General features: G+C 31.2%; 3 protein-coding genes, 2 long non-coding RNA genes and 1 other non-coding gene across 10 annotated transcripts; 3 read left to right on the forward strand and 3 right to left on the reverse strand.

The window, feature by feature from the left end:
• Positions 1-19,293: 19,293 nt before the first annotated feature.
• On the reverse strand, positions 19,294-19,366 carry TRNAA-UGC (transfer RNA alanine (anticodon UGC)). Its single transcript has one exon. It is a non-coding gene; the product is annotated as a tRNA-Ala (tRNA).
• A 5,919-nt stretch (positions 19,367-25,285) lies between these two features.
• LOC129317609 (uncharacterized) lies at positions 25,286-33,995 on the forward strand. Of its 3 annotated transcripts, none has more exons than XM_054961944.1 (10): positions 25,286-25,790; positions 26,644-26,730; positions 28,373-29,349; positions 30,179-30,267; positions 30,426-30,529; positions 30,630-30,729; positions 31,165-31,240; positions 31,346-31,460; positions 31,978-32,509; positions 33,151-33,995. In XM_054961944.1, exons 1-10 carry the CDS (start codon positions 25,496-25,498, stop codon positions 33,641-33,643), a joined length of 2,868 nt encoding a protein of 955 aa, XP_054817919.1. In that variant the 5' UTR covers positions 25,286-25,495; the 3' UTR covers positions 33,644-33,995. The 3 variants fall into 3 exon arrangements, with proteins under 3 accessions (XP_054817919.1, XP_054817922.1, XP_054817930.1); XM_054961947.1 differs by having other exon boundaries at positions 26,647-26,730; XM_054961955.1 differs by having other exon boundaries at positions 25,660-25,790; positions 26,633-26,730.
• Positions 33,996-39,302: 5,307 nt separating this feature from the next.
• Positions 39,303-40,961, reverse strand: LOC129290947 (60S ribosomal protein L36-3-like). Its single transcript, XM_054928011.1, has 4 exons — positions 40,850-40,961; positions 40,548-40,652; positions 39,654-39,853; positions 39,303-39,554 (listed from the first exon to the last, which is right to left on the reverse strand). The coding sequence occupies exons 2-4, from the start codon at positions 40,647-40,649 to the stop codon at positions 39,524-39,526; spliced, it is 333 nt and encodes a 110-aa protein (XP_054783986.1). The 5' UTR covers positions 40,650-40,652; positions 40,850-40,961; the 3' UTR covers positions 39,303-39,523.
• A 4,095-nt stretch (positions 40,962-45,056) lies between these two features.
• Positions 45,057-49,663, forward strand: LOC129319334 (uncharacterized). 3 transcript variants are annotated; one of them, XM_054964378.1, is made up of 6 exons: positions 45,066-45,224; positions 45,310-46,690; positions 47,665-47,723; positions 48,120-48,248; positions 48,436-48,571; positions 49,167-49,663. In XM_054964378.1, the coding sequence occupies exons 2-6, from the start codon at positions 45,986-45,988 to the stop codon at positions 49,476-49,478; spliced, it is 1,341 nt and encodes a 446-aa protein (XP_054820353.1). In that variant the 5' UTR covers positions 45,066-45,224; positions 45,310-45,985; the 3' UTR covers positions 49,479-49,663. The 3 variants fall into 3 exon arrangements, with proteins under 3 accessions (XP_054820362.1, XP_054820353.1, XP_054820345.1); XM_054964387.1 differs by having other exon boundaries at positions 45,057-46,690; positions 49,121-49,380; XM_054964370.1 differs by having other exon boundaries at positions 45,066-46,690.
• A 141-nt stretch (positions 49,664-49,804) lies between these two features.
• Positions 49,805-51,213, reverse strand: LOC129319350 (uncharacterized). Its single transcript, XR_008595484.1, has 2 exons — positions 51,061-51,213; positions 49,805-50,369 (listed from the first exon to the last, which is right to left on the reverse strand). It is a non-coding gene; the product is annotated as an uncharacterized LOC129319350 (long non-coding RNA).
• Positions 51,214-69,171: 17,958 nt separating this feature from the next.
• On the forward strand, positions 69,172-70,425 carry LOC129310084 (uncharacterized). Its single transcript, XR_008593016.1, has 3 exons — positions 69,172-69,227; positions 69,857-69,925; positions 70,379-70,425. It is a non-coding gene; the product is annotated as an uncharacterized LOC129310084 (long non-coding RNA).
• The last annotated feature ends 1,664 nt before the right edge of the window (positions 70,426-72,089 follow it).

The raw sequence follows: 72,089 nt of genomic DNA on the forward strand, positions 1-72,089 counted from the left end.
GGTCAGGTAATTTTTCCTATATTTAAAAATAAAATAAAACCCAATTTTGCTAAGTAAAATTTAAACTCTAGACCTCTATCAAATTATTTTAAATTTTAATTTAATTATAGATATTTTATTTTATTTTTTAAAATAAATTTGAATCTTAAAATTTTTGGGATGTTACATCAAAGCTCTGTTATTGAGTTCTAAATCAGTCGCAAAGCTCTAATTTAACTCCCGAGAACCTTTTTATTACTATTAGGTAAGAATAAAACCCTTAAAATTTCACCAATTCAAGTTCTCTATAACTTATATTCAGAGAAATTTAGGTAGAATGGAAGGTAAAAGTTATACATAACTTACCCGCTAAGTTACTAATCCCAAGCACCTTTCACAACTCCGAAATAGCTTGCTCTAGTACACCTTTTACTCTTCTCTTCTCCCTTTAGTATGTTTCAAATTTTTCCCTTCTGAAATTCATGAAATTTCACGACCTAAGAAGTTACTTTCTGATCCATGCACCGTATAGTGAAAATAATTCTCACCACGCACACTTTCTTCAACCCGAAATGTGATACTTTCACTCGTATCTGCTCATACAACATCCTAACGAGACAAACTATCAAGTAGTTAACCAAATCTTTAATCCCACACTAATTATCACTTTATCCCCGATTAACAACTAATCACGAGATTAAGAAATTCATAATGTCACAGTTTAGGCTATGGGAAAATAAATGCAAGTCCTAATGATTGCATCTTACTTCATAATGAGTATGTTTTGTTAGAGAAGTGTCCTAAATATGAAGCATCACAAAATGGAAAGAAATCAAGTCCTGCAAAGGTGTTATGATATTTTCTAGAGCTGATAATTCAGACAGGCTATGCTTATTCAGGTCGGGCTCAATTTAAGTCAGGCTTTTTGAATTGGGCTTAAACTATCCTCCCATCTTAACCCATATAGCCAAGCCTAGTCTTAACTTTTTTTGGCTGGGTTTGGGCTAGCAAGTCGGGCTTAGCTAAAATTACCAACTTTATATACATATAGAGCAAAAAATTCCACAATCGGGCTTATTTGGGTCAGGCTTAAAGTATCATATCCTCTTAAAAAGCCCATATAGCCAAGTTTGGCCTTAATTTTTTTCAAGTAGGTTCAAGCTGGCCCAAATTACTAGCTCTAGTATTTTTCCCATTATATGAAGATTTAGATGCATGTATGGAAATGTAGAAATTGCTAACCTATTGACATGGAATGAGAATAAAATAATTAAAGATGGCAAGCTTAAACATCCTGCATATCGGAAAAAATATTTGTGACAGTATGATTAGGACATTGCACCAGTTGCTAGGAAAAAGTAAAGATAGTGTCAAGTCAAGGTTGGATTTGGTCTCTATCAAAATAAGAGAGGAGTTGGCTCTAGTAGAGAAAAGAAATCATACTTATCTACCACTAGTGGCTTACACTCTATTAAAGAAAGAGAAAAAAAAATATTTGTTTTGAGTTTCTCCATAGTGTTAAAATGCTAGAGGAATACTCTTCAAATGTAAAGAATCTTGTATCAATGAAAGACTTGAAGTTACAGGGGGCTTAAATCTTATAATTGTCATGTGCCCATAAAAATTTCTTACCTATGGGTATTCGATCTATTTTACCTAAAAAAATGTGATGTACCATCACTAATCTATACTTATTTTTCAAGATGATTTGTAATAAAGTAGTTAAGCCTACAAATTTGCCAGCCCTACAAATGCAATTTGTTTTGACCCTATGCTAAATGTGAACAAGTTCACTTATATGTTGTACACAATACTGAAGAAGTTAAGCCATTTAGAGGAGAACAAAAGGATATCTTAGAGACATATTTGGTGTTAGAAATGATAATTTTGTTACAAAAGGACACAATCGACTTTGTAAAGTGGTCTAAAAGCTACATCTTTAAGGAGTTAGGGAAGAATCCTGATAACGTTTCTAAAAAATTAAGATGGCTAGCTAATGGACTGAGTTTACAAGTTTTATCTTACATTAGTTACATGATCAATGGTTACACTTTTAATACCAAAGAACAAGATGATTAAAGTATAATGCAAAATAGTGGAGTAATGCTTATTACTTGTGGTCTACATGTATCCAATTCAAAAGACACCAATACTATCCATGTAGAAATATCATACTTTGGTGTCATTGAACGTATATAGGAGTTGGATTACTCTATACTTAGGGTGCCAGTCTTTGAATGTAGTTGGGTCAATAATTATAGTGAATTTCGAATTGATGATTTCATATTTATTCAAGTATATCTCTCTAAAGTTGGATATAGAGATGACCCTTTTATTTTAGTTTTACAAGCTCAACAAGTGGTTTTTGTTCCTAATCTTATAGAAAGGAATTGGTCTATTGTACTTCTATCAAACAAAATATATGACGATAATGATTGTAACCCCACAGTAATGTTCACTTGACATTACCCAAATTATCACACTTATCTCCTCCAATCAATAGAAGAGGTCCCTCAAAACTCTTTTATATCAAAACCAGTTATTTAATAAGGTATTTAATATTTAAAAGTTTGGGATCCCAAAACTCTCTTTTAAAACTATTTGAAATTGTTTAATTATTGAATATAATGCACAATGAAAGCTAATATGTTGAGTAATTGTAACTTAGTATAAGAAGCAAAGCAAAAAAACAATTTTATAAATGGGATCCTGCACCGTGGTATGTGGTACAGAGCCACGGGCTCCCTTTCTGTGTCATGCACTATAGCACACATGACAGTTTTTGATGTCATGACAATTCACATATGTGAACTTCTGATATGCACTATTTTTATATCTGACATCCAATTAGAGTGATTCAAGTAAGCTATTTAATGAGATAAATTTGGGTACAATCTAATGGTCTGATCTCAATTTAAAAAGCCAGTTGCAAAAGTCAATTTTAATAAAAAATTTTAAGCACCCAATGTATTCAAACTTTACACTTTGTCACATTAGACCACTTTGGGCCTTGAACCAAGTCTAAAAGAATCAATTACACCTGATTAAATAGTAATATCATCACAATTACATATGCATTTACATTTAGCCATTAAACTACCTCTTTCTACACCATAGGGCTTGTATTTTTGAACTTCACAAATATATATATATATATATATATATATGATTCCTGGCCAAACTCCACATATTCACCACATTTACATACACATATTCACATATAACACGATCTTAGTCCACAAATCACATTTCACCACCTATCACACTTTCTCACACACACTGGGCTAAGATTCACAAAATAATCACACATTATATGAAGACATGCATATGCATCCTATAGCAACTTAATTCTTTTAAGTTTACAACAAAGAAAATTCATTGTAAAGCTCTTTAGTCGCACGATAGTAATACTACTACGGAAATCCTTAGTCTTTCCCTTTGCCTTACTCACTATTTTGACCTATAAAAATGTAATCACGGGGTGAGATAATAATCTTAGTAATAGAATAACTCATTACCATCAATTAATATGCATAACCATAAATGAGTAAGGCTTATAGACGCATAGATGTATCCATATAAACATATGTTCTTTTCATAAAAAAACCATTTTTACACAATTATTTTTACAAACATGATCATCTACCATCCAATTCTTTATATCACTGTGAATGAAACCATAGACTCCACTAAGCTAATCACACTCTCATTGACCTGAGTACACTTTCAATAGTAGAATCAGTCGGCCAAAGGTATTTTGTCCCATTTTCAGACTATGATTTTCCTCTATCACACACAATTAAGGCGTCTTTACTCTACCATCGCATCACACAAATGTTTTGGAGTATAAATCTCCAACATCACACCTATATGGGCACTCAAAAGATAATTTCCAATACTGTACCTCATTAGGTACTCAGGAGAAAAAATTCTCCAATATCGCACCTCGTCGAGCACTAAGGAGAATACATGCCATATGAACTTATACTACTCCTCCTTAGAAGTAAACTTCCACCTCCTATCTTGATCATGCTCACATACCAATCATATATTTGCATTCTGATCCATTTACATACATTTATTCATATATTTTTATAAATTCATTTCCTTAAACCATTTTTCATGCACAAAAACTAGTTTCACAAACATGCACAACTTTAAAATAATTACAAGTAGTAAAATAATTACTCACAAACAGTTAAGCCAGATAATCCAATAGAATAAGTTATTTGGTTACCTCAACTATTTTGTCACTAAAAAGGTTACCTGTGGATTTCCTCTAATCACTTTGTATCACCACACACTTCCTTCTCCTCAAAGTACACGTACAATAAAACAATATACACAATTTAGCCCTATTAATCAATTAATCAAATTGACCACAAGTACTAATTGTCACTATTGATCACACTTAACCATCTATTTCCTTTCACTTAATAAATTTAAGTTTTAATTACCCCATTTAACTCTATCATCACTTCTAGAATTTCCAATACACTTTCTCCTAATCTTCACCCCTTTTTCTCACTAATCTTGGTTGATTAAAAGCTTACAACCTCAAAGGTTAACCATTAATTCCAAAACTAATTGCAAAACCTTAGTTTGATTATCAAGAATCTTTTTATTATTAAAGGATAAGAAATAAAACCCTTAAAACTTCTTGATTCAATTTCTCTATAATTTAAACTAAGAAAAATTAGGGTAGAATCAGAGCTAAAGGTAATAAGAAATCTACTCAGTAAGCAACTGATCGAAAACACTCCTTAACTCCCAAAATTAGTTGCTCTAATAGAGCATAGTCTCTTCTCCCTCTCTGGTCATGTTTATCCTCTCTCTCCCTTCTATTTCACGAGCTGATCCATGTGGCTGCTTATCACTTTTTGTGCCATGCACTATGGTGCATGTTATGCATGTTGTGGTGGGTAGCATAGTGAGAGAACCCCTACCGCGCTCACATGCTTTGCTTTGCAACATCATTCTTCCACTTAATACTCATTCAACATTCCAACAAGCTAAAATATCAATTTACCATCCAAAATCCTATTCACATACTAATTTACTAATTTATCTCTAATTAGCAATTAGTTTCAGAATTAAGAATTTAGGATATTACAATGATGAAGCTCAAGATAATGAAGAAATGAATATTGAAGATAATCCTTTTTATGGGACAATAAAATCTTTTAATAGTGATTTAGCTGAAGAGGGGAACTTGTACGTGAGAGATGATCATAAAGATGGAATATGGGTCAACCTATCAAGTCCAAATCAAACAAAGAAAAAATAAAAAATTAATTTGATTTTTCATTTACATCTTCCAACTTAATTTACTTAGTTTTTCCATTTTTCATATTATGCATGTGTTGATGTGTTGATTTTCAACTTGAAGGAAAATGAGTTCCCATAGTGATGATAAGCTTCACACTAATTCAATTGACGATGATCCTCAAGCAGCAAAGAAGAAAATGTTTTGAGATGTTCATTGTGGTAGAACTGTAATGGCCAACTTGATCAAAAATAGAAGTATGAGAATAAAGCTACAAGTTGGGTGGAATATTAGGGGTCAGCCAATAAAATCAAATAGAGAAAAATTAGTAGTTATGTTAGGGTTGTAGCTCGAGACCATTATGCCCATTACATTTACTGATTGGAGAAAAGTTTTAAATGAGTACAAGAAATTCATATGGGAACAAGTTGAGGTAAAAAAATGTCAATCTTTTTTATTATTTTGTATTACATTTACCTTTTTGATTATTTTTTCCTGCACCTATAGTGATCTAAATTATTTTCAATCTTTCTTTTAGTCTTGTTTTGAACTTGATAATACTCAAAGAATATATATCCTTAAAAACGCCAAGGTCTTCTTAGAAAATTTTGTGCAAATATTTGCAAGTGGTATTTAATAGATAATAATCAAAATATTATTGAACACATACTAGAGCTTTATGATGGGATCATATCTCAAGAAAATTGAAATGAATTTGTTCTAGCACACACAATAGAAGAATTTAAGGTAATAATGCTAGATTTTTCCAATTAAATATAGTTTAGTCATATGTAAAATTAATATAAATTCAATTTGCATTTGAACATATGAAAAGTGAGCAATATCATCAATTAGTGAAAAGCCAAAAATATCACTTTGGAAGGGGACAAAAAGGATATGCATTCATTGAACAAGTTAAAGTACATATATTCAATAATTATTACATGCATCTAGTACATATGTTTGATTGACTTATGAATTCAGTTAATTATTTTAATATCTAGATAAAAAAAGACAATTTAAATTGCGAACAACTTACAAGACATGAAGTGTGGGTTAAAGGATGACTAAATTCAAAATGTGAAATTGAAGATGAAAGTGTGAGGCAAGTTTGGCAAACTTGGGTAAGTATTAGTGTTTAATTCATGTTTAAAATCTCATTGAAAAGATTTCATTTCATAAAAAATATAATATGATCCTTATATGATAGCAAACTTTGTCATAAGAAAGGCCAGAAGAAGCACAACAATTTGGCCATGAAGACATCCTCAATAGAGTATTAAATGTTTTAGAAGTCCTAAATCGTGTCAGAGGGGTTGGTTTTGGTGTTACCCAAACCACTTATTTTAGGGATTGAAGACACTTGAACAAGAGTGTTATTGCTGAGTTGAAAGAGAAAATGAATACATTTCAATAATAGATATTGGAACTAAATTTGCGCATGCAGCATTATGAAGAACAATATCATCAATTAAAAGAACAAAATAAAAAAATTATTTGAGCAAATGAATGCTATGATACAGCAGGGCTTGGTGAGAATTTCAATAGTTGAAAGCCCTAGTTTGAGAGATAACTGTACTTTCGTGTCAAACCAGCCCCCTCTCCCTCTCGTAATACTTTTTCTAAACAACTTTTAAACATATTATTATTTTTATAATATAAATTGCTAAATATTTTCTTTGTTCCTAGAGGAATCAAAATGCAAAATTTACAAAAAAAATTCCCTTTAAAAATGTAGTTGTCATGGGTATTATTTACAATTTTGTTGAAGACACTTTACATACTATTCCATTACACCCTGGCACATTGTGAGTTTCTATGGACATTTGCAATAATAATGATGCCAAATTACCAATACCTTTTAATGAAAATATTATATTGGTTAAATATGTAGATGGGACTTTTGTTGCATGGCCTCTACATCTCATTGAGTCATTTGACAATTTAATTATATAATTCATCACACTTTCTTATAATTTTACTAGATGTAATTATAATTATATGACTTAATTTTTTGATTTTTTATAGACTCAAACAAAATCTAAGAATAAGAAAATAATTGAAGTGTATGGCAATATCTCCAAGGAATCTAATATCATGCATAAGAAAAACAAGTGTATCTCATGGAGCTTCAAAAATGAAAATGCCTAATAATTGTCATGAAGCTCTTTGGCCTCTTTTGCCAAAGTTTACTGCTAATGGCCAAACAATTGAAATAAAGTTTGAAGAAGAAATCTATTGTAAAAATACATAATTAAGAATCGGCGAGTCCTTTTACTATCAATATTTGGATAAGGTGCTTATTTCATAACATCCTTTGATACTAATCATTTTTATCACTAGTTGTGATTGGTTTTAATACAATTTTTTACTATTTATCAAGGTATTTGTGCATTTCTTTTTTTTTTAAAGACATAGAGAAAAAGAATGAATTTGCATTTATTAGTTCTCATGATATTAGTTATAGGTCAACGTTGAGTTTATTTGAACAAGTAAATCTTGTAAAAGAAATATTTATAGAAAAAGCAAAAGTTGAAAAAAAATATTTTATTCTTAATACCTTACAATGCAAGGTAAATATTTTATTAATTATTTTTTTCATGTGCTAGATGCCCCAATTTATTAAGATATAATCAAAGTTTAAATTTTTTAGAAAATATTGGAATTTGAATGTTATCAATCACGTGGTTGTTCCTTTATTTTTAATTTATTATTTGGATTTTATATTTGAAGGCATGCCAATAGATCAGCCTAATATGTTAAGTTTGTTCAATAAGTAAGTATTTATATTTATAATAATTATTTTACATATTTGTATATGTATTTAAATCAATTAATATTGATTAATTTTTTTCTATTTTCGTAGGGCATTGAACAGTTTTTAAGGTCACAAATAGCTCCCCTTTTTCAGAAACAAAGACTTCTCTAAAAGTTATCAATAAACAAAGATCATGGTATATATCATACTTAAAAGAATTATTGAAAACAAATTTGCATTATCTTTTGGTGAATTTTTTAGTGCCCTTTCCAACCAAATAATGATGATTGTGGGTACTATATTAAGAGATTCATGAAAGACATGATCACTCATGATCATACTTTTGTCCCATTTGAGATATGAATATTTAATTTTATTTGAATTTGATTATTTTTAGTTGTTTATGACATCTCGCTTTAATATATTTTGTAGTACTATGAGGATACAAAGTGCTTGTAATATAATGATGAGTAAATTTATGATTTAATTGAAGATTGATCCTCTTTTGTTTTAGATTTAGGATGCCAAAACATTGGCAATTGTTAAATAGTTTTATTAGGTTTTGAAACTTTTTATTAGATGTCCTCACTTACTTAAAAAACTTAGATACATTAATGTAGTTATAGACTTATTTGTTGTATTTTAAATATATATTGTGTACTTTTTTACTGTAGACTTGTTTGATGTAGCTAGATTATTTGTAAAATATTGAACTGATCGATATATATTGCTGGATCTTTTGTACAAGTGTAAAATTTGTGTGTACAGAATTTAAGAAGAATTATTTTAAAAAAATTATCCTTAGATGGTGTTTCTTCCTTAAAAAACGCCACTTAAGTTTTTTTTTAAAGAAAAAACAAAATTAACTAAAGAGGTGGTGTTTTATTCGCCACCTCTCTAGATATAATTTTTTTAAAAAAATATAATTTAAATAGATAGTATTTTCATTCTGAAGAAGTACCATCTAAGCAATAGAAGTTTAATTAAAAAATTAATTTAATTAGGTGGCGTTTCAACCTTCAAGAAACACCACCTATGTGTTATAAATTAAATAAGTGGTGTTTCCAAACTAAAAAATGCCACCTCTTTTGACTAAAAGAGGTAGCGTTTATAAGATAAGGAAACACAATTGCTATTTATCAAAAGAGGGAGAGAGGTGTCATTTGTTCCAAGTGAAATCTCTCTAATTTAAAAAAAAAATTCAAAGGGGTGGCATTTATAAAACAAAGCATCCTTGCTCTGATATCAGTCTCGTGGCATTTCATTAATTAATGAGATGCCATCAAAGATTTATTACAGCATTGAATCTTATAGCATTTTATAAATGTCATGAAATTAAAATTTTATATATCATCAAAGCTCATTTTTGCAATATTTTTATTGTAAAATACTTTTAATCATTTTACACATTTTAAGAAAAAAATATTTTTTCATATCATAAAAAAATAAGATGCTCTTTTATTTTTACCCTTGGCTTTAAATAATGATATAACTACATTAAATACCTCTACATTAATAAAAAAAAGAGTAAAATTAGAAAAAATAATTTAATTATTACATGATCAAAAATTACTTTAAAAAGGTATTCTATAAATAGAACCGGAGGGAGTATGTCTTAACTCTTGTTCACTTTCTATTCTTTTTAGTTTCAATATAACAATAATCATCATCATCATCATAATTAATTGACACACAAGTTAACCTGTAAAAAGTTTAAATTACCTCTTAATAATTAATGAAAAAGTGACTTTGTTACTGTAACAAAAGTATTTTATGCATGCTTTAATGATGTGATCATCTTAATTTTGTATAATAAATTTCTTATCTTGCTTTATCTAAATTAACAAGAAGTAAATTGAAAGGGGCTACGTTTTTCAATTTAAAAGTCATTTTGGGATAGTTATTTGATATCATGGAGAAAAAATTTGATACAGTTGTTCAATCAAATGGATTTATGTTGTTGGATTAAAAAATGGATTTATGTTGGATATTTTTTGGACCTGATTTTTGTTGGTATTGGGGCCTAGTATTTCTTAAGAGAAAAATAATTGTCTTTTGTGAATCAAAATTTTCGTTAGTCTAGACTAGGCTTACTAATGTAATTAGAATAAACCTTATATATCTTTTTTTTTTCAAACAAATAATTTTGGGTTAAATAGCAAGCTTGTCTTTAAATTATAGGAGCATTTTCATATATAGTCCATTTTATACAACTAAACTCAATAAACAGCCTAACATTTATTGTATTTCGTATTATGGCCATTTTAATATTTAGTTGAGCATTATATGACACAACTACCCTCTTTGCAAATAATATGAATTTCTTTCAAATACTTTTTTTTAAACAAAAAATTTCTTTCAAATACTCGAAAATGAAAAAGAGCTTCATTGGACCTTCTTAAAAAAAAAAACAAAGAAAGAAATAACAAGATTAAACATCCCATATTTATAAGATTAAATGGTGTTAATAAATTTTTACTAATATATATGGTTTATCACTGATATACATGTGTATCATTAATATACTATTATTGTAGATCAAAAATATGAAAAAAAAATATAATCATTTGCCTAAAACAAATCAAGCACAGTTTGTAAAAAATTATGGGCATATTAACTTATCACAGAGAATCAAATAACTAAACTAATAAATCTCATTTTTCATCATAAGAAATGACAAGATTAAGTATCTTCATATCTATAAGATTAAAAGTTGTTGATAAATTTTTACTAATATGATTTATTAGTGATATACAATTGTATATCATTGATATACTATCATAGATCAGAAATATAAAAAAAAATATAATTATTTGCCCAAAACAAATTAAATATAGTCCATAAAAAAATCTAACTATCTTAACTTATCATAGAGAATCAAATATCCCTATACAATAAAAGTTCTAGATTTACATTTATCTTCACACTAGGAAGCATAATTAGACTTGTTCACAAAATTGAACTATTTATGTTGATATGTCTCTTGCAAAAGAGTGTATTTGTTAGAATAACAAGAAAGCAATCTGTGAATATCACCTTGATTCTTTCGCCCACTAAGAAAGGGCAGGACTTATTATGAAAGGGGGAGAGATATAATGAATGTATGTACAGGAATTTAATTCAGTCAGTTAAAGGTTAAATTCATTTAGTTAGTTATAGGAGATAAATTCGTGAACTATTTTATGCAAAGCATTTTAATAATATATTTGTTCTGTGGATAAAATAGGAAAATCACCTCTAATTAATTTTGGGAAAAGACTATATTTTAAAATATTTTAAAACCTCATCAATAATTTATGAAAATTATATTTTTCATGACCATTAGGCCAATTTACTCTAAATTATATGTCCAAGAGGGTATGGTATTTTATTAAACATATATAGTTACTTATATGCCAATGTACATATGCAGCATTAGAACTGTGCAAATGGGTTGCAGGCTGAGTTAGCATATTAATGGGTTTCATTGGGCCAGCTTGCCAAGATAAATGAGCTAGAAAAACCTAACCCAACCCATACATTAACAAGCTAGCAAGCTTGCAGGCCAACCTGCAAAATGCAATTTTATTTTTAAAAATTATAATCAATATATCATATATATATATATAGATAATGATTTTTCTCATTTTATTTTTTAAAAACAAAATTTGAATATAAATATAAATTATTTTTATCAATGAATTTATATTTGTAATTTCAATCAATGGATCTTATGAGATTAACGAATAATATATATTCAAAATATTTCTATAAAAAATAATAAATAATTGACTTACAAACTATAATAAAAATTTCATTTGCGAATTGTAAAAAAAATTTACATTATCTTTCAAATATAAAAAAACATGATTGGGACTCATAAATTATAAATGTGAGAAGTATAGTCATTATTATAGATATATAAGAAGATATATTATGATTAAAAAAATAAATTATTTTTTAAAAAAAATAGGCTAACTCGCTAGCCAACCCGTTTTAACCAGTTATTTTTACAGGTTGGGCTAGCCCAGCCTATTTTAAAAAATGAGTTAATTCTTTCAACCCAATTGATCAAAATTTATGGGTTGAACGGGCTAACCAGTGAGCTCAACCCACTTTCTTGGCTCTATGTAGCATCTCTCCAAGAGTTTATCATCACATTGCTTCTATTAAATTTTTGAGGGTTAAAGATTAATTTTATCCCTCAACTATACACGAAAAGTCATTAAAAACCCTAAATTTAACTATGTCTTAATTATATCTTTCAACTTTAAAAATTTTTACTTTTATTACCTTGCAGTAGAGTTAGAAATTTGGGCGGGTCGAGCCCGAGTAAGCCCGACTGAGTAGACTTAAAGCCGAACAGGCCCGACTCCTAAAAAAGCCCTAATAGCTAAGCCCGGCCTAAATTTTTTCGTGCTTTGGGTAGCCAAATACCTAAATTTTATTTTTAAAATCATTTTTAATTAATTTTTTACTTTAAAATTAATTATTTTATTTACAAAAAATATAAAATATATTTTTTTGATACTTAAATGATGTATAAGACTCAAATATATGGTATTTTAATATAAAATGACTTAAAATTTATATAATTAATTAATATTTATTATTTTTTATATATTTTATAAAAATAAAAAAATGTATTCGAGTATTTGATCGTTCGGGTTTGGCTCAAATTTTTTTGAGTCTATTTGAACCCCGAATAGAGCCGAATATAAAAATATCATAATTTTTTTAGACCCCATCTTAATTCTTTTTGGATGAGTTGAGGTGGTCTAAATTATCGGCTCCACCTTACAGTTTTCTTTACGTTCGTGAAGGCCAGTGGGCCCACAATTCTTTTCTTTAATATTTTCCACTCTCTCTCCCCCCTCCCCATTTTCTCTCTCCGTCTCCCATCTCCCTTTCTCCTCACACGCTGGCGTGCTTGGTGGTTCTGTGTGCGGCTCTGGTCGGAGCACCCATGGCCGACGCCACTTTCTCTCTCCCTCTCCTTCTATCTTTGGTCCTCGTCCTTCACTGCCTTTGTGAAGAGTCCGCACGACGCCATTTCCTTGCTCCCTCTAAAAACTCAACAGATGGTTCTACACTTGAATCCAAGCTCGTCTTGGATGGGCATTTGGTAGGAGCCTGAGACCATGTGTATTGAGGATAAGCAAACAATTGTGCAAAAGGAGGACTCACGAGTTTGAAAATGGAAGAAGAACTCTTCATTAGTTTGTGTATTTCTTGTTCTTCTACTTCATCAGAATCCAGAGCCTGTATGCACGCATGCATCTGGGTTCTTGAGAGCATGGCCGGGAGGATGTTGGAGTAGTCGCCGGATTTTGGTGATGGCCGGAAGTACCATCTCTGTTTCTAACATAAAAAACAGGGGAGAGTAGGACCCAAGTCAAGCATTGTCATTTCAGTCTGAAGCTGCTTCAATCTTCGCAATCACTTTCCTCATGGTGGAGCACTCACGTTCCAACTGATGCACCTGTGTCCTCATGCTATCCATGTCCAGCCGCAGCACCTGATTCTCTCAGTTCCGTGCATTTTTTAAATTACTATTTTCTGAGTTCAGCAGAGAACCTGCCTGAGTGTGCACGGATCTAACTCTATTCCTATGTAGTCTGTAATTTTTTTATCTTGAGCTAGCATTCATGGCGAAAAGCTAGCACAGTGGTTGTTGTGTTTGAATAAACTGGAGTGCCCCTTTTCAATTCCGTATGGGTCAACTTTTTGGCATCACAGCAGTCTTTCTCAATGTTTAGTTCTATTTTGGCGGTGTGAAGATTGGAAAGGAAAATAGGACACTCATGCCTAGGATCTTGACTTGCAGGTGTGGAGGACAGAGAGGGGAGAGAGAAGGTGGGCGGAGAGGGGGATAGAAGACGACGTGGGGAAGAGAGAGATGGGAGAGGGAGATGAAGTGGGATCCACAAATATTTTATAAAAAATATTTAAAAATTGTGGGACTCACTAATCAGTATAGTATGTTTAACGTGAGGGTGTTAAGAAAAAACAAAATAATTAAGTTGAGAGATATAATTGATTTATAATTAAATTTAAGATTTCAATCACTTTTTATATATAGTTGAAGAATATAAATGACCCTTAACTTAATTCTTTATATTAATTATGTTTAAAAATAATCTATTTAATTAAAATAACTTCATTTAATTAAACACATTTTAAGTTTTATATATGTAGGATTCCCTTCTCCTTATTTTTTTCATCTTGCTTGTAAGCTTTTTATATCTTGAAAGCCTCAAGTCAATTCAATTTTTTGTTCTCCTCTCTCTATCTTTCATTTTAATCTCTTCTTTATTTTTCTTCATCTTTCATTTTTGTTTTTTTGTTCTCAATTGAATGGCTCTTGATAAAACGTACATGACTGTTGCTAAAATGCTTGGTGCACGGAGAAAGACTACTCATGAACAGCTGGCTGCTGGGGGCCAAAAAAAAAAAAAGGAAAAGAAAAGAGCTGAGGGACTTGAGTAGAATAACTAATAAAAGATTTTCGACTACACATGAGAAAATAACCATGTTAGAAGAGATGATACTTAAAATATTTGCTGGGTGTGGATTTGCTGAACTGAAGAAACAATTAATCATCTTTAAAGAAAATAAACTATGGCATGGTTGTTCATCAGTATCTCTAATTGATCCTATCATGTTCTTTTGCAGCTTGTTACATTGATCCAACTATATATTAGAATTCCATGCATATAGAGTTACTGAGGGTATGGATTCTATCATACCCATCATTGTTCTTGCAAGATTTGTACCTAAAGTATCTTGGATGGATGATGATGGACGACAAAGTATTGAGCAAGTTTTAATTAATAACCATGTGAATTTATAATTGCTTATATATCCCAACTTATTTGCCAATCCTTGGTTTATTTACTCAGATTTTCAGGCAGGATATGATTGAGCTTGCTAATGACATTGATGTTTCTGTGCCCGTTGGTGCCATATATAGGACTTGTTACACAAGTTTTAAGGTCTTCTATTGAAACATTTTCTGATGATATACTTCTCATTCACTAATGAAGCATTATGTAAGATATTGCATGTTATGATTTGGCAAACTTTTGATCAAGATCGTAGTATAGAAATCTAGCTAGGTCAACCTATTTAGTTGAACTAATAAATCAATATCTTGACCAATTTGATATGATTCAATTACAGTTTTGATCATTAACCCTTGAATCAGTGTCTTGATTGATTCAATGACCAGTCTGATTTTTAGTACCTTGATCAAGATAGTATGTTCTCTAGATAAAAGTGATAGTGCTTCTTAGGTTCATTTTAAAAGGCTATGAGGAATTCTGAAAGAATTCTTGCAAAATTATATCTTGATTATGATATATAAAAAAATAAAGAAATAGAAAAGATAGACAGAAATAAGAAAAGAGAAGCAGAAAGATAAAAAAAGAGAGATCAGAGATGAGAAAGAAGGGAGAGGAGAGCGAGATTTTCTGAATAATACTGAATATTCTCATTAAGCATGGTATTTGATTACAATTAGGATCCCTTATATAGGCTGCCAAGTCATTTATTCTGAAGAACAATGAACTAACCTCAACTAACTAACTAACGAACTGATTATTCTTTATTTATTTACATTTACACATCAGAGTGTTTATGTCATTGACGATGTTTGGGAATAAATGAAGGCTATACAGGTATGCCTATATTATTATCCATCTGAATATTACTTTCTATCTGTGACGAACCCTTTCTTGACTAAAGCATTGACTTAAATAATCCGCCAAGAACACTTGGTTATGTATCAATTTGAACCCAGTAGCAAGAAAATTTACTTATTTCATTTTGGAAATTCATTATAAATTTTTTGAATGCATAATTTTTCGATCTTAATTTCATTTTAAACTATAAGATGAATGCTCAAGGGTGTGTTAATGCCCATGACCTCTTCCTCTACCTTGAAACCAAGTCATACGATCTTACAAGAATAATCACTTTTCTTCGTGACCACGTTGATATATAAACTGAAGGCTATCATTTTCCCAATACTAGAGAAGTAGACCTCTGGGTGCATAGATTCAAGAGTTAAAGTTTAATTTTCCCTAAACTATATTTGTAGATACACCTAATGTCCCGAACTTTTTGTCATGATAATGTCATTCTTGAAATAATTAAATTATAGTAATATTACCCTTGATATTAAATGGACAAACATTAATCATTAACTTTACTGACCTAGACTCAGAGATAGATTCAGGCGGGCAAGCTTTACAAAAATTTTGATAAATTTACGTTGTTTTTATACGTTAAAAATGTTAAAATCAATTTTGCATCATTCTAATATAAATTTGCATTTTGGCCCCCCTATTGATTGGGTTATGGATCCATCCCTGCTTAGACTTAATGTGATAGGTAATTTTGCTACAATTTAATTACTTCAAGGGCAATTTTGTTATGATTTAATTACTTCAAGGATAATATTGCTACAATTTGAGTCAAACTCTTTAATTACTTAAAGAATTTAGAACATTAAGTGCTCCAGTAATGATGAGTCTTTATATTTTTATATATTTTGAAGAGTTTTATTAATCTTTTAGAGAGTCATCTAGTTATTTTTTATTTATTTGTCTTATGTTTAGTGTTTATTTTAGTGTTAGTTAATTTGTCTTATAAATATTGTGTTTTAATTTTGTTTTAGAGTATTTTCTTTTGTTAATTTGAGTCATTTTGAATTTTAGAAAACTTTACAAGTGCTTGGAAGAGATGAAGAAGGAAAATATAATGAATTTATTTAGCAAATTGAATTGTTATTATTACCCGCTATAGCAGCCACCACAATGGGTTAGTATTATACGACAAATTTTTAATTAGAAATAAAGCCTGCTATAGCGGGTTTCATATCAGAAATGCACAGCATCAGTTTTTCTATCTAATAAAAGTGAAAAACTAAGGTTTTTCAAAGGAGGCTTCATTTTTGACATTCTTTGAAGGTTCAGAAGCAATTTTGGAGAGCTTGGAATGATTTTGGAGTTTCGGAGCAAGATTACTTATCACCATTCACGTTTCCATTGAGTTTTCTTCACTTTTCTCCTTCTTTCTCTTATGTATCTAATTTGGTCCCATTATTTTGCTATTTTGAGATTGTATTTAGCTATGTGTGGCTAAACCTTGATTCTCTAGAGGCCTATGAACTCATTTAGTCTGATTGTATCTTTATTTACTGATTACTTTGTGATTAATAGATGTTTTATGTTTTAATTTTAGTTTTTATTTGTGTTACTTGATGAGTGGCCATCATTAAGTGATAATTTGGAGGAATAGAATAAACTTAGGAAAGGAATTTCTGTTTAGACCATTGGAATTAAATGCTTAAGATTAACTATAATAATTTGCCTCTAAAATAGGAATATACCTAAAAGATTTAAGTGGTTAGAAGGGATTTGAACTTAATGCTCTTAATTTAATTTTGGTAAGGAATTGTTAGATTAGAATTAAGAAGGATTTTGGGTAATCGGAAGATATTCAAGATTAATTATAGTGTCTCAACCCTTAAAACTAAAATCAAAATCACTTTAATCAATAAATTGAGTGTGATAGAGCAAATGAAAGATTAGAACTCTAGGGGTGCTTTCCAAATCATTTATTGACTTTAGAGTGCTTTAAAATCTTAGTTGCCTACTTTACTTGTTATTTTATTTTTAAATTGAATCATTCACCACTTTAATTTGCTTGCTTTACGTGAATGAAATTGAAAGTTTAATGCCTATTTGCCAATTCAATTAATTTTTTGTGAGATTAATCTTGACAAATTACTATATTGCATATTGACCCATACACTTGCGATGTTCATTTAGTTTTTATATGCATCAAGTAAGAATAGTATTGGGACAACATTGTCCTTTTTCTTAGTCAAGAATATCAAATGCCTATTGCACAGTACTTTTAAGACAGATTTGTACCTTAATCCATAATAATGTTATAAGCAATTCTTGAATAGCTAGAAAAGCTTTACGCTACGAAATGCTATCCAAATACCAGACATGAAACCACCCCATTTTCTTATGATCATTTTTCCTCCACTTTCCTAATTCAAACCATTGATATTACTGCATTAAATAAATTTATTTTAATTATAGATTTGATGAATGATTATAATTTGGGAAGTGGAGGAAAAAGAACGATAAAGAAATGAAGAGGTTCCATGATGTGTGAATGCCTTTCAAAAAAAACAAGAAGAAGAAGAAGAAATCTAGCACAACGACGATTATACTAGACGTGACAAAAACAAACTTTCAGAAATATGCATTCTAAATTACCCATGCCACTTAGAAAGGGGGTCAAATGCATGAATACATTATGTGTGTGTGTGACAAGTTGATAACATTAACAATAATTGATTATATTCAAACGTTCCTAAGTTTTTTTAAAAAAATATTGCTGGTGCAAGTTCTCAATTGGCCAAAACTGCATTTGCTTAAATTGCACTAGGAGATGAAGAGAAGAATTCAACAAAACCTTCTAAGAAAGTTTTCTTCTTCTTCCAGCACTTGTTAATAAAGGAGTTATAATGCCTTCTATCTGTAGCAATGACCATTGAATTTGGAGCTCCTCCTCAATATGATGAACATGAATCCTCAATCATCCGTGAATCAATAAACACATACTTTCTTTGAAAATGCAAAATTCCTCTAGACAAATTGGAAAACTCTATCACCACACTATTTTTGGATCAACTATCTCGACATGATCGATGACTAATGATCAATAAGAAATTTTTAGAATAATACCTTACATTGATTTGGTAGAAAACTCGTGTTGATAACGTGTTATAAATATAATATAAAAAGAAAAAAATGAGGAGGAAGATGAGGAGGAGGAAAAGAAAGAAGAGAGGCAATAATAAAAATTAAGATGACTTCCCTTATATTTTCTTTCATACTTATAATACAAATGAGATAATATATATATATATATATATATATATATAAATAAGCAAGAGCTTATATTAAGGGTAACACAAATGACAATGACAAATAAAGAATAATAAATACTTCTGATGGTCGAAGTTTCATGAAAAAAAATGAAGAGTAGAGTGAGATGAACATCTACACTTCTAATATTTATAACAAATATTTAATTTTTTAAAAATTATCAAAATGTTTTCAACACCATGATCACGTGCTTAACTCATAAATAACTACTACTCCTCTTTGCATGTTCAAGTTCTAGCCGAAGTCACTCTTCTGCTGCTTAAGCAACGTTTGGAATGCCAACATGGCAGTCAAAATATCATGTTGTTTTTACAAGCCAAAAAGAATTGCATGAAATTTGGAGATGCAGGGGATCGAACCCTGTACCTCTCGCATGCAAAGCGAGCGCTCTACCATTTGAGCTACATCCCCAATGTTTGATATCGTCTATAATATGTTACTAATATCCTCTTAACAGAGGCTGACATATAAATAATCCAAGTTAAAAATATATTGTCACAAAAGTATAAAAAGATGAGATTGAGATGAGGAAGACGAAGAAGATAAGAGAAAAAAATGGTGAAAAAATAAGGAGGAGTTCTCATTCATTTTATCAAGTTTACAATCACTTGATACATGTCAATACCAACTATTTATAAGCATCAAGTCTTTAAGTTTTATAATGAGAGTTACAATATACAATAAATCTACACAATGTTAAAATATATAATACTTGGATATTATACGTATTAATCATGAAAAATTCCATGAAAGTCATTTATGTTGTAGAATGCTAAAAGACAACTCTTACAAGGTTAGAGATATCCATACTTAAATTACAATATATATATATATATATATATATATATATATAACATGAAATAATTGAGCATTTACGTTATGATCATTTGCTTATTTTTTATCTTATTTCCTTTTCTTTTTTTTTTTGGCCAACATCTTATTCCTTTTCTAACTCAACATAGAAACAGAACATCATTTTCATTTCTTTCTAGGAGTATATCAAATTAAGAATAAATTTGTAAAAATTAACCTGCTAAAATTTATACTATTTGTTTTTATTTTCATTTCAATATTCCTGCAAAAATTATTCTAGCATGATGTGGTGGCGTCGAATTTCGGTAAAGCAATTGCAGAATCTCAACTCCAGGGGCCAAAATTTTTAAAAATTTTATATTTAATTTTTTTAATATTTAAGATAAATAATTTTATAAGATAATAATCTTTATAATTCTATACTATTTTTAAATAATAATAATAATTAAAGTGAAATCATTTATTTTTTATATTATTTTTGAAATAAGTATGAAGAATAAAAATTATATCTTTAAAGTATTAGTATGTACATGAGTGAGTTTTCAGATTTTTTTTTTTTTTTACTATAGGGATGGGGGACCAAAAACCCCATTTCCCATGGCCTCCAAAATGGCTAAACGGCCCATTTGGTGTGATGGAACTAGGGGGTGGAAAAAAAAAAAAAAAGCAATGGAATTGAAAATTTTTCATATTTGGCTGGTTACAATCATGCTGAGTATCATATTTATCTAACTTCTACTGATCCCAACGGTAAAAGTTATGTTTTCTCTGATGAACAAGGGAGCAAATAATTCATGTAAAATATATGTTTCTAATCACATAAGGAAGTGTAAAATGCAACCAAATAGATTCCATATTGTAACAAACTCAGACGTTCAATCCTAACTCCATGATGGCGTGGAATCTTAGAATTCTTGGGCAGAAGATTTTGATGGATATTTGGCAAAGCACCACAATTGACAACAGTGACAGATCCTAAGAGCTTACTTAACTCCTCATCCTCTAAGGGCAAAACACTAAATGATTTACCTCCTCCTTCTAATGATTTTTATAAGTTACTTTCAATATATTTTATAGTGTAACCAAAAAATTTTAAATTTTATTAACCCTATCTTAGAATTTTATAGGTTCCCCATTTCTTCTGCTAATAAGAACAAAAAGAATTACTTTTAATAATTTTTCCTAATATTTAATAAGGGAAAAAAGGTTCAAATAAATATAAAAATAGTGAAGTGTCTTATAAATAGGACTAAAATTTACCTTCTTACTTTGCTCTATAAATAGAACAAGAGAAGTATGTATATTTGAAAGATTCATCCTTAATGACTTTTTGACTCAAGCAGGCATGAGAACATCGGCTATTAGTTCAATTGGCTGAGTTGCAATATACTTTTCAAAGGCATGGAGCTTTTTTTCCACTACTAAAAATTAATATATATATATATATATATATATATATAACGTCATCCTTTATATAATAATTATTTCAAAAACTGTTATATAAATTAGGTGGGATTTGGCTTCAAAAACTATATAGCAGTTATTTCTAATAAATAATAATTGTTACAGTCTTTAGGTCTAAATAACGGTTAATATGAATCATTATTACTTACTTGTTTATTTGACATCAGAGGCTCTACTGGAGGTTCTTCAGGATGATGCGGCATTGGAGTTTGGCTTGTATTATGGATGACATGATTTGTTGCTTTCTATCTTTTTCTTTCTCTGGTGTATGTGTTTTCAAAAGTGTTAATCCTAATATGGTTATGTGTGTGCGTATTGCTGAAATAGCACCAAAAGAACTCCGAGGTGGCCTATCTAACATTGAATCAGGTATGAAGTTTTACTAATTCACAAAAATTATTTGACCATAAAGAACTTAACATACAATTTTCTCTCATATATGCATCTAATGATTGTGCTTGGACTAACAAACAACTACCCTTGTGCTAGGTACTAGCTCTTACTGGTATAAGATATACTCCCTCTAGTCCTTTAAGATGAAGTTTGGAAAAAAAAAATTGTCCTAAATATAAGATGAGTAATTAATAATTTTTTTCAATTTTATCCCTTGTTTATTAATTGTCATTTGAATTCTTAAATATTGGGTAATCTATCATTGGTGGATTAGGGCCAATATAAGCCCATAAGACTTTATCAGAATAAGGAGTTTGGGTCAATAAGTGTAATATTCTCTAGGCTTTTATTTGCAAATATTCCCATTTTAATTTGAAGTCTTTGTGGGAACATTTTGCAACTTCTCAAGCATGTCTAAAATGTGGAATGAGTGCATGGAGGTTGAAGGGTAATGAGAAACATTGGTTCATTTTCTCCAATGTCACAACACATACTCCCCTCCCTCTATCTGCATTTTCTCTATTCCCTTTTCTCTGAGAATATTTGTTGTGAGTTTGAATTGAGTCCATGCCCATGACTTCATTCCCGCATTTTATATTCTATTCGACATCACACTACATGTATGTCTTCCTCCTCCAAAAACTATTACTAAACAGCATTTTATTATGATTATTAGTTACAAATAAGAGTAAAATTGAAAAATTATATATATATAGATATATTATAGTTTAATTTTAAGGTTATAACTAACATTGCTTAATAAGCGTGAAATTTATTAACTTCATCTTATTTTAAGGATTAAAATAACATATATACATATACATACATACATATATATATATATATATATATATAAGTTAACATTGCTTGATGAGTATGAAGTTTGTTAATTTCATCTTATATTAATGAATGAAATAACACACACGTGGTGAATGAATACAACCAATCTTTACCCCTCAAAAAATTCAAATAAACTAATTAACTTATAGTTTTGAAGTTGTTTCATGTCTAGTTCTACTTCTAGGCCTTTTTTTCTCCCTTATTCCAGAGTCTCCCAAATGGCTAGCAAGTAGTCATATACAAGCAGAAATTTTAGTTCTGCTGAAGGAAATTGCAAGGTTAACCTAGCCTCGGCTTACAGGCAAAAGCTAGACGTCAAAAAGAGTTTATGGATACATTAAGAAAGCTTCGAGGAGATGATGCTGACATTTCACATGAAGCCGCTGAAATCCAGATTTCGTCTTTCGCCTGTTATGAGTACAAGTTGTTTGATCCTCATCCAAGGAAGTGTGTGTGAAAGCAAAAACTAATAATTTAGGAATTGGTTCTGTTTACAAAAATCCTTTTTTATTTAAAAAAATTAAAAAACTAGTTTGAATGAATATTTTAAATTTAATTATTTTCAAAACTATTGTTATTTTTTATTTTTTTTAAAACAAAAAAATAGAAACACCTTAAAGTCATTTTCATTATTATTTTTCTTATTTTTCAATACAATATTTTTTTTATTTTTAAAATATATTACATTTGATTATTAAAAATTACAATTACCTTGACTAATAATTATTATATGTCACCATCATTAATCGTCTCTCACAATTATTACCGACCAATTTTTTAATTTTAAATTATTTTTAAATTAACACAAGCAAATAGATTTTCCTCTTATTTTGCTTTAAAAAATAATTTTTAAAAATTTAAAATGAAAATAAAAACCAAACAAGCCTTTATCTTCTTGGCAAGAGTACTAACCAGCATCAGTGAACTTTTTTTTTTTTGGCCAAAGGCATGCACGTGCATGGCTATGCTCATTGGAGAAGGGACTTCTATCTTCTTTAGACTCTGAATAAAAACTCAAATAAGTTATTAAAACTAAATATTCCCTCTAGTCCATAATATATAACATTTTTCAAAAGTTTTACTTCATTCAAAGTATTGAGTAATTTTTTTTATTTTTTTGTAAAACTGTATACTTACTTCATTTAATTTATTACTTTTTTATTCAAATGAAATTATACTATAAAAAAAGGGTAAAAAGTACATAAAAAGTCATAAAGAAATTAAAATTGTAAATGAAGGCATATGAAATTAGGGGGGATTGGGAAAAGGGAAACATATGGAAGTAGGACAAGTAAAGAAAGGGAAGAATTGAAGAAAGGAGAAGATACATGAATTGACTACACAACTTTGTTCTTCTTCTGTTAGAATTTGAAAATGAAGTTGCCAATGACAAGTAATGTGTAAGTCTTCATGGAAAATTGAAGTTTGTAATCAACAATGTAAGATTGAATTTCGAAAGGAAATGGAAATCAAGCAAATTGTGTAATTAACAATCTTCTTTTTCTTATTCCAAATACCCCATCCTTGTGATATTAAATGACCATAGCTCTTAACTAGAGGTAAATCAGATGTTCTTTGAGGTTTTGCTAACATCAAAATTTAAGTTACAATATGATTTACAAATATATATTCTCAAAATAGAAAATAAGATGATAAAATTCTTGGATCACATCAAATGGTTGACAAGAAATATCATTGTGAAAAAAAGTGTTTCTTTTTCTAAAAAAGAGAAATCAAAATGATGATATGCTTGATGACATCAATTTGATGATTATCCTTAAAAAGAGATAATAGGACAATCCTAAGGCCTTGAAAATTATTTCCAAGCAGTGATAAAGCTCCAACAATTCCTCATCATCACAGCAAAAAACACATCTGGTGTTGTTAGAATGGCCAAACCAAATTGCTCGGGAGAAAGGAAAAATAATGAAAATATAATTAATAGATTCTTCATCATTACAATTAAAAACACATTAATTTAGCATTGTTGAAATGGCCCAACCAAATTGTTTGAGAGAAAGGGCGAGTAACAAATGTCACTTGTTAGAATGGCCTTAATAAATACTCCCTCTATTAAAAAATGTAAGGCATTTTTTGAAGAATTAAATGTTTAAAAATGTAAGGCATTTTTAATCTTTTAAGGTGTAATCATTACCCTTTTTTTAAAAGTGCTTTTATTGATAAATGACTTTATATTTATTATAGGGTGTCTCATAGAAATAAACATGAAAAGATAGGATTAATTAGAAAATAGGTAACTATTTTATTAGGATATGTGATTCGATTAAAAATGTCTTACATTCTACAATTTTTAATGGAGGAATATCTTTCAGGATGTTTGCCATTCATTATCTTTTAAAAAGATGGTTCATTAAAATTCCAATTATAATTATTGAAACATATAAAATATTTAATGAGAATACAATTAAAAATGTATAATCCTTTTTTTAAAAAATTAAAGTTTAAATTAATTTTTCTAATAACCATGAAATAGTTACCAAAAATCCAACACGGAACTCTATTATAATTAAAAATATATAATCTTGTGGATTCTCTTTTTCATTATCAGCAGAGACACATTATCAGCAGAGACACGTTACACGTTTATGTGTCTCTGCTAATGGTAATAACAAAAACAAGAGAATCCACAATTACACATCGGTGTTGGATTAATCAACATCTTCCTTACTTTATATTTCATTGGGTTTTTCTTTTTCATCAATTTTTTTTCCTTTTTTTTTTTTTTTGGGTTTGTTCAAGACTTCAAGCCCACAATTCCAACGCAAAATTAAACTGGAAAACACGCATATGTTATCAACCAAGAGATAGTGAAGGAGAGGGGAATCCGAACGGCAAGTATATACCTATCGATATAATTATACCTTTGATGTAATCTCCATTTATCTTCACTTTAATCCTCTATCTTGCCTAGTTTTCTTGGAACGCCATTTTGCATTTTCTTTGCCAGACGCAGGCCTTCCCTTTCTCTGCTCATTTCTCGTATTCATCTCCCACAAGGTTCAATCCGTCATGGCTTCGATCATGGTTTCGTGGTCTCCTAGCTCTCCCCAGCTCCGATTAGCTTTGAAATGTGGGAATCGGAGGAAATTCCCGGCAATTTTACAGTCACGAGTGGGGAAGTGGGACCGTCGGTTTCGCGTGCTGTGTGTTGCTCAAGATGGAGGGGCTAATGGGAATGGATTGGAGAGGGCTCCTAGAGAGGGTTCGTGGGTCGCGAAGGATTCGAAGGTTGACAGCTTCTCTGGGTGGTCCAATTCGGGGGGTGAAGAACAGTCTGCCAATTCTCACAAGGCGTCATACGGAGGTGAGGGTAGTTCTGGAACTCTATTTGATTTGATCTTTCTATACTTTTTTATGGCAGCTGAAAACATTGGAAAAGGTTTGGAATAGTTCATAGGGTACATTGTCTACTTATTAGCGGCTGGCTCAACGTCAAGATGTGAAGATTCCAATATCGAAGGGATTGTGTTGAGCAGAGTTCTTTTATGACATCTGTCTCTGAATATCTATCTTCTCGGCGTGTTATATATATATATATATATTATCTTATTAAAGGCTCTTACATAATCTTTTTCGGAACCGGTGGTTGACAAGATTTTGTAAAATCGTGCTCTTTTTATCTGCATATGAAATGCATACTTGCTATGCTGCCCTTACTGGGATCGCTTTGTTATTAGACTAATTTGCATTCTGACTAAGTTTATTCTGAACTGGAGAGCGCTGGGTTATTGGAATAGATTTTTTTTTTTTTTGGAATCGAAACTGCAATGCATTCATAAAATGAAATAAAAGCTAATACAACATCCTAAGAAGAGAGACCAACTAGTCATCATTGACCTCCTTCAGAAATCCAAGGTGGGGAATGATCAAAGATAAAATAGGGTCTCTCCAAATCATGTCCTTTCCTTGCTAGAGAATGAGCACTGCTAATAACATTCCTATATATGTGTAGAATAGGTTTCAACAAATAATAACAACAACAAACCTTATTCCACTAGATGTTAGCAGAAAAAATACATGAAGTTGGGGTCAGAAGTTCAATTTACAAGACAAGGTTTACTAAGCTATGACATTTTGCTAGACTTAGAAGTTCCACAGCTTCATCTGTCATCTATTTCAATAGACTACTTATCACTTTTGATGTAGCTTGCTTTTAGCAGTTGTGGGAGCAGGAGTTGCTGGAGTTCTTCTTCTTACAGGGTTGACCTTTGCAGCATTTTCTGTCAGTAAGCAAAATATTTCCAGTAAGTTGTCTTCATTTGCTTTTTTGTTATGAAGTTGTGTCATACGGTTTATAAGTTGGCATTACCTTTTATAAATGTTGGAATTGAAAATGATGTCATTTTCAGTTATTTATATTTTAATTATTTCATTGTTCCCTAATGTCCCTAATTATAATGTCCTTAGAGTTGCCTCCCTTTTTGCCTGTAGACACTTCTGCAATTGCCTCATTCTATGTATATCTGAAGTGAGAATTTCAAACCCTTTGTCATAGTATGTGAGCATGGTTAGATAGAGACATAAGCCTTGATTGTTTTCAGGGCTGGAGCTTTGCCTATATACTTGGCAAAGATCTACCCATCCTTCTCTTCCAGTCAGCCTTTTCTAGTGATGCAATTTTTAACTTCACTATCCTTTCCTACATCTTTTTGTATCCTTCATTGCTATTGAAGCAAGCTTCTGCATATGCCTAGTCCTTTTTGATCTAAGCACATCAACGTCCACAAAACTTGCCAACTGGCTTACCTATGTTGATCAAACCACCTTTGCACTCCACAAGTGCTGTCACGCTCCACTTCAACATTGTTTGAATAACCACCCAAGTACTGGCACATGAGAGCATATGGTGCTCTTCCTGCATCTGTCATCTGCCAAGAAGTGGTCACTGACCTTCATTTAGTCCATCCCAGTCATTCACCTGCCTTAATTGGGCCTTGTTTGTGGTTTTTGATGCTGTAATCCTCTGTTCATGATTTTTTGGTCAGTGACATGACATCCTTTGTTCTTCACCTTTTGTCACCTTCCAAAGCCGCCTCAACAAAATAAATTGAGGTTGTTGGATGAAAAATGTACAAGCTACCAACTTGTGCCATCAACTCAACCATGAAACACCAAAAATCATTGGCCTTTCTGGCAAATGCTTGGAGAAAAGACTGGCCTATTGTTGTAACATTTATGGCCTTCTTTGCCATTTTTCCCTTCTAAGTCATGACCTTGATTGTCAAAACCTTTCTTCCCTTTTTGTGACCTTCATCAATATTGCAACACTACCTTTTCACTCTTGATGATCTTCATTGCCTTTTGCCTGTTTTATTCATGAACTTCATTTTCATTGGATATCTTCTCTGCCTGTATTGCTACCAAGACAACTTTTTGCCGTTTATGGCTTTCATCAGTTGTTTCCATTGTCACTAGGTCCTTTTCTTACTGTCCATAGCCTTCACTGTTTATGGGATGCAACATTTTGTTTTTTCTGCCATTTGTGGCCTTTATTGTTATGTTTCTTTTGGTGACCAACTTGCAGATGTGATTCAAAAAGGATTACTTAGTGTTTTCTTTTAGAACTTAATCGTCCAGCTTAACATGGAGGATATCAATTCACTGTCTTGAGAGAGAGCCTTAGGTCTGTTAGAATTGTAGATATTGTAATCTCCAGTTCTTTCTATCTTAGATGTGTTATTATTCTCTAATATTCCTGATTATAATTTTTCCCTGGAGGTGCCACCCTTGTTTCTATAAATAATCATGGAATTGCCACATTCTATATACACCTGCAGTGAGAATTTCAGACTATTTTTTCCATTTACTTCTTTAGATCATGCCATTACATGATCAAATTTAGATTCTACATATTAAACATACTAGTGTCTGTATGACTGTTTGCAGGATCAAAGCAGAAACAAATGGAGCCTCTGACAGTACAGCAGGAGGTGGCTTTGACTTCTGATGATCACAATAATAAAGTTATGGAACATGTAAATGCAAACAACAAAGTGGAACAAGAAAATGGCAACACAGAAGATCAAATAGATATCTCCAGGGATTGTATAGCTCCTGAGTCTGGTCAGATTCCTAGCAACATTGGAACTGCTGATGATTCTGATTCAGGTTCCCAATTGTTATATGATCATGAAAAGTCTGTCAATGGTATTGATGCCACTACTAATGCATCAACTCAAGAAGTTTTGCCACATGAGCCAGATTTTGACAATGACTTAGCTGTCCCCGTTGCCAATCCTGGGCCAGTTAACCTTTCTGAATCAGAAAAAGCTGTTCACTCTTCTAATCAGTTTGGACGTCAAGACTTGGATAGCAACCATGCTATAGATTCTGCAGTATCAACTGCTGAACTTGAAGAAAGCCCACTCAATGTTGAACCAGGGAACAGCTATGATGCTGATTCAATACCCCTCAATATGGAGCAGAAGGATAAACTGACTAGCTCAAGTGGCAGTGGAAGTTCCACATTTCCAAATAGTTCTAGTTCCATTGCTGAACTACCCAATAATAGCGACATTGTTAATGTTGCGGTCAATACACATACAAATACCATTCCAGATCCTGAATTTTTTCCTCAAAATGATATAGAGAACTTGAACAAAATGCTACAGGTCACAGCTGATGAAAATGAGTCATCGTTGCAAGAGCAGATTTCTGACAAGGATCTGGATAGGGACAGTTATATTAAGACAAATAGAATTCAATCTGAACCTCCTAATTCTGGAGTCTTTTTCTGTTCTCCGGGTATTCCTGCTCCATCAATAGTTTCAGCAGCTGTGCCTGTGCCTCCTGGAAAGGTTCTAGTTCCTGCAGCTGTTGATCAATTTCAGGGCCAAGCACTTGCAGCATTGCAAGCATTAAAGGTATATCCTTGCCCTCATTTTTTCTTAAAGGATAGTAACTCCGTAATAATTTTCTGAAGAAAAATGAATGCTGCCAAGAATCTTAAAAGTTGCTCTTTACTTTTTAACAGATTCATTGTAATTATTTCACTTATTTACTATTGTTATTTTTTATTCGTAAGATATCTATATATGATTATTAGATGTTTAGATTAGGACGTTTCTTTAGCCTTATCTTAACACTTCCAACTTGAGTAAAAATGGTTTATACCAAATGGCCAAGAGTTTACTGTTACCTCTGGTCTAAATTATAAGACAACTTTGGAGATATTTCATTGTCCCAAAATATAAGACAATTTGATAAAAAATAATGTTTCATTAATGATGTTTTTCCAATATTACCCTTCAAGAGGAGAGAGAATTAAGATGATTGTAGTGTAATGATTCATTGTATAGATTTAAAGTTGTATTAAATGAAGGGTATTTTTGAAAGTTTATATTTTTGTTTCAAAAAAGTAAGTTTGTAAAGTGTCATTATTGAGCTTTATTGGCATACGTTATCTTGTTTCAAATTGTCTTATAATTTAGAACGAAGGTAGTAGTTTTCTAATTAAATTAAATTTCAGTGCAAGTTATTGGTGGGCCAATACTTAATCTGTGCTTCAAGCCCAAAGGATATTCACATATGGCTTTATGTTTAAGAAACAGATCAAAAGGTCAAAACTAATTTTGGGATTCTCCCAACAGCTTAAGCTTTTGAGTGATATGATTCCTTGACAATGTCAGTGTATAATCATACTAAGATGACAAGATTTTACGTTTGTTTACTTAAAATTGACTAAATCTACAGGTCATTGAACCTTATGTTCAAGCCAGTGAATTATGCACACGTCGTGAATATGCTCGTTGGTTGGTCTCTGCTAGCAGTGTCCTTTCAAGGTATTTTTGTTTTGTTTTGTTTTTTTGTTTTTTTTTTTTTGGGGTTTCTTGTTGCTACAACTGTAACATGTGAATAGCAAGGAATGGACTTGGCTAACTTTTTTTCAGTGCGTGTATTGTGGATTTAAATGTCTTTTTTGTTTTTTTGTTATGTTTAGGAGCACAATTTCAAAAGTCTATCCTGCCATGTATATAGAGAATGTTACTGAGCTTGCTTTTGATGATATCACTCCTGAAGACCCTGATTTTTCTTCTATACAAGGTGAGAATCAGTTACTATAACTTGGTGTTTAAACAGCATAACTTACCGCTAGAAATGACTTTCTTCTATGATATCATGTCTTAACATTATGTTGTTTCAGGCTTGGCAGAAGCTGGACTGATTGAAAGCAGGCTTTCAAGGTTGGATACACAGTTATCCGCAGATGAAGGCCAGAGCCCGTTTTGCTTCTCACCTGAAAGGTATGCTTTACTAAACTTGGATGTCTGATTTGTAGTTACCTTTTTCCTTTGAGGAAATGCAATTATCTATAGATGTTCGTAAAATTTTAACTGGTATTCACAATATGTCTTCCTATTTTGTCTTTGCTTTCGTTATAGATGTGCTTTTATGTTTAAATCTATAATAGTGTAATTGGCAGGGGTAAAGTTACTCTGCTTTAGTTTATTCCATTGGGTAAAGATGCATATATAGGCAGCTGCTAGGTTTACAAAGGATAAAGTAAAATAATAATCATAAATAGTTAAATTCTATACAATTGAATCTAATAAAAATAGAATTATTAGGATTAAATGGAATAAACTAGCTTATGGGATACTCCCAGTAAGAACCAATAATGCTGACTTCCAACAAAATCTAACCGTACGGTTTTGCCTTTCCCTTGTTCTTTTATGTAGCCCATTATCACGCCAGGATCTTGTTAGCTGGAAAAGGGCCCTGGAGAAGAGACAACTTCCTGAAGCTGACAGAAAGGTTTGTTATTTTGTTGCTTGGTCTCACATATAGACTATTTCTCTTATTCTAGTTATCATGTAACTGATGAATTAGCATGCATCAATTGCATGGACTGATGGGCAGACTCTGTACCAAATTTCTGGGTTTATAGACACTGACAAGATACATGTTGATGCATGCCCTGCGCTTGTAGCTGACATATCTGCTGGGGAGCAAGGAATAATAGCTCTTGCATTTGGTGTGTCATTTTCTCCTTCTATTTAGTCTTTTTAAAATGTTCCATCATGTGGTTCATAATGATTGTTTTGGTTATTTTACTGAAATATATGGGGCTGTTTGAAATTGTTTTTATTTTATTGTTCTGAGAACTGATGTTTTGTAGAACATGTTTTGAAAACAAAACAATAATGAAAATAAGTGTTTTTTTCATTTTGCCTTGTTCTCCAGAACAATAATCACAGAACACCTAAAAGTTGTTTTCATTTTTCTGTTCTCCAGAACAATATTTTGTTTTTTTGTTCTTCAAAACACTTTTTGAAAACACGTTACCAAACTGATTTTTTTGTTCTCTTGTTCTAAGGAACAGAAAACTGTTCTCAAAACAGGTTTTCAAATAGGCCCTATATTTTTTCTTTTCTTGTTCTTTCTTTTTGGGAAATTTCTTACCAGCTTTTGGCTTTGGCTTTCCCTTGTTTCTTTGTTTTGTTTGTTTTGTGTTTTGTTTTTTGTTTTTTTGTTTTGGGGACATGTTCAAGGTTATACACGGCTGTTCCAGCCAGATAAGCCAGTAACAAAAGCCCAAGCGGCTGTTGCCCTTGCAACAGGAGATGCTTGTGACATAGTTAGTGAAGAGCTTGCACGAATTGAAGCAGAATCTATAGCTGAAAATGCTGTTGCAGCTCATAGTGCTTTGGTAGCTGAAGTTGAGAAGGATATCAATGCAAGTTTTGAACAGGAGCTTTCTTTTGAGAGGGAGAAGATTAATGCTGTTGAAAGAATGGCTGAAGAGGCAGCACGAGAGTTGGAAAGGTTAAGAGCTGAGAGAGAAGAAGAAAATAATGCCTTGATGAAGGAGCGCACTGCTATTGAATCAGAAATGGAGGTTTACTCAAGGCTAAGAAATGAGGTTGAGGATCAGTTACAGAGTCTTATGAATGATAAGGTGGCAATAGCATATGAAAAAGAAAGGGTTATCAAGCTTCGTGAGCAAAAAGAAGTTGAAAACAAGGAGATTGCCCGATTACAATATGAACTAGAGGTGGAACGAAAAGCCTTGTCCATGGCCAGGTAAGCTTGTGGGACTCTAGGGGCAATTAAATTGTTTGGTCAGCTTTCAATGATTCAATTTTGGTTTCAATTAATGTGAATTTTAAATGAAGATGATGCAAGAGGGCTGCTTATTATACTTTGTTTCCACTTTTGCTCCTTGCAGTTGATACTGACATTTAGTTATTTGTTTTAGGCAAATCAATTCCTGCTCTTTTGGAAGAGTTATTATATATATATATATATATATATATATTTTTCATGTTCTGCAGATTTACTCCGTGTCTTGTCGTATGCCTTACAGCTGAAGTGTCTAGAGATCAACTGATCCAGTTATTTGTAAATGCTTTTGGTTTCTTACATTATGTACTTAAATTCCCATGTCTCATTGCAACATTGTTATTCAAATCTAAGTGATTTTTCAAAAAAGAAGTAATCACTGATGTTAATTGACGTTGAATGTCAAAATCAATATGATTAGTTCTTTGCATTTTTCTTCTCCCTGACTGTAGTTTTTCAAGATTGTAAACTGATTTGGCATGCAAAATAGGGCAATGCTGCTCATGTATTTGGCATATTTTGTAATTCTGATTCCTGGTAACCTAAACATAGAAACATCATTATGCTTCATCTTGATATAAGCATGGTTATCATGTGTCTAGGACTTGGGCAGAGGATGAGGCCAAACGAGTAAGGGAACATGCAAGAGCCTTGGAAGAGGCTCGGGAACGTTGGGAGAGGCACGGCATTAAAGTGGTTGTTGATGATGATCTCCGCAAAGAGGCCTCTGCTGACGTTACATGGCTCAATGCAGGAAAGCAATTTTCAGTTGAAGAAACAGTTGACAGGGCTGAGAACTTACTGGACAAACTTAAAAAAATGGCAGCTGATGTTGGAGGGAAATCTAGAGGTGTAATTGAAAGGATTGTCCACATGATTTCTCTTTTTTTGTCAAACTTGAAGCAATGGGCATCCAAAACTGGGAAACAAGCTGAAGAATTAGGAGAAGTTGCTGTTGCCAAGGCAGCCAAGTCAGTGCAAGAGTTGCAGCAAAGTGCGGTCGAATTTGGATTTTCTGTGAAAGAAGGGGCAAAGCGAGTTGCTGGAGATTGGAGGGAGGGGGTTGAGAAACTAACCCAAAAGTTCAAGACATAATTTTTAATTTTCACCTACAACAATAGTTACTAGAAATAGCCGCAAGCCAGTGATGTACCTTTTATCTACTTAGTCGATGGTGGGTATACCTTGTGTACCAGACATGGCCCCTGGAAAATTGACGGCTCTAATTCTAAAGAACTGCCGCTGGTAAGTTCACAAGTTCTTGTGATGCCTTGTATAATTGAGAGTAGGGGGAAATCAAGTGTAACAATAATCTCATGTATTTTGACGGTGTCTTTCGGCATTGCAGCACATATCATTGGGGGATTTTCTGTACCAAATCTTTACCATGTAAAGAACACTAGTCCATAGTTTCAAAATAATAAAACCCCAAACGTTGTCCTGCCAATGAAGCCCAACTTCATTTATTTCTTCACTGTTTTCCCGTTCTGTAGTTTGTCAATGTGTTACCCGACATGCTGTGGGTTGAGGAATAGAGGAATGATTGATTAAACTTTAATGCTGGGTTTGGATATCTTGAATTTGAATTTGGGTCAAATTCATTGTTTGAATACTTAAAATTTTATGGATTTGGATTTGGGTCAAATACAAAACCAAATTCCTTCATATTTCTTCATAATTTAAAATACTCTGAAATTCTATTATTTCAAATCTTCAGAGTCTCTCGCCTCACATTGTGTTCTTGATTGCTGCCTCACTCTCAACTCAGGCATTTCAATCGCTTCCTTGTTCTCGTCTTTGGTGTTGTCATTCCCAATTGTTACCTCCATTCTTTTCTCTCACTGAGGTGAGTATAATCTTATGCTTCCCTCATCTATCAAAGCTTCTTTTCAACCTCACTTTGTTCCATCTACACATCATCACTACCCTCTTCAGTCTCTTCTTCCCCAAGTATGTTTTTGGATTGAATAAATCTATATCAACTGGGTGAACTGGTTCTAAGATTTATGCCGTATTTGAGATTTCTCTCCTTAATTGTTTTTGCTATTTGATCTGGTGTTAGATGAATTTGTGTTTTCTATTCTAACAGTCAATGAATAATGCTTCACATGTATGGTGTGTTGATATTCTGAATATCAGTGGCCTTTGCATGCGGCTTTCTATATAGTTTTTTCGTTTGTTAATTATTATTCCTTGTGACAGTAGGAATGGATCAAAAGTTAATTAAGAATAGAAGAGGCATGGGTAGTCATTTGAAACTTGAAAAGTAAAAGCTGCTTGAGAGGCAAAAAGCACAACATATATATAAATAGAGGTGGAAAAGAGGGAAAATGGAAGAAGGTGAGCAGGGAAGCAATGCAAATAGGGGCTAGTCAGTCCACCATAGGAATAGAGAAGACAGACGTGCATGATAGAAATAAAATAATGGATCATATCAGATACAAGTTCTCAGGTTTTAATGTTGAATCTTAGCTTATATCAGATACCTAATCATCTCTAGATTTTCTGTTAGTTTGGACATTTTTCTCTCACATTCCTCTGTAATGTTAGGATGTGTGATGCTATAAATCCCACAGGGAATAATAAGCAAGACAAAGTATATATATATATATATATATATATTTTTCAGGGAAAGGTGCTGTGGAAGTGCGGAAGTGTGATAGCTTCCAATGATGTATCTGCTTGTTTTCTTGCTTCTCTTGTACTCTTATGCTGCTTGTGTACCTACCTTTTTTTGTGGATGTAGCCCTCTTCAAAGAGGAGAGAGAGCTGTTTAGTAGTAAATGTGCGTGCAGTTGTACTTCTAGTCCTAATTATTGAATGTTGAAGCTTTTAATGTGTATCGTGGAGTGTCTTGTTGTTAGAAGATGTTCAGTTTCAGAGTTTTTTTGGGTGTTTCAATTGGGCATTTGAGAGATATTTGGACAAGTGTGGGTCATCTTGCTGGCCTCCAGTACACCATTGCATTTGAAAATAGGCTTGATTATTAAAAAGTTAGTCAATGTCTTAAAAGTTAGAGCTGATATATGCCATGTATATAGGTGGAATTAACTGATAAAAGTTGTTGATTTTGCCAAGTGGCTGAGCTGCCTAAATCCCCTGAATTGATAGAATGACTTGTTTGCAATTGTTGACATTCCAAGTAACAGTGGTGTAATTAAATTAGCATTGTGTAATATATTATTCTGATGCTCAATACTTCAAAGTCTTTACCAGTATCAGAATTTCTAGCCAAAAGTTTGTAATTAAATTTAGACAAAGAGTGATAATGAGAAAACTGAAAAATGTATGCATTAAAATTTTCTCAACATCATCTTCCATGCATTATTATAAGGCTACTAATAAAAGCATTATGCACCATGGAGGAGTCTCTATATAACTTAGAATTGATACAATAAACAAGAATTTGGACACTGGAGGTGATTGTTTTTCCAATGTTATGCTTTTTCCCTGTTTAGTTATAGTATTATTTTTTCCTTGTTATGCCAATGGTGTTTTTGATGCTAGAGTACTACTTTCATATGACAGGTAGTTTGTTCAATATGGATACTAATTAACAAAATATGCAAACTCGGAGAAAGCGTACAAGAGATGGAAAGAGCATGATTGAGGGGGAAGAAGAATTAGAAAAAAAAAAAATTCATCTGTAGCAAGTTTAATTGAAATTGTTATTTGTGTCCAAAATACAAACTAGTTATTTCTAATATTTTTGTAGATAGGTATTATCTAGTAGATGCTAGGTGTGTGAATGGTCCGGGCTTTTTAGCTTCATATCGAGGAATAAGGTAGCATCTTAATTTATAAAGAGGAAACATACTAACAAATTATAAAGAGTTATTTAATTGTCAACATTCATCAGCAAGAAATACCACTAAAAGAGCATTTGGGTTATTAAAGAAGCGATGGGTTATTTTACTAATTGTTAGCTTTTTTTATAAGTAAACTCAAGTTGAAATTATAGATGCATGTTTTATTCTTTACAACTTTGTAAGAGAAGAGATGTCAGAAGATGACTTACATAGAAAAGTTGATGAAGTCGAAAATTCTTTGAAGGTTGAAAATGAAATTGGAGATGATGAGAATATTAGGAATATTCAAGTAACACATGAATGGACAATATTTAGAGATACTTTAGCAATGCAAATGTGGAATGAATATCAAGTTGATAGAACAATATAAGTTTTTCTTACACTAGAACTGATTTGTAGTTGAAGATTTTTGTGTTTTTTCTATATAAGTGTTTCTACATTTTGCTTTATTAGTATTGAGCATACTTTATTTTGGTACTTGAATATTTTGGTACTATATCAATTGATCTGTTTTTCTAAAAAATAATAATTAGGATAATATGGATGGAGGATCAATTTTGGTTGATAATTTAAATACAAAACAATAAAAATATAATTTTTCTGAAAGTAAAAAAAATAAAATTTAATTATGGTTATTTGAAATTTTGTACAATCCAAATAAAGAATTTTAATATTGGAATTTGAAATTATTTAAACATCCAAACAAAGAATCTGAAAGGTATGGATTTGAAATGTGGGATTTAAAATATAAGATTTGAAATCCAAATTTTAAATTTAAATTTTTAAATCCAAACACTACCTAAAGGTGCTTACTTGCAGTTAATGGACTGCTAGGTTTTTGCTCTATCGTACTTCAGTAGGGGAACCCCATTTTTTTAATTCTTGACAAAGAAAATAAACCTGACCCTTGTAGTTCCAAATTGAATACTGTTTGTGGTTTAATGGAGAGGAAGGATTTTAATGAAAAGGAAAAGAAGTTAGGAATTTTAATGATTATTTATTTAGTTTGGAAAATGAAGGAGTTAATAATAAATTAGCTATTATACTCTTATCAAATTAGAGTCCAGAGCTTGAGGAAAGAGCAGAACCCCCAAGTGAAAACATGCTATAATTCTTTATTAAAATAAAGGGCACGATGGTAATTAAAAGGTTTTATAAGGTTTATGCAGTTCAATAAATTCATCTACCATCCATTTCTTTTTGGCAATAATAAAATAGTAGATTCCATCTGCAAAAGAGAATATCTTTTTGAAAGTAATAGATAATCTTTTCAATTAAATTATTATATATACAAGAATTAAAACTCTTACCTCCAACTACTTTTTTAAATAATGAAAGTGTTCATCACTCACCCTACTTTTGTATGTACCAAGGCCCCAAAACATTTTTTGTGGGTTCTCAAAATATAAGGGTGGCAAAGACTTTCCCTGCCCTTCCCTTCATTGTTTGAAAAGCCAAACCAAATGTTGAATCAAAAAAGTTGGTGATTCTTAATTTTTAGGGTCTAACCAATTATATTAGCCATTGAACTCATGATATAATAATTAAATAAAAATAATATTAAATGTATGTATAAAATAAATGTACAAAACAAATCTACAATATGTCTATTGTCAATAAAATGACATAATGTAACCGTAAATTAACAATATTATAAATTATAATTTTATAACTTATTAAATATAGGTAAATTTTGATTATATTAAATATAAGTAAACTCCAAAGTATTTATATTTGCATCTATAATTATCAATATTTGTTATAAAAAAATATCAAATTATATTTTATACATGTAAATTATTTAAAAATAAAGTTAACTTTCAGTAGATATCTAATTTTTAAATTTATTTTATTTTTTTTTTAATATTTTTTTTAATATTATGTTCAAAACCAACTGATTTTCTAAAAATCATTTCAATTCTCAATTGAACTCCAATTTCTAACTTAATAGTGACTCAACTCCAATTCAATCTGACTCAACTATAAAAACAATTTTTTTTTATTCCAACCAAATTATTAATAGCTCCAATCAACAGTTCAACTAATTTGACCGTCTAGATCAATCTGATTTTTAAAACAATACTTCTCTTTCACAACCAAAGACTAGGTAAAATAGAGGACACTTCATCCACGTCACAAATTTACCTGCTCCAATTGCGTAGTGAATAAAATTTCTCAAGCTCTGAACTTAAAATTCACCGAGCAAAGATGTCGTTAGCAAAGACGCATAAGGAACATAGCGTGGTTAGGAAATATCGTCAATAAAGACGCATTATTAGTACACCATCACAGCACCAATAGGAACGTCCCCTGTTAGGAAACGTCGTCAACTAACTTAGACCCGTGTAAAGGGAATTGGAGGTGCTCACACTGCTCATCACAGTGATGATAGGGCATGATGCTCATTATGTAATGAAATCTAAACTATTTAAATTTTAATTTAAATAATTTAAATTTAAACTATTATTATATATTATTTTACTAAAATAAAAATTTATAAAAATTATAAAATAATTTTAATAAATATTTTATTTTTAATATGATCTAAATTTAATTTAAAAAATTTAATTTAATATTAAAATTTTTATAATTAATATACATTGATTATCCAAATATGCTGCACACTCCAGCTTTAATTTGATGTTAATATGAATTGTAAAGAATACATCTAAATAGTCAATATATATCAAGTATAAAATTTCAATATTAAATTGAACCCTTCAAATTAAATTTAGACCATATTAAAAATAAAAAAAATTTATTAAAATTATTTTATAATTTTTTAAATTTTTATTTTAATAAATATAATATATAATAATAGTTTAAATCTGGACCATCCAGATTAAAATCTAAATAGTTCAGATCTCATCACACAGTGATGACCACCCAGGCCAAATCCTAAGGTAATTAAGTTTGATTTGATTCATCATCAGGCAGACACCAACTGAATATTAAAAATGGCTACGCAATATTTGCCAAGACTTCAAAACAAGAAAAAGCATGACTATGGTAACTGCCATTTGTCACGTCTCAGTCTAAAACCAATATTTCTGAAAGTATAACAAGTCTCCCACTGGGACAACGAATTAAACAAAACCAAGGGGGGTAAAACTACAGGAACTGACATAACACACACTAGTGAAATTGGAGTTAGAGAAGCCGGGTCTCACTTCTTTTTGTCACCAGCTCCGCCAGCCCTGTATAAGGGTAAATAACAGCAGTCAATATCCACAGATCTACCAACAGGAAGAAAAAAATATATGATATGATAATATCAAGACAAGAACATAGCCAACCTCATCTTTCGGAGCACATTAGACATCTCCTCACGCTTCTTCTTAGCTCTCTTATGGGTACCCAACCTTCTCTTTGAAACTTTCAATGCTCTCTTATCCTTGCCAACCTTCAAAAGCTCTGTAATCCTCTTTTCATAGGGAGCAAAGCCAGCAACCTCACGTATAATGTTCCTTACAAAGTGTACCCTCTTGCTGGTTTTCTGTTTGGGTCAAAATAATTGTGATCGCCAAGTTAGAGAAAGTCAAGGTAATCAATGTTTTCAACCTATTAGAAACCCTTTCATTCTACAAGAACGATCAAAGGATTTAGCATTCATAATGATTTGTTCTGTCTATACTCTCCATTTGATAGATGGTAGCAAAAATTACATTGGAATTTGGCGACATAAAAAAACAAGGTGAAGGAACCATATCCTAAGACTACGGCAAGACAAGGTTTGGAAATCACAGTATACATATTTCCTTAAAGCAGAATCATGGAGGAATGAAACTGGATATTTTTTGAAGGTCTGAAAGAATGAAGTAGGATGAAGAAATTTAAACAAATCAAAGTGACAATACAGATTTTGTTAATTATTAGTATTGTGAGTACTCCAATTTTGGGAAACTAATTTCACATGGCGCAAACCTAGAGCGATTCAAGAGAACTCAAAAAGCTGGTTCATCAATGCCATTCTTTTTATTATTAATTGTTGATCAGTTAACAATCACAGCAATCATACAAGTTGGACAACTCGATGAGCTGCTTCATCACCTAGTATGAAAATTTAATCCTAACACATTATTCACTCCAGCGAGAAAGACTACAAAATCTAAACACCGTGGATATTTGGTCGTAGAGTGTACCAATCTAAACATTGAGTTAAACATTTATGTTATACGATGTCAACGTACCCCTTTTCGATCTGACGGGCGAGGAGCCAATTCCTTCTTGGTCACAACGTGACCCTTGTTCAATCCAACGAATAAACCCGTACTCGGCTGTTTCGGAGCCATTGCCTTGAAAAAAAAGCGTTTAGTTCAGAACAATGCACACTTTGTTGCTTGAAACAAGAACGTAAGAGGACAGGGCAAAACGGAATCATAGATTCGAACCCGCCTACCCATCAACAATAGTTAAACTAATCCTAAGAAATTGCCGCGAAGCAGCATCATAACATGAAAGCTACAAGGACGAAAACAAAAAAGACATATACATGAACGGTATATGTAGAGACAGTATCAGAAATCGACGAAATTGACCGCAGCGTACCCGCACCTGCTACTGAGGTTGAAGATGGAAGATTAGGGTTTTTGTTTACTTTTATAGTGAAGGCGTAGGTCAGGGAAACGCAGAGAACCGGGCAGTGGAAAAAAGATGGGTTGAACGTTTCGGTTCGGGTCAGCCCACTTGTTTGGGCCCAAATAGCATGGTAAAACCTTTATTTTATTTATCATGATATACCCAAAAATAAATATGTTAAATTACTATTTATTTATATTTTTATTTCAGAAAATAATATTAACTATAATCCATTCCATTGATTGTTTAAAAAACTAATTATTCAATATATCTAATCAAATTATATTCCATTTGTATTTTTTCAAATTATATCCCAAGAGCTCTCAATTGTCTTGATCCATATCCCTTGACATAAGGGATTCTGTTTAAACAACTAATTATTCAATATATCTAATCAAATTATATTCCATTTGTATTTTTTCAAATTATATCCCAAGAGCTCTCTATTGTCTTGATCCATATCCCTTGACATAAGGGATTCTGTTTAAACAACTAATTATTCAATATATCTAATCAAATTATATTCCATTTGTATTTTTTCAAATTATATCCCAAGAGCTCTCAATTGTCTTGATCCATATCCCTTGACATAAGGGGTTCTAGAATCATATCTCTAAATGGTCGAAGAATGTGTGTGTCTGTGTGTGTGGGGGCGCGTGATGTGTGCTTGTGCGGGGTGTGATGCTTGTATACAGTACACTGGAACCCCATTCCCTGGGAAAAAGGTTATATAGGATAGATAAAAACTTTTTAATTTATACTAATCATATATATTAATTTTATTTTACATTTTTTAAATAATTCATTTGTAATATATTCATTACACAATTTTCTAAATTAAAAATAAAAATTTAACCAGGCAATTTAAAATAGGTTTTCATTATTGATTATTATTTAATTAATAAAAATGATATTTATTATATCAAAAAAAAAATTAAAAACATGATATTTAGCTTATCAATTAATAATTTTGAATTAACGATCAAATTTAAGCTAAATATCAATTTTTATTAATTAACTAATAGTTAATAATGAAAATATATTTTAATCTAATAAATTAATTAAAATTTTAAGCTAATAAATTATATTTAAAATTAATAGTATTGTTAATATTAATTGATATTTATTTTTAATTTTAATGAGTAAACTATAAATTTTTAAATATTAAAAATCAAATTATTAAGGAGAATTTTTAGCATTAAATTATATTCTTTTTTATTTTATCACACCGATATAAATATTTGAGATTCATAAGGTAGTCTTTGGATGGATGGATTTAAATTTAATTTTTATATTTAAAATTTTACATATAAAATTCATTTATATAAAATCTTTTGTTTGAATATTATACAAAATTTTAAAAGTAAAAGAGAGACAAGTTGATATTTGAAACAAAAACAAAAGATCAAAATTGATAGGTTTATCTATATTCATCAATTAGTGAGAGGTAAGAATGAAAGATGAGATGAGTAGTGAGAATAACAGAGGCATCAATAGTAAAAATATGAAGAAAGAAATAGGAGTAGAGTAACTATAATTTCAAATAACTAGAATCTTAAGAGAATTGAAAATTACAAAAAAGTTATAATAAAACATGAATTTGATTTGGATCGAATCCAAATTCAAAGACTTGTATGTATTCAAATGGAGGGTCTGGTTCAAATCCAGATTCTCATGTATTTTAATGCACTCTAAAATTATTTAAACAAAAACATTTATGTATGTTACTAATTTTATAATATTTTTTATTTAATTAGTATGTCGAGAAAACCTATTTAGGATGGATATTGTTTGTGTCAAGAACTTAAGCTTATACAGTGTTGATAAACTAAAATTAACATACACTCTTACGAGTCAAGAAAAACATTGTAGCATGCAATTGACATTACATGTGCTTATATGATCTTAATAATCAAAGAAAATAGAAAGATTCTTGTTCCGTTGTTGTGTGCGCTCAAAAAGGAGAAAATCATATCATAGTGCCCTTATGACTCTAATAGTACCGTGAGATTGATTTAGTAACAATTACTCTAGCTTATATCCTATGGTCACAATTAATTCGTTCTAACGGGTTAAATAACTAATATCCAATCTTTTTTTTTTTAAAAAAAAAAAGACTTACCCTGAAGGCAAAGTACACAACAATGCTACTGTATGAGATATATCTCTTACAAACTATTAGGATAACTTTTAGGTGCAAGTGCTATGGAAGCAATTTGAGTAAGAGATTATTAACTCAGAGAGATTTGATTCAAAAGAGATGTTTTTGTGTGCTTATCATGAGATTTCTAATACATGAATACCCAAAACAAAGATGTCGTGCCCATGTCATCACCGCAAAGTACCAAAGATGAAATAAGAGATATATGGTGACCATACAATGATAGTCCAATGAAAGTGGGAGATATTAATAGATTACAGACCTATCCTTGTTAGGACTCAGATATGCATATTAAATTAATTGGTATTTAATTTAATATATGGTTAAATTAGTTTTGACTAGAATCAATAATTAATTGATGATTGATTTTTTACTGAACCTAAATATCTTATTTATTAAGTTATTGTAATTAATGGGATATATAATATCATATAATGGATAATATTTACATTGATACAATTTCCTATTTTGTGCCATCCACGCACACTATAGATTACGGTGGCTGCCTCAAGCAAAACACATTTCAAAATTGAATACCATTTTCTATTCACTCTCTTCTTTTTTGTAAGATATATCTACTGTGCCTTTTATATATCTATATAAAGACTCTAATAATCTATTCTCTATGTGGGTAATCAGGTTATCTGCTTCGTACCTAGATCTAGTATATTTCTCTCCTAGTACTACGTATTTATACTTGACTTAGATTTCCAACACTCCACATGCATTGTAACTTTTCCAAAATAACCTTGTTACAATCATAATGATCAAGGTTTAAACTTGGAGCTCTTCTACCATGTACAACTTGTAGGAATCCCTGAACTGAAAGTCAATTTATGCGTTTTATAGAAGTTTAGACTTAAATTATATCAGTATTGTTTTGTATATTTTTAGAGACACACAACAGAGTTATAAATTAAATTTCAAAATTCAAAATAGTTTTTAATTAATTATTTAATAAAAGATCACGGTGTAAAAAATTGGAAAAGTTAGATCTATGGTTACATTTATTTAAAATGATTTGCCGGTTAATCGTTTTCAAGTTTTTCTGACCTTTTGTACATACATATATTTATTGTTTTTGAGATAAAATATTCACTATTTAGATATTTAGATTTAGATTCATTAACTACTTATTTGGTAAGAAACATTATAAATATTATTATTTTAAAAGAGTAAATGAGCAAATTACCCTATAAATTTTAAATTCATTAGTATCATAAAGTCTAAACTTATTTATTATGTAAATTATTTCATCAACATTTAAAAACAGTACAACTTGATCTCTGCTATTAGCAAAAGTTAATTTTGACTGTTATTTAACCAAAGATTGATTCAAAAGAACTTTCAAAATTACATAAAAGGGCCAACTTTTTTTAAAGTTATTGTATGTAATTTTTTGGATTCCTATTTATAATTTTCGGATCATTCTTTATAATTTTAAAATCATTTTATGTCCTTTTTTAATCAATTAACAATCAAAGTAAACTTTTGTCAATTGCATGGATTAAATTGCATTGTTTTTAAAAGTTAAAGTAATAATTTACATAATAAATAAGTTTAGGATTTGTGGTGACTTAAAATTCAGAAAATAATTTGTTTATTTACTCATTTTTAAATAAAAATAAGAATTAATATTTTTGTAAAATGATTATCATTTTTATATACCAATCCAAAGAAATACTTGTATTTATTTTTTATTTTCTCAAAAAATAAATTGATAACAGTAATACAAACATTTTAAGGCAGATGATTAATTGAAATGAAATGGTTTATAACTTGACTTAGTTGTTTTATTGGCGTTAGTTGCATCGTTATATTTAAAAATAAAATTTAATTTAACTTTAATTTTAATTTAAATCTAAATTAAATGAACAAGTAAACAGAACTGGTTTTAAAAGTGAACTCGCTGTGGCTCCAACAGAACGGCAAGTTGGTCATCATTGTGTGTTTCTATGATTCGGACGAATTGATCTCGAAAAGTCCCAGTCCTGCCAACCATAAAGTGCCATCGCAGTCCACACTAATTACTCTCTTACCATTGAGCATGTCATCTTCTTCTCCTTCCATTCAACTATGAATAAACCCAAGAAGCTCGAAACCTTCGAGTACGACCTTTGACTTGCAGGTAAAGCCTTTCTCCTTTTATATCCAATATTTTCTCCCTCTTCTTCTAATTCGATTTCTTAAAAACAAAAAAATATATCGTACAGCTATATCACTACCCTATCCGGGTTGGCTGCATACATCAGAAGCTCATCTGGGTCGTGTTCCGGCGACGAAAAAGTCAAATTTTCTCTTTGTTTGCACAGAGAGTTTGGTATTCAGTTCTAGAGTTCATCGGTCAACTGTGGAATTGAATCCTGAGTTTTTTCCCTTTTTGTTTCCACTTTGGTGGTTGTTTCTTGCTCTTACCCAATGTATTGTAGAATTTGCGGTGAATTGAGTATCTTTGACTGAGGCTTCGCTGTAGTCAAGCATAATTTTCTTGGTGTTCAAGACATTCTTATTTCTTAACATCTTTAATGTCAACTCATGCAATTTTATTCGAGTTTCCTGGATTCTTCAAATTGCGCATTTTCGGCAATCCCTTTGTGGTGTGAATCTGTTTTTTTCCCCCTGTTTAGTCTTCTTCTTATCACATGGGTTGAGGCATCAACTGTCCTTTTCTGTTCCTGGTCATCGAGCAAAATTATCTGGTTTGGGATTGCCAGAACCCATCCACTGAGTTGACTTCTCACTTCGTGCCCAATTTCCTTTCTCAAGATATATGGCATGGGGAAGTATATTATTTGCATTCTGTAGGAGATGAACAATTTTGTATTATTGGAATAACCTTTTTATTCTTTTCAATATCTGTACAAGAAGTTTCCCGTTTATGTAAAAGCAATGTCGATTCTGTGTGGCTTGCCTCTTGTTGAGTGTGTGTATTGCCTGGCATGTGCTCGCTGGGCTTGGAAAAGGTGTCTTCATACTGCAGGCCATGACAGTGAGACCTGGGGCATTGCTACAGCAGAAGAATTTGAGCCTGTTCCTCGCCTTTGTCGCTATATTCTAGCTGTCTATGAAGATGATATTCGGCATCCTCTTTGGGAACCTCCTGGCGGCTATGGAATTAATCCTGATTGGTTAATACTCAAGAAGACACATGAAGATACACTAGGGCGGGCCCCTCCCTATTTTTTGTATCTTGATCATGATCATGCTGATATAGTTCTTGCTATCAGGGGGTTAAATTTGGCAAAGGAGAGTGACTATGCAGTTTTATTGGATAACAGACTGGGGAAGAAGAAATTTGATGGGGGTTATGTTCACAATGGTCTGCTGAAGGCAGCTGGATGGGTTTTGGATGCTGAATGTGAAATTTTGAGGGAGTTGGTAGAGAAACATCCAAATTACACTCTGACTTTTGCTGGTCATTCCCTAGGATCAGGAGTAGCATCAATGTTGACGATATTGGTGGTGCAGAATCGTGATAGAGTTGGAAATATTGAGAGGAGGAAGGTCAGGTGCTTTGCTATTGCACCTGCTAGGTGTATGTCACTAAACCTGGCAGTCAGATATGCAGATGTTATCAACTCCGTTGTTCTTCAGGCAAGTTATCAGAAACTAATTTTTTCGCCCTTTAGCAGAAGAATCTTGGGTATCCCTTATAATATTTCTGTATCCTATGGAATATGATAAACATCAAATTTAAAGAGAAGTTGGTAGTGGAAGGTGGCCTGCATTAAGTTGTGTTTTGTGAGTAGCTATTTATACTATGTTATGCAAAGGAGAATTCTTGCAATAGGACGAAAAATCTTAATTACTGTATGTTTCATGCTTGAATGGCTCCAATTTTACTTCACTATTAGTAGTAGAAGAATGTAACTGACCTCATTTAATGGGATATGGCTTGTTATTATTGTTATTAGTAGTAAAAGAATATCTTATCATAAAGAGATAGATATTTCCATCTAGGTGTTGCATTAGTATATCTAGTGAGATAAGGACCATAAATGGAAAACAATTTCTGTTTGCTATTTTTTTGGGTTGTATGCTAAAAAATGCTTTTGCTGGTTTGTTTTGTTTTAATTTTCCCCCATTACCTCTGTTTTTTTCAATAAAGCTACACTTTTTTTTTTTTTGGGATGGGGTGTTTGTTGAGCAGAAGAAAAAGCAGATGGAGGGGAGGACTCAGTTTTTCACTGGGTCAACATGAGGTGTGATATTCAGTTTTTTTTGGGGGAATGTCCTCTGATATGTCTGTTGAAAAATATCGGATCCATTCTAATGCTTACCTTGCTGTGAGAAAGAAGAATGAACTGTTTCATATAATAGTGAGAAGTAATCTCTTGTGGATTTTCACTGAGCTCATCTGTCCAGTGCAAATAAATATATGGGTTAAGCCTTTCATATGTGGAAGTTGATGAATCAGTGAATGATCTGTTTTTATGATTGGTATAATGCAAAACTTATTTGTTTAAGATAAAATAACATTTTCACCACGCAGCAGTTTAGTGTGAATTAGATTTTAGTCTGTTTCTTTCTTCAAGGTTATGAAGTTAACTGGTCTTTACCATGTTCAGGATGACTTCTTACCAAGAACAGCTACTCCACTGGAAGATATATTCAAGTCTCTCTTCTGGTATATCTTCAGCAACTGTATAATTTTATCTCGCTTTCTATCATTCTTGTTACACAATGAGAGAATCTTTTCGGCTTTTAGCATACTATGGTCTATTATGCGCTTCAATTCCTTTCCCCATCCCCCTTCAACACGACCCACCAACCATTAGATGACTGATATAGCGTTGGTGTCTCAGGAAAACTGTTGGAAAAAAAAAAAAGTTTTATGCTTATCTGACAAAAAGGTTGCTTCCTTTTATCAAGACCATAATAAATTCATTTGTTTTGTAGTCAAAAGATACTTTTGATTAGTTATGCCGTAAGTTAGTTTAACCCTGATTTTATTTGTTGGTGTAATTTTAGAGTTTCTACTCGGATAATGTATTTATGAAAGCATGTTTACTGTGGTTGGTAGTTTGCCGTGTCTGTTGTGCTTGAGATGCATGAGGGATACATGTATACCTGAGGAGAGGATGTTGAAAGATCCTAGGAGACTCTATGCACCAGGTCGCCTCTATCACATTGTCGAGAGAAAGCCATTCAGGTATAGTTAAGGATACCAAACACAGTTTATGCAGAATTATTAGCAATTTAAGCCCAATTATTATTATCTGGAATGTTCATTCTCAGTTTTCTTCCATTAGAAAATTTTGTTACTTCATGTAGAAAAAGAGAGTTACTTGTATTATATGGCTTTTGCTTCTGTTTAACATGGGTATCTGCACCTGCAGACCTGGAAGATTCCCCCCAGTTGTCAGAACAGCAGTGCCAGTAGATGGTAGGTTTGAGCATGTTGTCCTCTCTTGCAATGCCACGGCTGATCATGCCATCCTTTGGATAGAGAGAGAGGCCCAAAGGGCTTTTCATGTAAGTTTTTCAGCCTCGTGATCGTTTAATCCATTTACATGTGAAAGTCAAGCTGAAACAAAATTTAGATGTATGTATATACATTTTTATTAGTGTTCTTTAATAGAATCATGACGGATTTGGGTCCTCTGCAATTAGCAAGTAAATGCATGATGCGTAGTTTGTTATTTTAGATAAAGAGAAAATAAACAGCAATTGGAAAGAGAAAAAGTGAGCCTATACACGCTTTTACTCTTTCATATCAGTTTCTCTCTTAAATGGGCGGTGTCTTATTGTAGAGGATCTCAATCTAATTATGACATGGGGAGGAGCATTTTTTATGAAGTTGTTGATGTGACGCTGAGTTGTAAAAGTTGTCCAGAACCTAAATAAAAAATGTCAACAAAAGATTAGGCTGAAATCAGAGTTAGGTACTCTAATTTAATTTGGCATGCTATATTTATATATATACTCAGACTAAGTTTTGAACTCAGATATTTTAACGTTAGAAATGACTCCTTTAGTACCGCTTAGTCAAAAATCTCATGAGAAATTGGCATTCTGTATTAGATCAACAAGTGTCAACCCTATGGTGTTATGTTTCTGCAAACTGCAGTTGATGCAGGAGAAAGATCAAACCATGGAGATCCCTGCAAAGCAAATAATGGAGAGGCAGGAGACACTAACTAGACACAGTGAGGAATACAAGGCAGCATTGCAGAGGGCCAAAACACTAGATGTGCCTCATGCTGACACACTGCCATCACAGTATGGCACTTTCGGTGAAGAAGAAGGAGAGAGCTTGCTGGAATCACAGGCTGAGTCATCTTCCAGTTCAACGAACAAAAGCAAGTTAGAAACCTGGGAGGAATTGATTGAGCGTTTATTTGATAAGGATGAGCATGGCCACATGGTGCTGAAGAAATAAAAAAGTTTTGATGATTGATTATGTAATTTATGAAGCCATAAGAATATGATCAATGCCCCCAGAAAACAATATTCATTCGTTCATTCTTGATTGTTTAGTTGGCTTATGAATAGATAACATTTTGAAGAGAAACTTTTTGAATTTGATTCTGAAACTTGACAGCATTGGAGTTCTTGCTGTGTTTAGTTGGCTTCTGAATAGGCAACATTTTGAAGAGAACTTTGATGAATTTGATTTTAAAATTCGACAGCAATGGAGTTATTGTGCCTCCTGAATATTATCAATGAACCCTATTTAAAAACTCTGATTCTTGATTTGCAACAATATTCAAGTAAAAACATGTTCAATCATGTCAATTTTCTGTGAGATCAACACTGCAAAGTGCAAACATGCAATTTTCACAAAAATAAAACAATTGATATAACTTTATTTACATGGAAGCAGAAACAGGGTAGGTATCAGGCTGGCAATTTTACTGCCACAAAAGCATAGTGACAGCAGTGAAACATTGGGCTCAGTTTTGATTCTCATCCTAAAACAATGCAAAGTCTAAGATATATTTCCCTTTCAAGAAATGGAAAATCCCCCTAAGTTGCAATTCAAGTTCTTTTTTCTTTTTGGCCAAAAAGTTACAATTCAAGTTCAAGGCCATGTTACTTGAACATCAACCACCTGTCTTGAGAGATGGGGAAGAGTCAAGAGATGAATTTGGTTTCCTCAATGAACATGAGGATTTGAAAGCCTCTATTTGCGTTTGGCATTTGACATGGTCCCCCTTGTTCTCCTCCAGGCATTTTTTCAGAGCTTCAACATCACATGGTGACGTCATTTTCTTCATGCTGTTATTTTCTGCGTTGTCATCCATAGATTAAAATTAATAATCAACAGCTCCTGCATTTAAGAACATAGAGCAGACTTCACTGAAACAGAATTCAAATATAAATGAGCATTAAGGAATTCAAATTAACATTCAACATGCAGCATTTACATTCAAGTCTCAACTTGTTAAAGATTCAATTGAATGTACAGCAAAATACATAGTCAATTGCAATTAGATAGTTGCATCATTATGATGATGACCAGACCTATATTACACTCAGCGGAATCTTTGAAATATGCATAATTGATACAATACCCTTTCAATTTTTTTTCCAGATACTTTGACACAACTCGAACCAAGTCATTGACAAGATCATACGTCACAAATACCTTGAGAATTTTTCAAAATTGACGATAATATAAAACGATTAATAAACAGATTGCCAATACACAACAAATCCAACATTGCAAAACAACACAATCCAAATCATACAGGTCGCTTAGTAATCAAAATGAAGAGGGAAAAAGTATAATAGCCAATTACACACCATTCAAGCAAAAATTAGTACCCAAAAAATAAACTCAATATGTAAATATTCCCAAATTCAGATGCGTCAATATTCAACGATTACACGGTCAGATTCAAAGCCAAATTAAAATGAAAAAAAATAAATCAAAGCAAGAACAGCCACGGAAGCAACAGATAACTCGGGCAACAAATTCAAATCTAGATTCAAAGCCAGATTGAACAAATCAATCTCACCGGATTTTGAAGTAGAAGAAGCCCTAGGTTCGAACCTTCTTCACTGCTTGCCCGGCAACAGTCACGCTGGGCTGTCAACGGTGGCCGGCGTCCGACGGGGTGCGGTATGCTTGTCGGTCGACGAGGAGAACTGGATCAACTCCTCTGCACGAGAATGGGTTTTATCGGGTTATAATTAATTAATATTAATAATACTTTTAATATTATCTAATCAAATGTTACATAGACTTATTTTACTTGGTTATAAAGTATTAGGTGGTTAAAAGATGTTGTGCATATTTAATTCAATTTTGTTTTTCAATAAAATAATTAATTATTTTTAAATTAATATTTTTTTATATTTATTTATATTTAATAGATTGTTTAATTTTAAAATAAATATAACGACTTATTTATTATGAGCTTTTTTTAAGATACATTAATTATATATTAAAATATTAAAAATATTTAATATTTTTTAATATATAATTTTTTAAAAAACATTTTATATTTTGAAATGAAAAGAGAATATTTTTATGATTCACATGAATAATAAGAGATATTTTTTTAACATTGAGAAAATTGCATAATTTAATGTTAGTTGTTTTTGTGATATTCTTTCTTTATTGATAATTATTTTTTAATTTTCCTTTTCTTTATATTTAAATAATTTTATTTTTATTTTAGTTTTTTTATATTCATTAGCATTTTAAGTGGAATGATATGATTTAGTGCCTGTTTGAATATGTGCATAATCGATTTTTTGACTCAAAAAATTAATTTTTTTAAGTTATTACCCAAGCACCTGAAACAATCCATAATCAATTATTTTAAAAAGCTAGCGACTTGAGCATTTGCCAAAATTTTATCAAAAAATGTTGAAAAAATTTATAAAAAAAATCAAGAAAAAATTACAAAAAAAGCACGTAATTTAATAAAAATAAAATCAAACTCTTATTCATCTTTTTTTGTTTTTAGTAAAATTTAAATTTTGTATTTTCAAAAAATTAATTTTTGGTATTTGAGAATTAAATTATATAATAATTTATATAACTAAAATTGATTCTGATTAAATTATCTAAACATCTTCATGCCTGTTTGGATTTCAGTTAGGTATAATAGATTATAAAAATAATTGATTAAATAGTAGATTTTGATCATAATTGATTATATTATAACGCAATCTGTTTGAATATTATTTTTTAAAATTAATTTTAATAGAATTAAAAATATTTGAATAATTTATTTAGAATCAATTTTAACTGAATAAAGAACATTGCTTTTCAAAATTAAATTATTGATAAATTTGTATCTAATATTTAAAAAGTAAAATATATTATTTAAATTATATATTTGATTAATTATAAAAATTTAAATTATATTAATATTAACAATTTTAATTTATGTAAATAAATAACCCAATATATCTTAGCTCAAATAAATTTAATAAAAGAGAAAGATTTAATTTTTAAATATCAAACATTAACTTTACAATAACTAATGAAGATAATAATGTACAAGTTAATTTCTAATGATATCATGAATATAAGTCATATGTGATGAAAATGTTAAGTACTGCTTAAAATTTTTGACAACATATCCTTTTTCAATTAATATTTTATTTAAATTAATTTTATAGCAAGTGTTAAGTGGAGGGTGGTGGTTAATAGAAATTTATGCTAGTAACTATTTTGAAGATCAAAAGTTCAAATTTTATAAAAGAAAAAAAGAAGAGAAGAGAGTTTGGTTTTATTGTTATTAAATTTTGTGCTTTTTTATAATTTTTTGAACCTTTTTTTTGTAATTTTTCCATACAATTTTGTAACAAAAGACACAGGAGCTAAATCTTGCAGCTTTCGATTATAATCAATTTTTTGAGAAATTGATGTTTGGGTAATTAATTGGAGAATTAATTTTTTTACCTAAAAAATCAATTATAATCCTTATCCAAACACACACTTCAATTCTATTAAAATTAATTTTAAAAAAACAGTATCCAAACAGATTGCGTTAAGATATAATCCATTATAATTAACATCTATCATTTAATTAATTATTTTTATAATTTATTATATCCAACTGAAATTTAAACAGGCACTTTAAGTGTTTATGATAAAATTTATTCTATTTTTTATCATTTATTTGTAAAACTCTTTTGACTAAATATAATATAAGTATATACTCCTGGTGCATCGCGCCAATAATAATTCATCATTATCATTAATTGATAATGGTAAATTATTCTATTCCTGAGATGTTTATCTCACTTGTAGTTATATTTTATAAGTAAGGGCTCCGATAGTAGTAAAGGGAAGGAAGGGACTAACGAGAAGTGAAAAGCTACGTTTATATAGCTCTTCCCTTTTATGTTTTTGTTTGTAATGAATATGTTAAGAATTTGATGCCAACTTAGGATCATTCATTGTTTTGTATTTACTTGTATGAGAATTGTGGTGTAGGAGTGTGTATCTCGACTTAGAATGATATATCTGTATTAAAAATGCTGTGAGAAGTCGAGATATTAGTGTAAGTGATATGGTTGTGTTGATTGTGTGTTAAAATGGTCAAATGACATTTATGATGAATTTTAACCACCCATTGATATTGTTGTGAAATGATGCTATTATTGTTATGGTATGATTGATTGATCAGGTTGTGTGTGGTCTATTTGAGTGGGTCCAAGTAGTTTCTAGGCTATTGGCATAGGGTTGTGAGATTTAGACACCCTTGAGTATGTTGTGGGTTGAAAACAAACCCTTTTGGATTTAGTGTCTAACTTTTTAATGGTTGAATATTTAAGTGTGAGATTAGTGCCAATAATTAGATGGCTCGAAGAGCTATGCATGGATACTTGAATCTCTTAAATTGGACGTCAGATGGCGAAATGACATGCTCCAAAATTGGTCTAAAGTGCTATCATGACAGCAATATGCTGTAATGACAGTAGGCACGCGCCGTGGCACATGACAGTCATGTTATAGCACTATGCATTAAGGGGGACATAGTCCCTCTATGCTATTTGTCGTGGTGGGTAAGGCTTGTGTCGCAACAGACGGTGTCAATTCTAGAATTTTTCAAATTGTTCCAGTTATGTTTTTAATAGTTGTTTATGGTTTTCATGCTTCCTTTACCTTGTATAAATTATTTTAAACTATAGTTTGAGCTCAAACGAATTTTCAAAAAAAGATTTTTTTGAGATCCCAATATTTTTTACTATTTACTTTTAAAACCTTAGGTTATGATGATTTTTCTTAGGGATTTTAATAAATTCTGGTTGTCATAATGATGTGTTTGAGTGTTGTTTTGATAATGTTAAAGCAAGCATTACATATTTGACCATGTTCATTGCAGTTGTTAGGTGAGATTTCCTTGGACAACTCATAAATTGACTAAGAACTTGTAAAGCATAAGATATATCAGGTGTGTAACATTCAAATTGAGTAACTTTCCTATTAGTCTTTTGAATTGAGTAGGATTTTTAAGTTCATCATCTTTCTCTTGTCTTTTCTCACTATACAACTTTAATCTAGAAATCATAAGGACACTTCTAGGTTTAACAGCCCCTAAGCTTGTGTTAGTTGTAACATCATAAAAATTTACCCTTCTATTAATTTGAGTAATCAAGAGTAACTTAGTAAAAATTAATGAGATTAATGTGATACATGGTTAGAGGGGTTTAATGAGTGCCTTTGATTGCATTTTTAGCTATAAATTTGAGTCTAAAGTGAAATTGGGTCACTTGAGTGCTAAAAGAGGAGACCAATAAAGAGAAATGTCGCTATGCCACATGCGTCATGTGCCGTGGCGCATTTGGCTAAAAAATGTGAAGGAGCCTTTTCTGTACCATATGTCATGGAGCATGTGACATTCATCATAGCATATGGACCAATTTTGATAGTAATAAGATCACGAATTAGCTCAAACAACATAAGAAAAGTGAGAAGAAAAATAAGAGGAACAAAGAGCATGAGTCTTGCTCTGCTAGGGTTTAGACTATAGGTTAATTTGGAGTATTTGGAGGCTTTCAATCACTTTAGGTAAGCTCCCTAAGCTTCTCTCATCCTTCATTTTTCCTCTCTTGATAGATTTTGAGTTATGATTTATGTTGGGGAGTTGATTTTCAATTCATATAGGCTATAGGTTCTAACCCATTGACTCAAATGGAGTTAATGGGGATTGTTTGAGATATTTAGGCCTACAAACTATGGATTTTCTCATTAATGATGGTTGTGGGGCATTTATGTCTGAAATTTTAGTATTATTTATAGGTTTGGAGGTTGTTGAGTGACATTAATGACCCTAAGGGAGTTTAGTGATTGTTAATTAGGGTTGATAGAAGATAATAAACCTAATGGTTAAGCTTGAATGCTAATAATGAGAAAATTGGGTTATTTATAGAATTGGAAATTTATAGGCTTGAATTGTGTAAATGGAGATAATGATGAATTGGACTTAATTTATTGTAGATTAATCCTTTGTACATTATCTTGAGCTTGAGAGCAAGCTTGGAATCATATATTTGAGATGTAAATCTTTAATCTCTTAAAAGTTTGAGGTAACTGGAGGAAATCTATTATGTGTAGTTGCTTATTAATTAAATTAAATTTCAAAAAATGAACTACTTGATATGGATGAGTATTTTACACGGCTGTGTATATATGCCACACATGTGATGTTTGAATTTGATATATTTGAAACTCCACTTTTTATTTTAAAATAAAAGTTGAGTTTGGAACATTTTTTATATGATTATGAGTTGAATTGAGATGTTGGGTTGATGATTACATGATATGGAGAGTATGTAATTAAGTTTTGAAATAGAAAATATGTGTGACTGATTAAGGATGTTTATAGGGGTTATTGTATTTTTGAAACCCAATAAGTTATTTGATATGTGAAATTGTGAAATTGTGAAATGAGTGAGCATAATATATTGCATAATTGTTTGGCGAGAGCTCTCCTAGGGAGAGGAGTATATAAACCCATGTGATATTATATAGCTTCCTTTTCGTGTACTAAGGCTATTCTTGTTCTATTATTTATTGAGGGATTGTCTTATAGTTTGTTAAGAGACTTAAACCTAGCTATTTCCACCTGTTTGTCGAGGAGACTAGTTTAGGGTTTATGACACCCTAGGGCTTTAAGAATAGGGGAACTCATGGTTTGAGAGTGAGTATAATGATTTTGGCCGAGTCACTTCTCATAATTGGTGAGCTTAGATAGTCCATTCACACGGGTGAAGCCCTAATTGATTTTATAGCCCATGATTTTAGTTGAAGGAAATAATGAGGTTATAAAGAGGAATCGATCATACATTTTTATTCTATGTGTCACATGGTTGTTAAGTTTGTGGGAAGTCCTGATAGTTGATTGTGCCATTGTCACATGATTTTTAGTATTGTGACAATGTGCAATAATATTGTTGATTGGGCCATTATCATATGGTTGTCTGTATTGTGGCAATGTGCCTGTGAATTGGACTGCAAAAAAAATGACTATAAGATAAATCATGTAATTTTATGTACCTTGGATATTAAGCAATTGTATTCACCCCTTTCTTTCAATATTTTATAGGCTTTAGCTAGGGTGCAAATAAGGGAAAGGCTTTAAAGGTTTAGGAATTTTGTATTCCTATTGTAAAGCCTCCCGAACTCATTTATTTTGTGTAATAGATAGGATATTGCCAACTAAGAGTTTCATACTTTTGTTATGCTTTCACCATGTGTTTATGCATGATTGGACAGTAGTATTTTAGGCTTTGAGATTATTGTCAATTAATTTGATTATTGTACTGGGGCCAAAATACTAGTACAAGTGTTATTAAAGTTGATTGATAAAATGCAATGCTAGACCTCCTACTTTTGTTTTTGATATTAAATGGGTTGAGTAATGAAAATGAGAATGTATGTGATTTATGTGCATGTGGTGTGTTGTACAAGTGGTTCATAGTCTATTGAGTGTAGTTTAGGTGTTACTAATAGCTTTTGGCATAAATGTGAGGTTTCGGACTCTTTTGTTATAAAAGGTGTAAAAAGTTGAGAAAATGTATTTGGGTGTCCAACTCTTTGGTGTGAAATAATTTAGGAATAAAACCTATGTCATTAGTTATATTTCAAAAAGATAGAGTACCTCGATCGGATATCAGACAGAGAAATGAGGCATGTCGGAAGTTATCCTTTGATGTTGTCATATGATGGCAAGTTAATGTCTGATTTCATGCAGCATGTCATGGCACATGGTACTTGAGCTACGGCAAACAATACTGAGAAGGACAAGCCACGGTTTTCCAACTAGTTTTTAGTCCTTTTGACTCTTAAAAAGACATCACATGCTTCTAGAACAATATCTTACTTTGATTTGAGTTTCTAAATGATGTTTCAAGTATTTTCTAATTATAAAAATTAGGGATCCTGTTTTGTAAATATTATAAACTTGGTAATTTAATTGGATTAGCCTAATGATTGACTTGGGTTTTGTGTTAATTGTGGATTAGCAAGGGTGACCTTTAATTAGCAATTAAGTCCAAAGCATATTTTCATTGGTTCAAAATAAGACCTTTATCTGACTTAGCTATTTCAATGCCCAAAAAATACCTTAATATTCTTAAATCTTTCATTTTAAAATTACTTTATAGATATTCTTTTGTGTCGTTGATTAAAGATTTAGAATTACCCATAATGACCAAATCATCAACATAAGCAAGAACAGTTACAAAGTTATTTTTTTGATTTCTTAGTAAATAATGAATAGTCATACTTGCTTTGGATGAAACATCTTCACTTAAAGCACTAGACAACTTAACATTCCACTATCTAGTTGCTTGTTTCAATCCATAAAGATATTTAATAAATTTACATATCTTATTTGTCTCCCCCTATTTACCAAACCTTGGGGAACTTTCATGTATGCTTCTTCATGTAGGTCACCTTGTAAGAATGCATTATCCACATCCATTTGAAACATTTTCTTGTTTTTCTTAATAGCTAATAACAACACAGATCTAATAATTGACATCTTAACCACATGGGAGAAAGTGTCAAAGTAGTTAACCCTTTCAACTTGATGATACCCTTTGTTACAAGGCATGCTTAAATTTATTTAAAGAACTATTAGCATTATATTTTGTTTTGTAGACCCATTTACAGCCAATGGGTCTTTTTTTTTGTAATATCCTCAAACTTTAAACTTGAAATTTAAGTGTAAATAAAGGATAAATTAGTAAATTTGAGTGATTGGTAAGTTAATGATATTTTCATACTACTAATGAGGTTATTGAATCATTAGATAGCCTTGAAAGTAAGCTATATTGGAGTTTGAGTGGACCGAGCATCAAGTGAAGCCCAAAACTGAATTTAGGCTTATTGTGCCATCCACCATGTTGGACATGCCATGCGCTACTATAGATGTGCAAAAATCTAAATACATTAGATACTAAGAGGATGAGAAGGGTGATAGATAAGGATCATTCCTGAGCTAAGGTTCCACTTTTAGACCTATTTGAAGGTATTCCAATCTAAGAATACTCATTTGTAAGCTTTATATCCTTTTCCATTCCCTTATGTGCAAAATTTCAGTTAGTTTAGGTAAGAGTTGGGGTTGATTTTGTCTCTTTTTAGGTTCTAATTGAGCCCATTATGTTCTTTGGTTTCTTGGGGTGTTAAACTAAGCTTCTAACCTTAGATTTGATGATTATATGGTGATTTGAAATTTTTTGCTAGGGTTTGAATGAACCCTAAGTAAAAATCTAAAGATTGGAAGTAATATGGGTAGATATTTGATATTATCTAAGTGTTTAGGTGCTAAATAATATTATCTAAGTGTTTAGGTGCTAAATAGAGTTAATGGAATATGTTAGGAGTGTGGAATATGTTAAAGAGGAACTTAGATAGTGTGGGTACCTAAATTTAGGATATAAAGGGTATTATTTAGAGTTGTAAATTGATGATGAGCATTTAATCTTGTAGATTAAATATTAATCGGGCTTTGTTGAGCTAACAAAATCTAAAGGAGTTGCTAAATTGCCACAGTAACCCTTTTTATGATAAAAGGGTTAAGGTGATCGGATAATCTGGTCATTTTACTTGTGTATTTGAATGGTTATGGGTTTTATGAAAGCATGCATGCATGCATACATATACATACATACATACAACCTATTGTGAAAACTAGTACGAATGTTTGATGTTTTGAAAATATGTGTAAAGTGGCATTAAACTATAGTATTATTTCAATGTTGAAAACCATTTTATACTCATTGATTGATAATTGTGATATTGGATACGGGTTTGAAATGCTATAAATCATTATATGTTCATCTCTAATGAATTCAATTTGTATGATTGGTATTGTATGGGCATAATTATTGTGAGAGAGTGGAAGTTCATCCTAATGTGGTAAGGGCATATTATTTGAAATCTATATGATACATTAGCACCGTGGAGGCCTCGGTGCACAGTCTTTCTTATTTAGAATCCACAATACTATCTTGGTAATATATTGAGCATATGAAACCTGGGATATTGAAAAAAAGGAGAATCTGGTCCAACATAGGTAAAGACATCTTTGGCCAAGGCTGTCTCCCATGATTGGTGAGTTTGGGCTAATTTAGTCATATGAACTTGGCTTTATTGTGTTGTTAACCTGTAGATTTAGTAGAAGGAAATAAAGAAGGTATAAAGCGAAGAGTGTTGATCATGCATTATATGAATTAGGACATGATAATCATATGTATGTTATGTATATGACTGAACTCATTTTATATTGTTGAACTTTAGTTTTAATGATTACAAAATAGAGAAGTTTTTATTTCATAGATGATTATGTGTATTTGAAAACATAAGCAAGTTCAGACTATAACCTTAAATATTTAATTCTTATCTTATTTGTGTCCTTTCATTTTCTTATCTCATATAAGCCTTGAGATGAGTATTTGCTTTATTTGAATTCAAATTGAACATGATCGGTTTGTGCTTAAAATATATTAAATTTTTTATGTGAAGTTTTTCTTGTTCGTACCGAAATAAACTGCTTCATATTAGTATCTCCAAGCTCATATTGAAATGAAATGTATTTTGTCCTTTCAACCATTTCATAATGGCATCATTAAGTTCATATCGATATCAATCTTTTGATACCTCAATCTGTTGTTTCAAACCAAAATGAACCTAGTCTAACTTATCCTTGTTTCATATTGGTATATGATAAGAAACATTATGTACACACTTCATCTATTCATTTGGGACCCATTTTACATTTATATTCCCCACTTTGGTGCATTCATGGTCTTAAAATCAATAAAATCGCCTAAAGGGCAAAGTTGACTTTTGAGAATTTGGTAATAGATTAGGTATTTTGGTTCAAAAATTTGACTTTTGAGAAAATATATAAGAAAATTAGTCTAAATCTGTTTGATTCCTAAAAGAATGAATATAAAATTAGATTTTGAAAATTCAAATGGGTTTGAGAGATATTAATTAAAAATTACAAAATTAGGGTTGTTGACTTTGTTGACCTAATTAGGGTTTTATGAATGCGTGTGCATGCATGCATGGTTTCATATGAAGCAGCCCTTGGATTGAATTTTACTATTTATCTCCCATTTAAATAATTAATTTTATATTCTTAAATATGAATTATTATGTCACATGTATTTATTTTATTAATTTTGTTTATTATGTGATATAGGTGACACAAATGCATTTGAGCTTGTATAAATTGGTCAAGGAAGTAAAAGAAGGGCATTTTGGACATAAGTGGCATGAAAATGGCTAAAGGATGGGGTAGATCAGATTTTCTAAGTGCAAAGCATGAGAATATTCATATGAGTATAAGAATTATCACCTAACCAATGAGAAAGTACTACCTAAGGGCATGTACACAAACTGTGAAGCTTTTCCTTTGATTTTAATTTGTTTTTTAATTATTTTGGAGCCCATTTCTAATGAGAAAACACATCCTCTTTAGCATTTCATGCATAATTTCATATTAAAACCCTCAGTCACACCGTTTCATTTATCTCTTCCACTCTCTCTCTAATTCATCTTATTCTTCATTTGTTCCTCTTTCTCTCTAAAAGCCCTACACTTCCAGCCCCTTTATCTTCACTTTTAGCCATCAAAACTCTACAAAACCACCACCATTCCATTCCTCTTACTTGGCTGAACCTATCCCTACTACTTGTAAGGAGATTTGAAGCATGATTCCACCATTTTCATGGAGCTCTACTCGACTATGTCTAGCTCTTGGAGGAACAAGGTGTTCTTGATGTTTTCTAACTAGACTCTCCATGGAATCCTAGAGAGGAGTTGATAGAAGAGGAGCATTAAAGTTTACACTTCACTAAGCTCAATTTATTCCTCATCTTGTTTCAATTTCACTAGAATTTTATGACTATGATTGATTATAGTTCAATTTGACTTTAGTTTTGTAAATGTTTTCATTGAAACAAGTTTGTTGGCTTGAATTTCTTCTTCCTTTGCTAATGGTAATTTTGGCTGCTATGGATATTGCATTGTAATATGTGATTTTTTAATGGTGAATGTTTTGTATTGACTTAGCATGTATTTGTTTGGTAAATGCTTAATGAATAGCTCAAGCTGCATGATTTTATGCTTAGGTATAGCTTTTGACCATGGCATTTGGAAGGAGAGATTTATTAAACACTTGGTTAATCTCTAAGCTAAGCTAGTAAGGTTACTTAAGGGACTTGTAATTAGCACTTAAGGAATTGAATTAGTGATGCTAGATTGCTGAGGATAGTTGTCTTAGGTGATCACTTTTTTAGCTAGGGGGGATAAGTTGAGTGAGATGCCATTATCATTTAGAAGCTAAGATTCTCCCATTAATAATGTCCTAAGGTTTCTATTTTAATAGGGAAGTTCACCAATCACAATTAGGCTTAGTTTGCTAGTTTAATTCACTAGTTAATTAGGTAACAATTTCACTCTTTTGGTTAATCTATTCACTAAGTTAATTTTCCTAGGTAGTGTGAATCACCTCCTTATGAAAAGACCTAGGATTGATCCTATACTACATTAGGTTAGCTCTAGTTAGTTTTAAGGGTTAAGCGATAACATCGGTCAGTATCATTATGATTCGTGCCCATATGAAACTTCTTCATACCCATATCAAATGAATCAAAACATTATCTTTTATTATATTCATTACAGTATAAGTTTCTTAATACCCACATGAGTCTTAATCTCATGCATACTCATACTGGTACCAGATGTTTTCTACCAGTATCAACTTGAAGATTTTTACTCTGTTTTTTAAAGCCTTAACATAGCATTCTAAAGCTCATTAAATGCCAATGCTTTTAACTTCTTTGAGTTGTGTTCATATTTCTACTTGTCTAGAAACATCTTAAACACAATTATAGGTTAGCTTAAACTCTTAATCAAGTCTTTGATTATTCTTAATACCCACATATAATTTGCTTTACTTGTATTAACCTTCTTTATCTTTTATCAAAGTATTTAATACATATAGTCGTTACTTTCCTTAAGACACTTGAACACACAAGCCTACTGCAAAGTACTGTTTTATTGGGATAATCTCTGGAGGAATATAAAAGGAAGAGAACGAAGTCTCCAACGGCTAATTAATGAGTCCAATAGATTTATTTCAAGGATCAACTATAAATATGACTCATTTATAAAGTGAAAGATGTAACGTCTTGATTTTCTAATCCAGTGGTTAGTTGTTAATTAAGGGTAAAGTGGTAATCAGTAAAGGATTAGAGATTTGGATGACTAGTTGTTCATTTGTGTCTTTTGGGTGTTGAATAAGCAGATATGGGTGAGGGGAATGCTTTTCGGGTTGAAGCAAGTGCGCGTGGTGAGAATTCTTGTCACTATGCCATGCGTCGCTACAGATGGACCAAAAAATGACTCCTTAAGTTGTAAAATTATGGTGAATTTTAGAAAGGGAAATAAAAAACACATGAGAAGGAGAGGAGAGGAAGCTAAGGTGTGCTAGGGTAAGCCATTTCAGAGAATCAGAAGGCACTTTTGATAGGTGATTTATTAGGTAAGCTATGTACAACCCTTACCTTTCACTCTACCCAAATTTCTCTAAATATGAGTTGTAGAGAAATTGAATCAAGGAAATTTAAAGGGTTTATTTCTTACCCAATAGTAATGAAAAGGTTCTTGGGAGTTAAATTAGAGCTTTGCAACTGGTTTAAAACTAAATGATAGAGCTTTGAACTAGGTAGGCTCCATTTGGCCTTAATTAAATGAAAATTTAGAGTGGAAATCTTGTTTAGTTAAAATGGGATCATATGAGGTGATATAAAGTGGTAATCAAGTAGTAATTAGTTTAACTAGATAAATGAAAAAGAATAGATGGCTAAATGTAGCCATAAGTAGTATTTAAGTGTTTTTGGTCAATTGGACTAATTGATTAAATTGTAACAATTGTGTGTATATTGGCATATCGCGTGTGTGAATTGAGAAAGGAAGCTTGTGACGAGCTATAGTAGTAGTTGACATCTATGGGTAACCTTTCTAGTAACAAAAGGATTGTGGTAACTAAATAACTTCCTCTATTTGACTATTTATTGTAACTGTGTGTAAGTATGCTATGTAGTGCATAAAATTGTTTTGAATTGAGCATGTTTTATAGCATTGTTTGTTTATTGCATGAAAAAGGAACTTTGGTTAAACAAGTAAAGAAAATTGTGTAATTTAATATTGTCGCACCTAAAAATGCAACGCGGACGGTGCGCGAGAGAGGAGGTTCCAACTTTTGGAGTGAAAACTGACTAAATGGAAGTCGCCAACAAAATTTTGAGGAAAACATTAGGAATCCATTTAAAGGAACTAAGGATGGTATGCAAAATTAAAAATAGGTTCGGGAGTTGATTTAGTGCGAGAAAAGTGTTAGGCACCCCGTAACACCAGTTCCTGAGAATGATTACTTGAAGTTAATTATGTTAAATTAATATGGCTTTAAAGTTATTTTAGTTATTCCTTTTTTGTTCACATGTTTGATATATAAAATTGATAATAATAAAATGAGAAATATTTATTTATTTACAAGGGAGGACTTGACCTAGAATCAGGCTCTAGGGCCTACGTACCCTGCAATGGGGATCAAAGTTTACATAGTTCGGGTTTATAAGTTTGCTAGTGAAAGTAATTTTTTTTGAAGAGAAATTAATTAAAAATAATTCACTATTCTGCAAATAAAATAATTTTTTGAAATTTTGATATGTATGTTTTAAATTGCAAAAAGTAATTTAATTTTAATTATTTTCTCAATTTTTGAAATTTTGAAATAAGAAAAAGGAAAAGAGTTTAATTTTTTTATATTTTATTATTGAAAATTTAACTGTTATACCTGCAGAGTCTTATTGACTCATACAATAATATAATTATTTTAAATATCTGCAGAGATTTCAAAATCTCCCATGATAAAAGAGTTTAACAATTTAATTATTTACTTATATTTTTAAGTGTTAGTAATAATTTGTTTAAGCATGTGTGTGTGTGTGTGTGTGTGTGTGTGTGTGTGTGTGTGTGTGTGTATGTTTTTTAAAGAATCTTAATTGTCATATTTGCAAAGTCTTATTGACTTATACAGTAATATGATTATCTTAAAAATCTGTGAAGATTTAAAATTGTCACATAATAAAGGATTACATGTTTATTTTTAAAATATATATTTTAATTTATTTCTTATTATGTATGCATGTATATAATTTATATATTTCTTTGAAAAAAAATTAATCGTTATACTTACAGAGTTTTATTGACTTATATGATAATACGATTATCTTAAAAATCTATAGAGATTTAAAAATCTCACATGACCTAAATATTTAATAGTTATTATTCAAATAAATTTGTTTTAAATAATTAATTAGTTATTTTTAAAATTTTTATTATATTATTATTTATATAAACTGTTTATTTATTTATTATATAAATTAGTAATTGCAACATCTGTGAGAATTTATTATTCCACATGATAAGGTAATTAATTTGAATATCTATGGAGATTCTTCAGATTTCACATGATACTGTTTAAGTGATTCAAATCATATTTGGGAAAAGATAAAGACAAAATTTTTAATTTGAAGAATAGGCCATTGGAATCCATGTTCAATATACATAAATTAGATCTTCATACCTGCAAAATCTTGTTGATTTTCATGATATAGGATCATTTTAAATTTAAATGCTTGCGGAGACTCTTGAAATCTCACACTGCAAATAAACTATAAATATATCCCTCTTTTTTCTCTTTTTATATTTTAGCCTCTTATAAGGAAATCATGACAACATATGGAAATAGAAAGCACCATGAGGTATATATATGTTTTTAGCCATGATTACTAGTACGCATAAATAAATTACTACAAATGAACAAAGATCGATGCAAGGATCAAATCACGCTATCACACATTGCATCTTTCTAAAACATAGTAATTAAAAATATTGAAAGGTAATTTAAGAATCAACCATCCAAAACTGAACACACCTAGACATGTTGGGCATCTTATAGGACAAGCTATGACAAGCCTACTTTGGCAATTCTTTTCACAAATAAATATTTAAAGCATAAGGCGTATAGCTTAGCAAGTCTTCATAGCTATTAAGCAAGCTTCATGATTAATGGAACAATACCCTTTGATCAATAAGGGACACAAGATTGCACAGGTTATAAGATCTTAAAAAAAAGGAAAGAAAAGAAAAAAAAAAGATTCAAAACACAACCTTTACCTACAAATGTCAGACCAGAGAGTATGCTCTTATATTTACTAATATATCATCAAACACCTAAATTTAGATATCTCTCATAATGCAAGCAATAAGATGATGAAATTAGAATTTTTGAAGAACTAGATTGCTAATCTATCTTTAAGCATTTAAATGGATTTATGCATTAATCACCAAGCTAGAACAAGCACTCATTCAGTATGTGCCAATATAAAATGAAGCCAAGACCATTCCTTCTACAGCATATACGCACACAAAATCCATCACAGCTATACCTCATTACCAAATCTTCAAGAAAAATATTTTATCTAAACCTTTGTTAAAGAAGACAATAATCACATGGCCAAAATTTCTCTAATAAATAGAAGGAGGATAATTTTTCAGTTAAGCCCCTATGTCCATGGTTTAGTTTTATGCATCCTAAAACTAATCTAAAGTCTAGAAGCAGAGCTTGGAATTGATCTTGATCTAAATACATTAAATCAAAAAAAGATTGGCTTCAGACCTTTTAATAGAGATGGTATTTTCAATAAGCTCTTCCTCCTTCTCCTTCGATCTAATATGCTCCCCTTATGGATTCGGTCTTCCATTTTAAATCATTGTGCATCGATTCTCTTTAACTCTAGCTTTATCCAAATTCAGACTCCTTCCAAAGATCAACATTGAATCTCTGTCTAGCTCTCAATCTCTTCTATTCTCTTTCAGAAAAATCCTCCCAAAAATCATTCTTAATCTCTCCTTTATATCAAAGATGAAAATCATACCTGGATCGCTTGAATCTATAAATCTCTAACCTGATTTGACTTCTCCTTCATCACATGGCATTGGACTTCCTCTACAATGCCACTTTTCTTCAACATATAACTTTGGTCTTTCCTCTTCTTGCTAAACTTCACTGTCTAATCTAAAAAGTAGAAGTAGGAAGGAGTTTTATAGATGTTTGTGTGCTTCACTCCTCTTTCTTTGATGCGTTCAATGATCGTGACTTTGGATGACTCAAGTTGCAACACCTATACGTCTTCTTCTTGTGTTCGATCCTTCAAATGAACCGAATAACCTTTCGGTGCCTCTTCTTTTCTTTTTTAATAACTCCTTTTCTCTTTTTTTTTTGTAAATGATATATATATATATATACATAGATACATATATCTTTTTTGTTACATTTTAAATTTAAAATAAGAATATCTAAAATGAAGGATCTTATCTCAAATTCATATTTTTTCATTTTTAAAGTTTAAAAGGAATTTTTTTTAATTTTAAGATTTTGCCCAATTTGTTTAACTACCATTTTTAAATTTTGATTTTTAAAAAAGAAAGATTCTCTAGAATTGAAAATCTTTTCTTAATCCTATATTTTTTTACTTCTTAAAATTTAAAAGAAAATATTATTTTTTATTTTTTCAAACTAATTATTTTAACTAATCAAAAGAAATAAAATCCTGGCTAATAGAAGATTATCTAGGCTAAAAATAAAATCAATCCCTATTTAATTAATTTTATCTATATTATTAAAATTTCATTTTTTGGGTTAAATTTATTATTATTATTATATTAAAAAATACCGTACAAAATACAGTGTTCACAAATATAAATTGTATATATGTGTATATATGGGTAAAGTAGTGATTGGAGACCTATGAATGGTTCAAAAAGTATGATCATAGAGGTAGGAGTTCACCTGTGTGGAGTGTAGTGATAAGACCATGTGGCATATTCTCCTTAGTGTTCGATGGGGTACGGTGTTGGAGAATTGTATCTTCTTAGTGACTTTTGGGGTGTGGTGTTGGAGATTATCTCCTTAGTGCTATTGAGGTATGGTATTAGAGATTTGGACTTGTTAGTGTTTGTGTGATATAGTATTGGAGTCAACGACATCCCATTGTGTGTATTGGAGGAAATCATAGTCCAGAAGTGCAATAGAACACCTTTGGTTGGGTGATTTTACTACTAAAGGTGAGCTTAAGGCCAATGATAGTGTTATTATTCTAAGGCGAGCGTATGGTTTCATGTTGGGTTGATTTAGAGGTTCGATCGATAGTGATGATGTTGTTTATGTGGAAAAGTGGTAGAAAGTGAAAAAAGAGTGAATTGACATATGTTGTGTGATTTGAAATGAAATATATTTTATATGCTATGATTGATGGTATATTATGCCATACTTTTATATAGTTGCATGTAGTAGTTAATAGGAGCAAATTATTCTGTTACTAAGATTTTTATCTCACCCCCATAGTTACATTTTTACAGGACAGAGCAGTGATCAGGGCAAGGAAAAAGAGTCTGCACCAGTATAGTGGTGCCGTGACTGCGAGACCTCTAAGTTTGTGTAATGAACAAATTGATGTGAATATTGTATATATATATATATAAGTTGCCATAGGGTTGCATGCATGATTTAAATGGTTATAAGTTATTGAATGTAGAGAATTGTAGCGATTTTGTGAAATCTTAACCTATATGTGTAAACATGTGATGAAATGAGTAGCTAAGGCTAAGATTTAGTGGAGAACATGTTATGAATGTGGATGAATGTGGTATTGTGATGAGAAAGGCCAAGTGGGCCAAAATTGTGACAAATTGTGAAAAGTTATGATTTATGGAAATTGACTGTTGAATAGCCAAATTGTGATATATGTGTGTATATGTTGTATAATATGGTCAATCAAGTGAAATAGGTTGTTTTGGACGTGATTCAAGGCCTAGAATGGTCTAATGAGACCATGGGATCAATTTAAGAGCTTGGATGTGCAAAATTCTTAAAAAAGTGACTTTTTGCACTTGGATGTCTAAATTTTGGTTGGACCGTTGGATCAGGTCCAAACCTATCTCATTAGTTAGCTTATGAGATAAGCTTCGTGTAGGGGCTTAAATCATTCCAATTGGAGTCGTATGTGAAAATAGTGCATGTTAGAAGTTTGTTATTTTTGCTATCAAATGAAACCAGAAATCAAACAGGTGTGCCACGGCATATGGCATCTCATGTGTAACATCCCAATTTAAATTTTAATAGTTAATTTAGGTTAATAGAAATTTTTTTTTAAAAAAATAATAATATTTAGAGGTAAGAAAATTAGTAGAAAATGATTATTAAATCTAATTTAGGATATAATTCTAAATTTAAAAAAAATTTAAAAAAAATAAATAAATTTATAAAAAAATTAATTAAAAAAATTAATTATTAAATTATTATTATAATAAAAAAAAGGGAAAAAGGTATGACAAAAAAAAAAAGGAAGAAGAAGAGAAAACGAATTTGCTTTCGGCGCCGCATGAATAGTAAGTATAAAATAATAATAAAAAAAAAGGGGGGAAGAGAGAGAAGAAGAAATAATAATAAAAAAAATGTGTGGGACCCACTGAATTTTTATAAAAACTCACCTTCCTTCATTTCCTCATTCATTCTGCGCGCGAGCTGAGGCGGAGAGAAGCGAGTTGCCGGTGCGAAATATCTAAATTTTTAAGGTAAGAGTTTTTAATAGGATATTTAGGGTGTGATTTTAAGCTTTTCAAGACTAAGTAAGTGTTCTAAAAATTTTTCTTAGTCATCCTTCTTATTTAGTTTTTGAGTTTGTAGTGGTAGAAAATTTAAGATCTGGAAGAGGGATGAATTTATGTTGAATAAATATGATTTTTGAGGTTGTCAGTAGTATAATAAATGTTCTGGAGTATAAATTTATTGATGATCTTTGAATCTGTGGCTTATGGATCAAATTTTAAACTAGATCTGAAAATATATGTTGATTTATTGAGGTTTAGATGATTATTTGGGATGAGAAATGAATTATTATGGTTATAGGATTATGATTCTAAGCTAGAGACTCAATTTTTAATTTTTGGGTATTTTAGGTACAAATTTATAAAATAAAAAGAAAATTTTGATAATAGAAATTAGTTTAAAATTTGATTTTTAGATTATTAATGTTTATTGATAATTAAAAGAGGAGTTAAAAATTTTACTTAATAGTATTAACTATAGATTTGTATTAAGATTGAGATTAGGAATTATGTTATATTTTTAATTCTATTATTAGAATTATTTTATTAGTTTCAAAAATTGAAACTAATATTTATAAATAATATGTTATTTGTAGATTGTATTACTGGTGAAGATTGTGGAGAGAGAGAAATTTTAAGGAATAATTTATTGAAAAAGCCACAAGGTAACCATGCTTTTAATTTATGATTAGTGTTACTTCTTGTTAATTGGGTGATTATTGAGAAAATTATGAATTTTGTAATATTGTATAATTGTGCAATATTATTATGAATTTGTTTAATTATTGTGGGAGGTGTTGGGAGACTTGCTATTATTATTGTATTTATGTGCCACGTGGTACGCCCCTATTGGAGCTCAATAGGTGGCTTGTAAGGGCTCGGGCTAATCTACCTTTGGCCGGGTAATTTAGCACCGAGTGAGGGCTACGGCTCGAGGTTAATGGAGGGATATAAGGATGGTTGTTTGTGTTTATTATAATATTTCTTATATTTGTTGGAATTATATTATTTTTAATTCTCACTTAGTAAGCACACACTTAACTGTTTGTATACACTATCATAAATTGGCTTTGGTTACTGGGACTTTTGAGTCTCATTATGTGGTTAACAATTTTCAGGAGAAGAGCCACGAGTGACACGTAGAGGAGTCCCAGAGGCTTAGTGTATAGATCCACTGTCTCTTTTGGGTATTTAATTTATGATTTATAATGTGTTATATTGCCAATATTAGGACTTTTTTATGTTTATTGTCAATTATATGAATATATAAATGTAATCATGCCTTTCAAACTATTTCTATTTTTGGTACAATTTGGATGACTGTAATTTTAATATTTGATTTACTTTGGATTGGTTAAAATGGCATGATTATAAGGCCAAATAACTGGCTTGTGTTGAAAATTGACTAAATTGCTTATTTTACTTGTTGGGAGTATAAGGATGGACAAATTTGATTTAGTTTACTTGTTGGGAGTATAAGGATGGACAAATGTGATTTAGCCTAATGGCATGTGGGAGGTAAAAATTTATCTGAAATGTTATAGTGTGTGAGTTGAAGCCAATTATAAAATATTTTATATCGAAATTATTGATATAAAAATGTGTTGGGTGGCTGTAACCCAACTATGGTTGAGTTAAATTATTTAAAAAAAAAATTTGGTGTGTTACAAATTTTGGTATCAGAGCTACATGTTTCAAATTCTTATAAATTATGAAATTGTTATACATTAACCTAGTTTATTGGCAATATACATTAGTAAATCATAATACTTCTCCATTATTTTTCTTGTCTTGAGATTAGTGTTAATTTAATTATGTGACTTCCATCCTTTAGGAGGGGAGAGATGGTGTCCAAAACTAGGAGAGGTGGCGAAATTATCGGTGATTCTATAGAGCCAATAGGAAATGACATACCTTCACTGCCACAACCGGAGCCCACACAGCAACAAATTGGGCAGGGCGAGCCCATACAGTCACAACTAAGGCAGGATGAGCCAACTATGAGGCAAATGATGGATCTACTATATAATCTTAGTGACCGTATGAAGAGACAAGAAGAAGAGTTGGCCGCTTTAAGACAATATAAGGAGAATGATAACCGAGAGGGAAATGGCCAACAAGAAGGAAGCCATACCAAGGTATTCAATGCGAGCCAATCTGCTGATGAAGGCTTACCTCCCTATTCTCACCATGAGACTAGTCCGAAGAATGTGAGTCTCCACTCTGAGCAACAGACATCCACGATCACAAAGATCTGGAGTACTTTTCGTAAGTTTAATCCTCCTACTTTCGATGGAAATCTTAAGCCGGCGGTAGTTGAAGAATGGATAATCAATTGGAGAGTATTTTTCGTATGGTTGTGTGCACTTCTAATCAAAAGGTGCAGCTGGCAATATTCCTACTACAGAAGAGTGCTAAGAAATGGTGGGAAACATCAGGACCGAAGGATGATTCCTCTCTTACTTGGGAAGATTTTAAAGCCATATTGTTCGAGAATTATTTTCCTACTGCACTGAGAGCAGAAAAGGAGGCTGAGTTTCATGCATTCCGCCAGGGTGATTTAGATGAGGATGAATTTATTGAACAATTCTCAGAATTATCTAAATACTCTACTTACCTCCAGAAACATGAAGACACGGAGTGGATGGCTGAACGATTACTAGAGAAGGCGAGGCCTGATCTAAGGGAACAGTTAGCCCCTTTTGAGATCAAGACATTCAGTGAGATGTGCAATAAGCTTCGAATAGTTTCTCGGAGGAAGAGAGAGGCTAGATTAGAAGCTGATAGAGAGAGGAGGAAAGAACCTCATGGGAAGCCCCCTATCCACAC

This window comes from Prosopis cineraria, unplaced genomic scaffold, assembly GCF_029017545.1.
Source record: "Prosopis cineraria cultivar Desert tree isolate PC_DT_omini unplaced genomic scaffold, ASM2901754v1 PC1, whole genome shotgun sequence".
Classification (NCBI taxonomy): Eukaryota; Viridiplantae; Streptophyta; class Magnoliopsida; order Fabales; family Fabaceae; genus Prosopis; species Prosopis cineraria.

Coding starts and splice junctions, on each gene's coding strand:
- LOC129317609 (XM_054961944.1), top strand. CDS start 25,496: ATGGCTTCGATCATGGTTTCGTGGTCTCCTAGCTCTCCCCAGCTCCGA. Junction 29,350..30,178: donor CAGCATTGCAAGCATTAAAG/GTATATCCTTGC, acceptor CTAAATCTACAG/GTCATTGAACCTTATGTTCA. Junction 31,241..31,345: donor TTCCTGAAGCTGACAGAAAG/GTTTGTTATTTT, acceptor ACTGATGGGCAG/ACTCTGTACCAAATTTCTGG.
- LOC129290947 (XM_054928011.1), bottom strand. CDS start 40,649: ATGGCTCCGAAACAGCCGAGTACGGGTTTATTCGTTGGATTGAACAAG. Junction 39,854..40,547: donor GCCCGTCAGATCGAAAAGGG/GTACGTTGACAT, acceptor TGACCCAAACAG/AAAACCAGCAAGAGGGTACA. Junction 39,555..39,653: donor AATGTGCTCCGAAAGATGAG/GTTGGCTATGTT, acceptor ACCCTTATACAG/GGCTGGCGGAGCTGGTGACA.
- LOC129319334 (XM_054964370.1), top strand. CDS start 45,986: ATGTCGATTCTGTGTGGCTTGCCTCTTGTTGAGTGTGTGTATTGCCTG. Junction 46,691..47,664: donor TCAACTCCGTTGTTCTTCAG/GCAAGTTATCAG, acceptor TACCATGTTCAG/GATGACTTCTTACCAAGAAC. Junction 47,724..48,119: donor ATATTCAAGTCTCTCTTCTG/GTATATCTTCAG, acceptor TGTGGTTGGTAG/TTTGCCGTGTCTGTTGTGCT.